Consider the following 72089-nt stretch of genomic DNA (forward strand, 5'->3'; position numbering starts at 1 on the left):
TACTCTTCAATTCTCGTTCAACGTTACACCCCATGTCCCAGGCCTGCTCTTCTATTATAAAAGGCGATACTACTCGAGTATGCTAAGCGAGATCTTTCAAATAGATCAAACTTATGAATATTTTCTCATGGCTCACCAAGCTTCTCGACCAAACCCATGCTAGTTCAAGCCGTAAGGTCGGTCGATGAGTTCGGGCGTCCCCCAAATTACTATTATGAGTCGATGAGATTCACTCCAATCAACATATGCAAACATAGCATAATTCACTATTTTAGTACTTCACTTATTTCACTTAGCAAATTATAAGCCGATGAGATTCACTCCAATCGGCATATTCAACCACAATCATAAATTCAAGTATGAGCAATTCAATTATATAATCAATTAAAAGAGAACGAGTGCGATAAAGTACACACTCGACTCGACAATTATAAATCACTTAATCAATAAGAAGCAATTCACATAATTGGCAACTATTCATGCACTTGACATTCACCAATTCAAAACTAATGAGTAAGTGCAAAATAACATCTTTAGTGGTCGGCTCCGAGATTCTCTTCAAGATCCTCTTGAGCGCGTGAAGAAATAACAATTATCTATCACTCACAAATACTTACAAACCCCTTGCCAAACAAGGAAGAATGCACACTTGCATAATACTAAGACAATGTCTTACAAGAGCTTTAATATCTTGAAAATCGAGATTCAAAACTGAGGATTTAAAGTCACAAGAGAAACTTGCATCCTCCATGAAAATGAGTTTAAAACAGATGATCGATATCGAAAGACAATGAAAAGTTCGCAAAAACTAATTTTCCACGAAATCATGAATTTTCAGCTTTGCGCGATAAACTTGGTAAAATCATATCTTGAGTTCGGTACGTCCAAAAATAGAAAATTTATACCGTTGGAAACTAGATCCAAAGTACTAAAAGTTCCTAGAAGACACTTTTCAACATTCTAAACGGAAAGCATTCATTTTTCAGCTCAAAGTGGCTGATTTAAACAAGCAAGACAGAACCAGTCTTGGTTTTTCGGCAATGTTTGGAACTTCAGCAAAATTCATAGAAAATGAATCAGTCTTTGAATTTTGTAACACAATAACAGTTTCAAACAAGGTTTCAAACATAATAAACGGAACTAAATTTGGAGTTTTGAGCAGCAAGATATAAAAGCTTAAAGTCAGTTGATTTTCACTGCTTGAATAGTGAATTTCCAGATTTGAAGAGCAATCTTTGGGGCATCCTTTGGATGTCGAAATGGCATTGAAATTGTACCAAATTTGGTTCACTTAAACTTCCATATGTGGACTACCTCTCTATAAAATTTTAGATAAAAGTTCACACAGGAAGGCAGTAAACAAAATGACTAAAGTTCATCAAATTTTCAAAGCAAATCTGTCAACCCACTCTTTCTTTCTTTCCAAAGGTTGTTGTCCAATGAAATCAACCTCAATTCACTCCATTTTTGAAACCAAGGTTCCATAAACATTTAATAAACAATTGATAGTTAAATGACAGTAAAATTTTAGAAATATAACATCCCAAAACAGATTTGACCATTGGGCCAACAAGAAAGGGAAAAGTTTCTAGTTTTTAGCTTTGTCGCGCTTTCGAAATCAAACTATATCTAACTCTATACAAACTCAAATTGAGAATGGTTGGTGACGTTGGAAACTAGGTTCCAAATTCCACAATTCATCAGAAGACATCATTCTGAAAATCTTTTCACAAGTGGGACAAAATCAAGCCACAAAACGCAGTTTCCAGTTTCATTCGTATGAACAGTCAAAACAGAACAGCCGACTTTGCCGACTCACTACAGTTCACTCAAAATGAACTAGTAGGAGATTTTTCTACCATTGGAAAGTTATGAATGACTAGTTTTGAATGCCACTAATGGCACTCAATTTCAACTTTTGTACAAAAAGTTATGTTCGGATAAAGAAGCACTATCCGAGGCCTTTGCTATACGTTTTCCAGATTTGATTCTTGCCAAAACTCAAGTTTTATGCAACCAAATGAAACGATTTTTGGAAGGCACTTTCTACACACAATATACAACATATAAACATCAATTTCATAGCCAAACAAGTGTCAAAATTTCGAATTAAAATAGGGCTACAATGGACAGAATTTCAGCCAGCTCACTAACCAAAATTTTTTTAACTTTCTCTCCATTTTCTAACCGTAAACATTTCATTCATCACACAAGCAACATTAACCAAGCGATAAATCCTCAAGGCAGCTACCTACAAGTTTCCTCAAGACCGCTAGCCTAGAGATTAAAGCAAGTAAATGGTTTCCTCAAGTCCTCTAACCTATTTTCTTGCTTAGGGTTGTAAACCCATAAAGATTAACCTTCATTCTTGAAGAAATTGGAGAGATCAAAGGAGATGAAAGGTTACCTCCTAAACCCTTGATGAAATCAGATTTTTCTACACCAAAACACTCCAAGAAAGTCTGCAAGATGCTTCTTGTTCCAAGATAAAACTAATCTTCAAAGTGTTTGGAAGTTGGATGAAGATTTGGAGCAAGATTGGAGCCAAAGAAATGGAGTTTTTCTTCTTCCTTTTTCCTCTTGGGTGGGTCGGCTGAGCAAGGCGAGAGAAAGGAGGATTTTGAGTGATCAATCTTGCTTTGGAAGCTTGAAGAAAATGTGACCAAGAAGCTTTACAAAAGTCAACTTTGAATAGTTGTCGCGCTAGGGTTTCGTACCACCATTTTCTCTCGGATTTGATACACTCATGCACTAAACCTCCAATGTAATCCCTTTAACACTATAATTACTCACTCTTAGTAGTCTAGTATTAATTTTTCAAATCTCCAATTAGTCATTCCGACGCAAAATACGCGAACTTTCGACTCGCGCGCGATAAAGCGAAATTTTTGAACTCACTCACCTCTAATCCCTCAATTAACTTTTGTTAGTCTACTATTAATCATTCCTAATATTCCAAGATTATTGCACTCTCGGATCGATTATTGCATCAAAAAACATGTATTCGCTATTCCTTACTGAACGAGTCGTGGAAAATTAAATTTGCTAACGGGACGTTTTAAAAATATAAGTGAGACATTGTTCCATGTAAATGGATTTAAAATGGTTGAAATAAATTATTCGGAGAAAACGGGTGAATGAATATTTAAATAAGCCAGTAAAATAAGACAAAATAAGAAAATTTTCGGGTCCTCACATCCTTCCCTCCTTAAAAGAATTTCGTTCTCGAAATCACACCTAGGATAATATCATTCCCTTAATAGCTAGGCTTGTCAAATCGATCAACAACTTACACTCTCCAACCCATATCTCACAATTTCTATTCATTCAATTAGCAATCAAACTTTAATTTTTCCAATAGGCGTTTTAACTTCCAAATCATAGGGTAACTTAATCGGCCTCACGTTTTCCCCACTCATAATTCTAGAGTTTGCAAATGAGTGTGTGGTATCAAGATCACTTTGAACTTTAGCTAAACAATGAAAAAAAAAACATACCTTCAACGACCTTAGTGGAATTGGAAACCTGTTGATAGTCTAATGCATAAACTCTAGCCGTCGCTTTAGATCGACTTCCTCCATCACTAGTTTGTTTAGATGCTGACTTTTTTGGCCTTTGAGTACTACCTCCTACCTTCGGCACTCTTGGATAACTTACGAGTTGATGCTTGGCACTACCATAGTACAAGCATTTTCTCAATTTCCTCCAATAATCATTTTCCACATGATTGGACTTGCTACAGTAACCACAACTAACTTGAGGAGTCACGACCTGACCACCAGAAGGCGTTTCTCTCACTTGACCTTGCCCATTGTGGCCTCCTCTTAGTTGAGTCCCTTATGGTGTACTGGATGTCTCTACCCTTCCCGTTCCTTTTTCCTTTTTAAAAGGTGGGGCACTTTTACTTGCTTGTCCAGAGGAGTAATTAGGAGTATTCCTTTACTTAGCTTGAAAATCCCTAACTTGCAACCTTGCACTTTCGACTCTCTGTGCTTTCTCTAAGGTTTCAGTGAAAGTAGAAATTTAGGCTGCCACAAACCCCTCCTGAATCATCACATTAAGTCATTGCACAAAGCGTTTTATCCTTTTCCGCTCATTAGTCACCAATTCCGGAGCATACTTAGAAATCTTAATAAATTTTCCTTCATATTCAGCCACGCTAGAAATCCCCTGTCTCAACTTTATAAATTCATCCTCCATTTTCTCTTGAATCAAGGGTGGGAGAAATTTCTTATTAAACTCTCGGGTAAAGTTTTCCCAGATCCAAGGGGTCTGTGCTCTTTCCCATTTTCCCCTAATCACATCCCACCAAGCACGTGCTACACCCTCAAATTGAAAGACAGCAAAGTTCACTCGTCTCTCTTCAGTATAGTCTAGGGCGGCAAATATATTGATCATTCTCTCCAACCAATTTTCCGCTAACTCAGGGTCAGGTCCTCTGATAAACTTAGGCGAAACAAATTTCAAAAATCTCTCCAAAGCCCTATCATCCCCTCTATCTTGAGCCCCAGGTTGATTAATAGGTCCTTGACCTTCTCGCTCTGCTAATCGCTCTAAAATATCCGTCATGCGATTGATGGCAGTTGCCACCTGGTCACCCTCTACATGTCCTTGTCCTTGCCGATCCTTGATGTGACCACCCCACCTTCCCCTAAGGCGTACCAAAGGGTTCGGCGGACCGCCTGCCCAACTCTCGCCAGGATTCACTCACTCGTATCACGTGCATACATCCGTGGACCATAAATAACATCGCAATTCAAGCTTATAATTTACATTGATACACAGTCAAGATACAAAGCCTCAATATACCCAAATTGGTTCAAAGTGTATACAATCCGGATACAAAACATTCTATTCGAGTAATAGAACGAGTATAAGTCAAAAGTCAAAACAACTAGACTACGCTAGTCTTTACACGTCTCACGCCTCGCTCGTGCCCCTGTAAGGAAAACAAAACTAATGGAGTGAGCCAAAGCTCAGTGAAGTTTCAAATATCAAATTGGCCATCAAACAAAGTAATAACAGTGTAATAGTGAAATAGCGACCAAACAAGTCCAATCAAAGAGATAATACTTCAGGTAATCAAGAATATATGGATCATATTCACATGTAAGGATACAGTGGCTCATGTCTCGGCTTCATCCCATCTTGATCGATTGGTAGTTGATACTCCGTCAACTTTCAAGTAATAACTAGTCCAGAAAGAAAACCCCACTTCACGCCAGTCTCCGTCCATCGATCAACCCCCTTATCCGGGCCGCACGCCACACGAAACACGGGTGGTAATACTCGAGTATACCGATTAGTCGAGAAGATAACACTCCACTCGACATTACTAGTTACCCAGGGTTCGTTATCTAATCGACCAGGCCCTTGCCGGCTCGACTCGATTAACTAGCCACAGGGTTTCTGGAATTCCAGGCAAGATATAATTCATACACATGTAAAGCAAGTCAATTGAAATTGATGAACAAGTACAAGTCTCATTAGGGCAAGTGCGATAAAGTACACCCTTACCCTGTCAAATCACTTATATATCATGTAATCACATTTGTCAAAGAGGAATCACAAATATCAAGTTCAATCAGATATTTGGAAGCACTCACCAAAAGTAGTGCCTCTAGTGTTCGCGTCTGGGTGGTACTCCGGGTTGGAGTTCAAATCTGCGATAAAACTTGATTTAAGAACTTTGAAAATCAACTAAGGTTCGAAACTTAGACGTTTCGTTCAATAAGAATCAAGAAATTGAAATTCACTTGGAGAATAGTCGTGAAACGGTTGCTCGCTTTTCAAACTGAAAAATTTTGTAAGATGTATACTTGGAAATAACTTTTGAGTCGAAAGTGCAAAGAAAACGGATTTAGAGTGATTATTACCGCTTTTCCTAAGGGTACAAGTTCGGCTAGGTTCTAACGTATAACCCTCGATAACCAAAGTAGCAAAAATCCTAGATGGTTCAAGTGATATTCAATTATCAACTTTACCCAAGTCGCAAGTGTATTTCTCTAGTTCTCGAGCGTAAATTTGGGCAGCATGCCCTTTGTATTTTCCTATTTCCAGCCATTTATGGCTTCATTATTTTCCTCATTCAAACCCAAAGGTACACACACAACAACCTAATTTCAATAGCCGTCAATAGGCTCAAGACAATACAAGGACAAAATCAAGTTAACAACAAGTGCGGAAATGAAGTTTAACAAGAGACAGATTTGATAGAGTTTTGTGTAACGGACACAACCTAAGCTACGCTTATCGGATTGGTGTGCAACTTATACCGTTTCGAAGCTAAGACGAGGGTCTACAACTTTCATGAAGATCACTTAGTCAAATTTCCATTGTAACCCAGTCAAATTCCCAATTCACAGAACCAACTTCCAACTAACCGGCTAGTTAACCATACTACATTTAAATGGCCATATCTCAGGCTACCAAAGTCTGTTTAAGGCGTTCTTTGAGGGTTGAAAAGCTAAGACAGAGTACTAAAACTTTCATGTTTTGGAAAATGGCTAAATCAACACGGATCATAGTGAATAGATACGGTCAACTAGATGAACTGTCTAAAACGGATCACTGGATGCGTCCTAGGGCAGTGAGGGTATTTTGTTCTTTTCACAGGTTACGTTACTCCGATTGGGTTGAAATTTTGTAGGCATCTATAAAATATCTTTCTATACAACTTTCATGTTTTGTGCCAAGCCTAATTCGGCCTCTAACATAGGGCACTAAAACCGGACAGAACTGAAGCATACAATTCCAGAAATCTGGAATTTTGGGATTTCAAGGGCAATCTCTTCATTTTCTTGATTCAATCACTACCACAACCTCTTATACAAGTTTATATACATCATATACCACTCCTACAACAAGTATAAGAAGGAAATCAGTCAAACCCTAGCTTACATACATCACCCCAAAATCATCAGAACAACTTGTATAGCTACTAATCTAACCAAAACATGAGTTATATAACAACTTAAACAAAAATAAAAGAACCAAATTCATGGGTCAGACCTTATACCTCAACAAAAGGGCTTGCAAGAGTAATACTTCACCTCCTCTTGAAATTTTTGGTTCCCTTAGCTTCCCAAGTTCACAACTCACAAGTTAATCGGTTTAGAATCTTGTTTCCTTCACTCAAATGGTGCAAATCAAGATGAAAGAAGGTTGTTTCTCTTGCTCTCTCTTTCTCTCTCTCTTGTCTCGGCCAAACCAGAAAAAAAAATGAGGAAGAATGAGCTAATTTGCAAGATAAGAAGGTAAGAAAATTAAGTTTAGTCAAAGCCACAAATTGCCAACACTTGGCACTACCAAAACCATCCAAAATTTTTTTTCTTTCCTTGCATTTTGAGTCCAATTTTTCGGCCAAGAGGATAGCTATGAGGGGGGATATTTTTCACCAATATCAAGGTTATGTGCTGGTAAGGAAATGGTAGTCAAGTGGGGTGTTCAATCGGTAGTGCACGGTATATGTCGGTTCGCACCGTTTTTCCTTAAATCACACATATTAGGGTTTTTACTTCCTATTCACTAACTTTTTATCATTGCTTCTAATCACATATTATTTCTCACCTAAAATTCACTCTTAAGCACCAAATTTGATCCTTACTCCATACCGGATAATTACACTACGGATACACGAAAAATCCTATTTCACTTCGAATTGAAATCGGAAAGGAAAACCCTAATTTCCTATGATCATTGGCACTTTTCTAGGGTGATTGAGTAGTAGGATAGTGTAGAATAATAATTTTCAAATAAAAGGGAATTTTCAAGAAATATATATGGAATTTACAAGTCCTCACACTTGATCGTCCCAGTTGCCGATCCTTGATCGTCCCTTAGAGGTTGGGTTTGCCTAGCCCCATACCCCCGACCTCTATCTCTCTTTTGTCCATCCATGATCCTAGTTATGCCTAAATGCAAGAAATAAAATAATTACACAAGAAAATGCTTAAAATTAAAGCCAATATGGAAAGCATTGGAAATAACATTAACCAGCATATATTAAAAATTCAAGATTCGTACAATTAGCAAGTCATGGGACATTTACAAAAATATAGCACACAGGTGCCACAAAAATGCAATTAGTCATGCAATAGACGCCAAGAGCTTTACAAGCGTCACCCCAACTAATTCAGTCACAAAAGTCAAAAAATCAACATCCTAGTCTAGTTCGCATCCGAACCACTAGTCTAAATATCTTCTTCTGGATCCTCCTTAAAAGGTTCCTCCTCAGGAGTGCCCTCACGAACCGGGCTATCGACAGCCTCTATCACCTCCTCAATCAACATCGTGGTGTCAGCTAAGATCCCAACTGCCCGATCACGGACCTCCTCGACTACCCTAGTCAATCGAGCCCTAGTCCTCTGAAACTCAAAACCAGCGGCCTTAGCTCTAGTCCTCTCATCTACCACCGTTCCCTCGAGTTCTATGATCCTAGCACCTTAGGCATCTATCATAGTGTTTAGTTCCTCGATATCCTGAAGTATGGCTCTATTGGTATTCACCAACTGCCGACGCTCATCGTTAAGGGACAACACCAGCTCATTAGGGTAGGTGTACGTCGTCCTACAGGAACAACGAGGAATCCTCGAAGAAGGCGAGTATCGGATACGGGGTCCTCCTCCATGTACTCTATATCGAATAGCCCTAAGAGGCTCCACGTGACCATTAACATGCCCGTTACCATTAGCAGCGTGACCTCCGTTACCATTCTCCATCTCTACAAAACAACCACAAATTCTAGGTTAGAAATTTAAAGTTACTAGCTCACTCAAACATCAACTTAGGACATAATTAAGTTATCTCATTCCTATTTTCAAGGGTAAAGTTTCTAATACATCTCCCAAATAAATCTCTAAACCTAGTCTCTTTTCCACCAATGCCATTTAAGAAACTCTCAAGGAACAATTCTCTTTAACCACTGGAATACAATAGGTTAATTTTCAAATGAATCACATGATCCGGTATCCTAAACTTTTAGCTTAAGATACACTACAAAGATCTGAATCCTAAACTCTGATACCAACTGTGATGCCCTACTTCTCCCAAGAGCGAATCCAAAGGTATCCGCGGAACGCCTGCCCAACTCTCACCAGGGCTCGAAACAATTCAATTCAAACTTAAGGATAACAACCAAATACTAAACGTCGAAACGAAGAAAAGTCGCTTCCTTAACTAAATACTCAAATCTTATAACATAAGTTTTCAAGAGTGCATCACTTTCCCCCAAAACTACAATCACTAGAAGTCGGCTAATCAATTACATCCCAAAAATACTAATCAAAAGTAATCAAACCGGCTTCTCCAAAATTCTTTTCATTCCAAACCCTGTTAAGGAAAACAAAACTAATGGAGTGAGCGAATGCTCAATGAGGCCAAGAAACACACATGCAAACACATAGTCCAAGTAACAAGAACATTTATACAGTAAATAAAACTGTAAAGTTCCACTGACTAACATTTCAAGTAGGAAAAGTAAGCAGAAACAATTTAAGGACACTGGAGCTCTCAAGAGCTAGATTCCACTCGCTTTACCAAGGCTCGATCAGATACCTCCACGGAAATGACACTCCATCAAAATCGGGTAGGTATTAAGTCCGTAAAACTCCACTTACTCTTCAATTCCCGTTCACCATTACACCCCCTGTCCCGGACCCGCTCTTCTATTGCAAAAGACGATACTACTCGAGTATGCCAAGTCAGATCTCTCAAATAGATCAAGCTTACGAATATTTTCTCATGGCTCACCAAGCTTCTCGACCAAACTCATGCCGGCTTGAGTCGCAAGGTCGGCCGATGAGTTTGGGCGTCCCCCAAATTACTATTATGAGTCGATGAGATTCACTCCAATCGACATATGCAAACATAGCATAATTCACTATTTTAGTACTTCACTTATTTCACTTAGCAAATTATAAGCCGATGAGATTCACTCCAATCAGCATATTCAACCACAATCATAAATTCAAGTATGAGCAATTCAATTATTTAATCAATTAAAAGAGAACGAGTGCATTGTAAATCACTTAATCAATAAGAAGCAATTCACATAATTGGCAACTATTCATGTACTTGACATTCACCAATTCAAAACTAATGAGTAAGTGCAAAATAAGATCTTTAGTGGTCGGCTCCGAGATTCTCTTCAAGATCCTCTTGAGCGCCTGAAGAAATAACAATTATCTATCACTCACAAATACTTACAAACCCCTTGCCAAACAAGGAAGAATGTACACTTGCATAATACTAAGACAATGTCCTAAAAGAGTTTTAATATCTCAAAAATCGAGATTCAAAAGTGAGGATTTAAAGTCACAAGAGAAACTTTCATCCTCCATGAAAACGAGTTTAAAATAGATGATCGATATCGAAAGACAATGAAAAGTTCTCAAAAACTAATTTTTCCCGAAATCATGAATTTTCAGCTTTGCGCGATAAACTTGGTAAAATCAAATCTTGAGTTCAGTAGGTCCAAAAATGAAAAATTTATACCGTTGGAAACTAGATCCAAAGTACTAAAAGTCCTTAGAAGAACTTTTTCAAGATTTTAAACGGAAAGCATTCATTTTTCAGCTCAAAGTGGCTGATTTAAACAAGTAAGACAGAACCAGTCTTGGTTTTTTGGCGATGTTTGGAAATTCGGAAAAATTCATAGAAAATGAATTAGTCTTTGACTTTCATAACACAACAAGAGTTCCAAACAAGGTTTCAAACATAACAAACGGAACTAAATTCAAAATTTTGAACAACAAGATATAACAGTTTAAAGTCGGTTGATTTTCACTGCTTAAGCAGTGAATTTCAAGATTTGAAGAGCAATCTTTGGGGCATCATTTGGATGTCGCAATGGTATTAAAATTACACCAAATTTGGTACACTTAAATTCCATATGTGGATTACCTCTCTATCAAATTTTAGAAAAAAATTCACCCGGGAAGGCAGTTAACCAAATGACTAAAATTCATGAAATTTTCATAGCAAATCTACCAACCCACTCTTTCTTTCTTTCCAAAGGTTTTTGTCCAATGAAATCAACCTCAATTCACTCCATTTTTGAAACCAAGGTTCCATAAACATTTAATAAACAATTGATGGTTAAATGAAAGTAAAATTTTTGAAATATAACATCCCAAAACAGATTTGACCATTGGGCCAACAAGAAAGGAAAAAGTTTTCAGTTTCCAGCTTTGTCGCACTTTCGAAATCAAACTATATCTAATTCTATACAAGCTCAAATTGAGAATGGTTGGTAGCGTTGCAAACTAGGTTCCAAATTCCACAATTCATCAGAAGACATCATTATGAAAATGTTTTCACAAGTGGGACAAAATCAAGCCACAAAACGCAGCTTCCAGTTTCATTCGTATGAACAGTCAAAACAGAACAGCCAACTTTGCCAACTCATTGCGGCTCACTCAAAATGAACCATTAAGAGATTTTTATACCATTGGAAATCTATGAATGTCTAGTTTTTAATGCCACTAACAGCACTCAATTTTGACTTTTGTACAAAAAGTTATGTTCGGATAAAGAAGTACTGTCCGAGGCCTTTGCTATACGTTTTCCAGATTTGATTCTTGTCAAAACTTAAGTTTTATGCAACCAAATGAAACGATTTTTGGAAGGCACATTTTACACACAATATAAAACATATAACCATCAATTTCACAGCCAAACAAACATCAAAAATTTCGAATTAAAACAGAGCAACAATGGACAGAATTTCAGCCAGCTCACTAACCAAAATTTTTCCAACTTTCTCTCTATTTTCTAACCGTAAACCTTTTATTCATCACACAAACAACATTAACCAAGCAACAAATCCTCAAGGCAGCTACCTACAAGCCTCCTCAAGACCGCTAGTCTAGAGATTAAAACAAGTATATGTTTTCCTCAAATCCTCTAACCTATTTTCTTGCTTAGGGTTGTAAACTCATGAAGATTAACCTTCATTCTTGAAGAAATTGGAAAGATCAAAGGAGATGATTGATGAAGTCAGATTTTTCTCCACCAAAACTCTCCAAGGAAGTCCACAAGATGCTTCTTGTTCCAAGCTAAAACTAATCTTCAAAGTGTTTGGAAGTTGGATGAAGATTTGGAGCAAGATTGGAGCCAAAGAAATGGGGTTTTTCTTCTTCCTTTTTCCTCTTGGGTGGGTCGGCTGAGCAAGGTGAGAGAAAGGAGGATTTTGAGTGATCAATCTTGCTTTGGAAGCTTGAAGAAAATGTGACCAAGAAGCTTTACAAAAGTCAACTTTGAATAGTTGTCGCGCTAGGGTTTCGTACCACCATTTTCTCTCGGATTTGATACACTCATGCACTAAACCTCCAATGTAATCCCTTTAACACTGTAATTACTCACTCTTAGTAGTCTAGTATTAATTTTTCAAATCTCCAATTAGTCATTCCGACGCAAAATACGCGAACTTTCGACTCGCGCGCGATAAAGTGAAATTTTTGAACTCACTCACCTCTAATCCCTCAATTAACTTTTGTTAGTCTACTATTAATCATTCTTAATATTTCAAAATTATTGCACTCTTGGATCGAATATTATCTCGAAAAACGTGTATTCGCTATTCCTTACTGAACGGGTCGCAAAAAATTAAATTTGCTAACGGAACTTTTAAAAATATAAGTGAGACATTGTTCCATGTAAATGGATTTAAAATGGTTGAAATAAATTATTCAGAGAAAACGAGTGAATAAATATTTAAATAAGCCAGTAAAATAAGATAAAATAAAAAAATTTTCGAGTCTTCGCAGAATCGAGCCAGCAAGGGCTTGGTCGAGGAGATCGACGAACGTTGGGTACTTCTTTGACGTTCGGGTCCAGTAGGGGGTTGATCGGTGGATGGATATTAACGTTTAGTGGTGATCTATAGACATTATAATTTCATGGTTGACGGAGAGTCAACGGACCCTGGACAAGCTGCCTTGGAACCTGCTCCTGAGAGCAACCTCTATCATTTGCCATAAACGTGTTCTTTACTGTATACCATTACATGATCTATTTGATTACCTGCTTTATTATACATTAGGTCCTGCTCTATTTGGATTTGACTAAATGGTATCATGCTTGTTATTTTACCTGCCTGTTTACTTGGAACCTCATTGGGTTTCTAGTTCATTCCTTTTAGTTTGTTTTCCTTAGCAGACATTGGCAACGGGAAAGCGGGAAAATAGACGGTTCGAGAGTTGATATCTTGTTTTAAGTAACTTACCATTCTAGTTGTACTTGGTGATTTGATTAAATGATTTTGAGTTTATTCGTTTGATTGTGCATGTATAAGTAGGGATAATTTGGAACATTGGATGGTCTATAATGTTTAACCATGAAGTTTTGATGCTCATTTTGCGGTTAATACTATTGGAGTTTGGGAATTGTTATTATTTTATGAGATTTGTGAGTGAGTCCTGACAAGAGTTGGGCAGGCGGTCCGCCAAACCCTTGGATACGTCTTAGGGGAAAGTGGGGCTGTCACAGGAAGTACTTAGGTGTTTTAATGTTCCCAATAAGATTCGCAAATCTTCATATGTAGATGACTGACTTAAACAACAATAACTAAAAATGATCACCTGGTTTGATACATGACAATGCTTTTTTGTGTCTCCTATTATGATGACTAACGTCTTCATGTGTCCCCATCCAAACTCATAAAAGATGTAGCCTGTATTATGAAAGTGAATCATGCCTTCTGTCAACAATAACTTCTCCAGTTCTTCCTCTTTTGAACTAAACCATCAATTGGTTTCTGCCATAAACTTCATCAGAATTCATGAATTCCTCCTCAACTTTCTCAGCCACAAGCCCATCCAAAAGTATATATTTTCGACTTCCACTCATAAAATCAAGAAAAATCATTTCTTAGTTGACATCAAATCCACCTCCCTAGTTAGTCCATGAATTTGCAAAGCCTGTAAATTGAAGAATCCATCAAGTAGGGTCCACTAGGAACAATCTCCACAGATAACAAAACTCTAAAACCAGGCCAATGGTTCCTCCCAATTAAAGGAAAAAACTTTGATGCCCACAATTTCATAAACCCTGATTTGGCCAACACCTATGTGTGATGATATCAGGTTGAGCTAAGGAAATATGAAGTAAAACTAAAACTAAGATAGCAAAATAATAATTAGAAAAACAATGAAACAGTGAATTGATGAACTGGAACCAAGCTCAATATTGATTATATTGAAAAAATGATAATATGGACTCAGAGAGATAGAGATAGGAAGAAGGTGAACAAAATGAAGGAAACTGGGGAAGGAGAAAGAGTTGAGAATAATCCTCCCAAATCCTACGAATTAAAAAATATTCTTCTGCTGTCCTATTAGAAAGTAAATCTCACTATATAATAGCTACAGCTAACTAACTATCAGTTGAAAGCACTAATGACACAAGGCCATGTGGCCATCTTCCTAGAAAATGACAAAGGACTCCTTCTTCACGTTTGTTGTGCAGATTTCTAGTGAAGGCATGCTCCTACTCCCATGCCTTTTACCTCACCTACTTCCTTTCCTTTCACACATTACTTGCTTGAACCACGTCTTCTGGTTGCTTCTTCTTGCATATTTTTGACTTTATGATAGTTGCCCCCTTCCATTAATCTTGTCCTCAAGATTGAAATTTAGAAAAATCCCTCTCAATAGTTTCTTCATCTTCCCAAGTAGCTTCAGCTGGAGAAGTTCTAACACCTCTGACCAATATTGTCCCACAATTAACCGCCCCATTGGGCAGTGGGTTTTGTTCCTGGCGGTGCTGGACAACAGAACAGACTAATGCCTCACCAAAAGGCCTCGGTCAGGTGAGGGACACCACAACAGGTTATTAAAGCAGCTCAAGACTTCCTCCCTAGCCGATGTGGGATCATTACAATCCACCCCTCTTAGGGGACCCAGCGTCCTCGCTGGCACACCGGAGTCTGGAGTCGGCTCTGATACCAACTCTAACACCTCTGACCAATATTGTCCCACAATTAATCACTCCATTGGGCCGTGGGTTTTGTTCCTGGCGGTGCTAGATAACACAACAGGCTAATACCTCACCAAAAGGTCTCGGTCAGGTGGGAGACACCACAACAGGTTATTAAAGCAGCCCAGGACTTCCTCCCTAGCCGATGTGGGATCATTACAGAAGTTCCCTACCACTGAATGAGCCATTGTATAGCTGCAACATTCCTCTTCTTGACAATCCGTCAATCCAAGGCAACCACTAGTTCCACCCTCAAATGTCCTTTCTCATCTATGTTAGGCAGTTGGAGTACTAGAGCTGCTTTTTTCCCTACTTTCCTCTTTAACAAAGATACAGGAAACACAGGGTACACCTTGGACCCTATTGGCAATTTGATCTTATATGCCACCTTTCCTATCCTCTGCACCTCTTGATATGGACCAAAATACTTAGCAAATAGCTTTGTATTCCTCCTCAATTCCACTATAGACTATCTATATGGCTGTAACCTTAAATAAACCCAGTTCCCCACATTGAATTCTTTCTCACTCCTCTTCTAATCAGTATATAGTTTCATCCTATCTTGAGCCTCCTATAGGTTTTTCTTAAGTAACTCATTAAGCCTCTGCATGTCCCTCAAATGATCCTCCACTGTAGCTACCTTAGTGTGAGTATAAGGTCCAAGTGCCAGTAAGAGAAGGGGGCATCCCATATAAAGCTTCAAATGATCTCATGTGTATGGCTATATGACAAGTGGTGTTGTACCACCATTCAGCAAGTAAGAGCCAGGCATTCCATTTCTTAGGTTCTAAGTGAGTCATACACCTCAAATACATTTCTAACACCTAGTTTACCCTCTTAGATGACCATCTGTTTGAGGGTTATGCAGTACTTAAATTCAATTCAGTCCCCAGTAAAGCAAATAGCTCAGTCCAGAATTGGCTAGTAAATACCTTGTCCCTATCAGAAAGCAAGCTCAAGGTACTTCATGTAGCTTGTAGACTTGATCCAAGAAAATTCTGGCCACTAATGGTGCACCAAATGGATGAGACAATGATATGGTATTGAGCTAGCAATGAAGTAACTGGAATGCGTTTGGATCAAGTCAAGTCGTTTTCTTTAGTTGTGTTAGTTATGCCATTTATTTTCATTCTTTTGAGTCTCGTTAAGTTATTTCTAGTGGCTTTAGTTTGTAATTAGTTAATGGAATAAATAGCTGAAAGGTCATGAGACCATTGTGAGCCATGGTTAGAATTAGTAAGCCATGTTGGCCGAATTAAGAGTTAATTTTTTTATTAGTTTATGTTTAGTTAAGTGAGTTCTTGTTTGATTACGAGTTGGATCGTGTAAAAGGCTATCTATATGCTTTAGTTAGTAATGTTTTAAAAAAGTGAATAAAATTTGAGAAAAATTCTAGGTTTCTTTCTTGTGAGAAAGAGCTCCCTTGGCTTGTCAAAGCTGTCTTTGAAAATCTTAGACTTGGCCTAAAGTGCTTCGTCGAATTGTTGATCAAGTATTCACCTTGATTTTGGCATCGTTCTACCTATTCTAATCATTCTTGAGTAGTCCAAGATTGATTATAAATTTCATCTCAAACGTTGATCCTTAATTTAGGTCTAGGGCTAATTGTGGATCACGTTCTTGATTCATCTTGGTGTATCGAGAATTGTATCCGTTGCTATCAAGAGCTAGTTGAAGGTATCATCATTATATTCTTTGCTTTGTTTAGTTTCTAGGGTTTTGTTTATTTCAACCTTGTTGTCCGAATTTGTGCAGTCCAATCGTGACCCGTTTTGTGTTCTCCAGCAATAATTGTGTTGTGTTGATTTGCCAAAAATCTGTCCAATATTACCTTGATAGAACACTAGGTGTTTTGCAATGTTTCTTGTTGTCCATGTCTTCCTTCTTTGCTGTCCGTTGTTGTGTTTTTGTTCAACTCCTGTGTTGTCTTAAAGTTGTGACTTGATTGTCTTGCTTCCTGGAGTCTTATATAGTATAGAGTCAAAAAAAATTCTGCTCCTTGAGTTTTGGTTGTAATCTATGGTTGTTCCTAGGTTTTGATTGGGAATCCGTGGCTGGTTTCATTGATTTCTTGAAAGGCATTTGAAGTTATTGAATTTCTGGACCAAAAATCTTGAATTTCTTGAACTTTGTTGAAGCTTTGCTTGAAAATCTTGAAGTTCTTGGGTTGCAAAGTAGGGTTTCTTGAGAATTTTGAATCAAAGTTCGCAAAACTTGAACTTTTGATAATGGCTAGTTTTGTTTCTTGATTTGGTGAGCCGAAGTGGGAATAAAAAAGAGGGTGAAAAGAATCTGATTTGATCCGTAGTGAAAAAAAAAAGACAATCGAATCCTACCTTGAGTTTAGAAACAAGAAAACAATTTGGAATTGGAAACCGAAAGTGAGTTGGACTTTTGTTTCCAAATTTTAGACGTTAAAGCCTTTCTGTGTTCAGTTTATATTTGTCCAGTTGCAAAGCCTGAAACACACTTAGGAAAGTGTCTTAAAAGTAGCATCTTGCTTCCTAAGTGAATCCCAAGGGCAATCGGATTTAGCTTCTAAATTTCCAGCATCATATACAATCGGGTAGAGTTCTTTTTAGGTTCCAAAATTTCTACCACATTGTGTCTTTGTTCCAGTTTTAAAATTTAGTTTGTCCAGCCACATTGTGCCCATCTTTGAGTCATTTTTTTCTAGGATATAATGCAGTTTAGATAGTACAAAATAAATCCAAACCAGTTTTGGATTACAAGAGTCATAGTTTCCTAATTATAGTTGTCTTTGTCCAAGTCCATTACTGTCTAGATTTCGTGTCATTGATATCCAAGTTAAGTCTAATTTTGTAGAGTAGATTTCTAGCAATAATTAACATGTCCAAGTGTGTTAAATTTCTGGATCAAAATCCGCACCATTAACACCCAATCTGGACGGATCTTGAGCTAATCGTCTAGAGTTTCATTTGTCTTGTCAGGGTTCATCTTTGCACCAATCTGCAAAATTTCCAGCACCTTTGTTTGTGTTTAATCCTTGTTTTTTCTTATTAAATATGACCGTGGCACAATATTGTGATTATTACTTGATAAGTAGAGTTCATCTTGAGAATAGCTCTAATTTATTCAAGGCAAACAAGTAACATCCATTAGAGGTTGATTGTGAGCTCATTGGAGTGTTTGAGTGAAAAACAAGAGCGTTCAAGGTAAACATACTTGTTTCTTTGCCAAATCTTTTTTGCAGGTTATCACAAAATGTCAAACCAAGGTGTAAGGAGTTGCCAATAACCTGAATTTCATCCTAACATGGAAAATATGATGGGTGAACTTAAACAAATTTTACATGAAGCTTTTGAGCCTCTTCATAGATGCTTTGACCAAATGGTTAATAAGGATGTCAAGAGGAGGGTTCTACACGATTTAGTTTTATGCAATCTACATCTTCAAAACCAACTTATTCAAGAAGGGACAAGAAGATTCATTCAACACCTTCTAGGCCTAAACCTAGAGTTGAACCATCTCATGAGGAGTCTTTTTGGGAGACATATCAACGTTTTTCACACCAAAAACAAATGGAGTCAAATAGATGCCATCAAAGTAAGTCTTCTAAGGAGGAGATAGCTGAGTCTATTCCTAATGAAGGAGTATCTCATTTCATTGAATCATTTGTTGAGAAGGTTGACAAAAAGTTGAAGTCAAGCAATGAACATGCGCTTGAAAATCTTGGGGTCACTTCTAGATTAGATTATATTCATGAACTAGTTGGAAAAGTGTGTGAGAAAATTATTGTAACACATGAGAGTGTGAGCAAAGTTGTAGAGCTTGAGCATGAGGTAAAAACCAAGGGCATTTAATTAGAAAAAGAGATAAAAAAAAATTCTGATGAGATGAGTGCAAAATCAAATGAGCTAATTTTGAGTGAGAAAGAAAAGGAAGTCAGTTTGGCCGAGAATGAGAAGATGAAAACGGCACTTGTGTGCACGGCCAAGGGAAAGCTGGTTCCTTCTAGTAACTTTACTAACTTTTTTGCCTCTTGTTGTCCTTTCTTTGTACAGGTTACTCATGAAGCTTTGAAGGTGTTTGAGGGCTGTCCAATTTCACTCTCTTGTGTCGCTAATTCTGTTCGTGAATGAGCCATTGGGGCTGATCATATGCCACAAGTTTATTCATGGAGCGAGATCTCTAATGGTCAATACAACGCCTATGTTCATCTTGCACTTAGTCCAAGTGAAGTCCCAACTTCACCAAATTTGTTTTGGTACCTTGAGCAGTTTGGCTTCATGGAATATATCTCACACCATTTTTGTAACGACCCCACCTCCCCTTAGGGTATACCCAAGGGTTTGGCGGACCGTCTGCCCAACTCTCGCTAGGACTTATTCACTAACATTCTTGAAATAGTCTTTCACACCTCTAGATTAACATAAAAAGTTCCATTCATCCAAAAATTTTCAACTTAATATACAACCCAAAAGTGAAATATAGAATTTCATTACCAAATCTCCAAAATACATTCCATCTATAAAAGTACAAGCACATGAAGATTATATACACTATTTCACACTTACTTGTTCAGGCCTCCACTCCTGTAAGGAAAACAAAACTAAAGGAATGAGCTAAAAGCCCGGTGAGATTCCTAAGCAAGCAATCAGGTAGATAAAACATGGAAGTATTACATTTAACAATTTGTACACTTTGCATAGTAATAAATGGTCATTGAAGAAATAAATATTCAATCATTGGAAGGATACGTGCTCACTTGGAGCCATTCATTCAGTTATTCAGTCGCCAACCATTTCCCTTATTCCTCCGCTATTTGAAAACATTTAACAGTGAAAACTCCTTCAGTATTCATTGTCACTCATTCATTGATTTCATTGCATTGAATTCACTAGGCAGTTCTCTACCAGACTTCATGGTAATACTCGAGTATACCAAAACACTGTCCCAAGGTCACCAGCCACCCGACCGAGTCCGCTTCTGGCTCGAGTCAACTGGCAATGAAGGGCAATGGCCCAATTCAGCCAAAGGCTTACATTCATGCACAAGTAACGTTCAATCACTTGATCATTGAAAATTCACATTCACTTAGGTCGAGTGCGATAAAGTACACACTCGCCTATTAAGAATTCATTTAACAGTCATTGGAAAGCATTTAACATTCAAACAATCACTCACAAATATTCACATAGTCACTTATTGCACAAACATGCAAGGCACACTCACCACTGTACAAGTTCAAGTGTTCGCCTCAAGTGCACTTCCGACCTCATCTCCATGTCCTAAAATCACATTTATAAAGTGCCATGAGATCCACTATGCCAAGTCACATTATTCCAAAAGAAAAATCAAGCTCAAAATGATTCAACAACTCCAACTTGAAGTTGGAAGTGAAAGTAAGAACAGTTTTAAGAAAACAGAATTTTTCCCAGTTTTGCACGACGCTATTTGAAAAATCATATCTCAAGCTTCTTAAGTCCAAAATTTATAAACTTTATACCATTGGAAAATAGATTCAAAGGAGTACAATTTCTCAGGAGATACCTTTGCAAGATTCTATCAACAAGTCAGTCAAAATCCAATCTCAAGCGGCTGCTTTATCCAGTAGAAAGACAGAACAGGAATGAAAATTCAGTTAATTTTGAAAAATCACAGATATTCATACGAATTGAGAAAAATTCTAAAATTTTCACGGTTAAAAGGACTATGATGTTAGTTTCAAACGCAACAAACAGAACTCAATTCCGACTTTCCTATACAAAGTTATAGCCAAGTTCCCAAATCTGCGCAGAGCTCCCTGCGAAAATTTTTAGCAAGCAAACAGTTTGGAAAATAGGTTTTTCTCCTCTTAAACCTCTTTGTTTTGACTCAAAAGTAAAACACATGTGAAGATCAAAGTTTTGAGCATAACATGTCAAAACTATCCCAAAATTCCAACTCAAACAAGAATTTCCAGCAACTTGTCCTTAAATTCCTTTCTTCTAACCTCAAAGTTTCAACCTTATCTTCATGGTAAAATCACAATAATTCATGGCTAGCATAGCATGTGTCATATGGTATATATTCTTGACAAGAAAAAACATCAAAATCACAAATATCTAACTTGAACCTAGGCAATGCACTTCATGAACCAAATCTGAAAAATTCTCGACATAACTTGAAAAAAATGCAAGCCTCCATAAAATCCTTCCTTTTCATCAAAATTGCATATATATAAAGCTCAAAACTAAACTAACTAGATTATGCACCAAAGCTGGAATTTTGCAACATAATTTGAAAACCATAAAAGCCTTCATATAAGTCCTTCCTTTAGCTTCTATTACCTCATACATCAACTAAATTCAAAAATCAAGGAAGAAACTAGAAGTTCTAGCAAAGTTCACCTCTTTACCTCCAAACCCAAAGATGGCAAGCAAATCAAGAAGGTTGCAAGGCTTTTTCCTCCAAAAACATCACCAAGAGCTTCCCTCCAAGCTGGATTCAAGGTTTGTCGGAGTAGATTTGGGTTTTCTCTTGTTTTTTTCACTAAATAGGCAAGAATCAATGCTTGAAGTTTGTTTCTTTTCTTTCCCTTTCTCTCTCTCTAAACTCAGCCAAGACAAGAAAGAAAAAGAAGAAAAAAATGGTGAAGAACTAAAGTTTTAGTTGGATAAGAATAAGGCTTAGTCTTGGTTAAGAAGTTGTAGTGGTTTGACAAGTGGCAAGATGAGAATTAGTCTTGGTGGTCAAGATGTTGTAGTGGTGTGACAAATGGCAAGATAAGGATTAGTCTTGGTCAATGGTCTTGGTCAAGGTTTCATGGATAAGTGACAAGTGGCAAGGTAAGATTTCATTCATATCTCTTTGTCTCTGTTGTGTTTCTTATAGCCAATCTATCTTGTGTTCCTCTAATACACTCTTAACACTTTTAATCGCATAATTCCTCTAGCACCACAATTGTTCTCGTTCACCAAACATAACGCACACATCTCACTAGTCGCTCACACTAATATAATACACTATGAAACTCGACATGCACCAAGTTAAATAAGAAAATAGGTGAAAAACCATGATTAAACTAGTAAAGTAACCAAGAATTCAAAGCAAGTAAGTTCAAATAAGAGCTATAAAGACCAGTAGAATTTCGGGGTCTCACAATTTTAACAATCCTTAACTCTCGATTACAAGTGATCTGGTTGAACATGCATTAAGGCTGGTTCGTAAGATTCAATGTGCTGAAAGGGGTCTTTTCTAGCTGTGCAAGTGGAGGTTTTTGTTTTTGATGAAGTCTTGGCTCGTGATCATCACAAGATTGACCCACGACATGCAACTCTCCTCATAATAATGCATGCAATGATTGTGGGCAAATCGCTTTCAAGAGGAGGGGAATGATATGGTATTGAGCTAGAAATGAAGTAATTGGAATGTGTTTGGATCAAGTCAAGTTGTTGTCTTTAATTGTGTTAGTTATCCCATTTGTTTCCATTCTTTTGAGTCTCGTTAAGTTATTTCCAGCAGCTTTAGTTTGCCGTTAGTTAATGGAATAAATAGCTGAAAGGTCATGTGACCATAGTAAGCCGTGGTTAGAATTAATAAGCCATGTTTGCCAAATTAAGAGTTAATTTTTTTTAGTAGTTTACATTTAGTTAAGTGAGCTCTAGTTTGATTATGAGTTGGGTCGTGTAAAGGGCTATATATATGCCTTAGTTAGTAACTTTTTAAAAAAGTGAATAAATTTTGAGAAAAAAATTCGGGTTTCTTTCTTATGAGAAAGAGCTCCCTTGGCTTGTGAAAGCCATCTTTGAACATCTTAGAGTTGGCCTAAGGTGTTTCGTCAACTTATCAATCAAGTATTCACCTTGATTTTGGTATTGTTCTACCTATTATAATCATTCTTGACCAACCCAAGATTGATTACGAATTCCATTCCAAACATTGATTCTTAATCTAGGTCCAAGGCTTGTGTTTCACGTTCTTGATTCATCTTGATGTATCAAGAATCGTATCACAAGTTAATAAAGTGTGCTGACTTGGTGAATCTGTCCGCTACCACCATAATAGTGCCCTTCTTCTCTGATACGGTAAGCCTTCAATAAAATCCATAGTTACATGACTCCATGAGTGTTGAGGAATAAGGAGTGCTTGAAGGAGTCCAGGCTAGGTTATGTCTTCATCCTTGCACTTCCTATAGGTGTCACATTGCAACATAGTGTTCTTGATATCTTTGTACATCCCTAGCCAATGAAATAATTGTTTAGCACTGAGGTAACTTTCCTACACTCCAAAGTGTCCCCCCAACTATGAATCATGCAGTGCAGTAATTATACCAATGACTATCCTTTATACCTGAGTACACCATCATAATAAAAGTAGTCTGGTAGATTACCAAGAGTGAGCAGTAGTTGTTTGATGAGGTCGTACACCTTTTCATCTCCCTTATAACTCTTAATTACCTCTATCATCCATTCTAGAATGACACAAACCAATTCAGCACAATCTCCTTCCTTATTGTTGGCCCTCCTAGATAGTGCATCTACAGCCACATTCTCTTTTCCTTTTTTGTATTGAATCTCATAGCTCAGTCCTTGCAGCTTGGTGAGCCATTTTTGCTGGAGTGTAGTAGTGACCCTTTGTTCCAATAAGTATTTCAAGCTTTTGTGGTCTATCCTTATGATAAAGTGGTGTCTTTCCAGGCAATGCCTCTACTTGGTTACTGTGAGAGCCCAAAATTTATTGTGTATTTCATGCTTTTGTTTTAGAATTGAAGGTGTTACTTGTTACTTGTTTCTTGTGATTAAATAACTTGGATGTACCCTATATTAGTGTTGGATCAACCTTTATAGAAATTAACACTAGAATAAGAAATTAGTAGGAGTATAACATAAGAATATAGAAGTGAGGGGTACTTGTTAGAATAACTCTTAATAACTCACATATGTTTGACAAGTAAAGATAGACTTACCTTGCAATTTTATTCATTTAGTTATCTATTTGTTTAGTTATCGATTTGATAATGATTTTGTCTTAATGCTTTTATTAAATTTTACATGTGAAAATTTGCGTGTGGGGTAAAATGCAATTTTTCCTTTTTAGTGGGGTGTGAAAGGAACTTTTGAAAAAAAATGAGGGGTTTAGTGTAATAAGAATTCTCTAGAGGGTGACATATGTCACCATAAGAGCCAAGCCTCTTTCTTTGACTTTTGACCAAAGCTTTCTTACCATTTATCTGTGACGCCCCCACTTCTCCCTAAGGCGAACCAAAGGGTATCTGCAAGATGCCTGCCCAACTCTCGCCAGGACTCGGTACAATTCCCGTTCAAACTTAATACAATACTAGCCATCACAACAAGATAGAGTAAGAAAGAGAAGTCGCTTCTACAATTAACATTCAAACTTACACCACAAGTTCCAAAATACATCAAGTACCCAATTCTTACATCAGGATCCCAAAAGATACATCAATTCCCAAAATATACAACAGCCAAAAGGTCTAGTCACTTACATTTCAAAACCCTAATACAAAAGTACATCCAACGGGTTCCACCAAGTTTCACTCTATCCATTCCTGTTAAGAAAAACAAATCTAAGGGGTGAGCGATTGCTTGTGAGGCCAAGAACACACATGCAAGCACATTGTCCAAGTAAAAATCCCAATTAACGAGTAAAACAATAATATTCAAGTAAATGACAATTCGAGCAAAAAGAATAAACAGAAACAATTCAAGGATATAGGAGCTCTCAGAAGCTATTTTCCACTTGCACGATCAAGAACCTCCACGAGTTGACACTCCGTCAATCGGGTAGATTATAGTCCGTAGAACTTCACTTATCATGTCCCCGTTCACCAATACATACCCCTGTACCGGACCCGCCTGTCATTTGTTTGAGGCGATACTGCTCGAGTATGCCAAGCAGAACCTTTCAGTAGGTCAATCTTATATTTTCTCATGGTTCACCAAGGAAGCCGACCAAGCCCATACCGACTCGAGTCCAAGATTGGCCAGTGAGAATTGGACGTTCCCCAATTAACATTTATGAGTCAAGGAAATTCACTCCAACGACGTATGCAGCCATAGCATACCATTTCATTTCATTCAATCATTCAATATCATTTAATCATTTATTTCATTCAATACATTTCATTCCATTGATTTCAAATGAGAACGAGTGTGGTAAAGTACACACTTGACTCCATTTTCAAAATCTCCAATCATTTATAACAGTTAAGCATGTATCAAGTACTCATACACTTGACACTCACCAAGTAAACAAAGAAGTAATGCCTTCTTGAGGGTTTAAGCGTCCACCGTAGGATCCTCTTGAAGGTCCTCTTATATGCCTGAGTAATTAATAATGAACTATCACTTATAAATCCCAATTATCACGGAAGATTGCACACATGTACAATCTAGAAAATATTGCGAGGACAAGCCTAAATTTTCTTGTAAATCGAGGCTCAAAAGTGGGGTTCAACAATCATAAGAAAAATCTCATCTTCATCATTAAAATTATTGGATGGAAACAAGTAAGTATGAAATCATGTAAATCAATTTCCAAACGATCGATCGAAGTCGGGCTTAAAAGTGCCACGTCACAATCCGGCCGGATTGTCGGCCGGATTCAAGCCAGTGAGGATCCCAAATTTTTTTTAATTTTCACCACTAATCTGGCCACCAATCCGACCAATTGGCCAGATATACGGCCGGATTCTTTGAAAATGTTCCCGCGCAAAAATTTTACAAAATGGCCAAGAATTATCGAATTTAGGGGCATTCTTTGAAAAATCATAACTCACTCTCTGAAAGTCTAAAATTGGAAAACTTGGTACCTTTGGAAATATTTCCAAAGTACTAAAAGTTTCTAGAAGGCACTTTTCCATGATTCCAAATGGAAGACATTCAAATTTTGGCTTCAAGTTGCTGTTTTGGAATACCAAGACAATTTTGAGGTTGGTTTTTGACCAACTTTAGAAATTCGGGAAAATTCACACAATGGAAACTAGTCTCTTAAATTTGAAACTCAATTAGAGTTACAATCGAAGTTTTCAACACAATAAGCAGAACAAGAATCGAAGTTTTGAGCACCAAGATATAGCGGCTCAAAGTTACCAAAATTTCCTCACTAAACAAGATTTTCCAGATTTAAAAGGTGAACTTTGAGACTTTGGTTGAGCATCGAAATGAACTTGGAATGGCACTAAATTTGGCAATATTACACTAACATATAAGGGCTATTCCTCTATCAAATATCATCCAAAAATTCATACGGAAAGTCAGTTAACAAAGCCACTAAATTTCCAAGAATTTCTAAGGCAAATCTACCTTGCTCTTTTGTTTTCCTTTTCTCAAACATTTGGCCAATGAAATCTTTTCAAACACGGTCCATTTATGAAGACAATGTCTAAGAAACATCCAAAATGTGTTTGATAGGTGATTAACACCAAGAGTTTCAAAATAATAACTCCCAATCAAGATTAGCCATTGATCAGGCCAAATTTAGGGTTTTCAAGCAATGAGTCAGGTCTGAAATTTGGCCATAACTCACTCAATTCAACTTGGAATTGAGTGTGGTTGGTGGCGTTGGAAACAAAATTCATAAGGTTATAATTTCACAAAAGGAATCATTTTAAAATTCTGCTCACAACTAGCTCATAATCGAGCATCAAGTGCAGCTCATGACAGATTTTTCAACACAGTCGAAAAACAGGGCAGGTGAATTTGAAAGGCTGGTATGGTTCACTCAAGTGGAATCAGGAGATGCATTTTATACCATTAGAAAACTAGAAGTGTCTAGTTTCTAATGCCATAAACGGCACTCGATTTCGACATCGGAGCAGAGAGTTATGGTCATTTGAAATTCACTGCCAGAGCAATTCAGGACACAATTTCCAGTTTTGAAACTATTTCGAAATCTAAACTTTTACCCATCCAAATCAAGTGATTTTTGGTGGAAACTTTCCACACAACCTATACAACATATATACATCAAAACCAAGTCAATTGAACCACAAAAAAGTGCACTAATGGTCACGGCAAAACAGGGGCAGAATCGTCACTTTTGCTCATCTCACTTCCCTTGAGTTTTCTTTCACAACACAACTTTTCACTAGATTAAGCACTAATCCAACATCAATAACATCAAATCTCATCAAATCAGTTCATCAAACCATTGTGAGATTTCATAGAGCCCACTCATAAGATTTCCAACAATATAAAATTACCCAGATGAATCTATGAGCTCACAAGTGCAATACAACTTATATAAACCAAGATTCAAGAGCTTGATCATCATTTACCTCCTTAAATGGCTAGAGCAAAAATTTTCGGTCACCTTAAGCCCAAGAAAACCGTGAGAAACAAGCTCCCTGCCTAGCTTAAGTTGATCTCCAAGTGGTTTGCAAGTTGTGTGTAAATTTTGGAGGGATTTGATGAAGAAATGAAGCAAGAATTGATAAAGATTTTAGTTGTTTTCTCCTTGAAGATGGCCGGCTGTTAGAGAGAGAGAAAGGAGAGTGTTTTGTTGCAAATGAAGCTTCCTTGAGAAGTTTAAATGTGTGGTTCAAAAGTGTTCAAAAGTCAACTCTCCCTCCGCGCGCGCAGTTGCGCGTTTCGTGCTCGATTCCTCTCGAGTTTGTTTCACTAGTGCACTAAATCTCTAATGCACTTCCATTCATATTATTATTATTCATTCTTAATAGCCCTAAAATAAAGGCCTTAAGTCCCTCAATTAATCGTGCAGGCGAAAATGTGTACTTCCGATTTATGCGCAATAGAGTGAAATTTCTAATAAATTCTTATAACGATAGTATAACTAAATAACACTTAAACACTTAAACATAAAAAATACCTATTTTAAGACTAATGTATAAGTCTCCAATTTTTCAAGTTTATTGTATTCTCGATTCGATTATTGTCTCCAAACGCGCATCCACTATTCTTACTAAACGAGCTTTCCAAAAATAAATTTTTGTAACAAGTCATTTTAAAAATGTATGTAAGCCATAGTTTTATGTAATTGGGTCTAAAAATGTTGGAATAAAATATTCGGAGCAAACCTCCAATTAAATATTTAAATAAGCCAGTAATAGAAGTTTAAAATAAGTAAATTTGCGAGTCCTCACATGAGTCTAGTATTACTTCCTCAAATCTCCAAAAAATTTGTATCAGCGCGTCTTTCGGAAAACTAACGACGCGCGAGCGGTATGCACTTAATTAGAACTCATTCACCTTTAATCCCTCAATTAACTTTTCTTAATCTACTATTGATCATTCTTAATTTCCTCAAGATAATTACACTCTCGAATAGAATATCACCTCGAAACACATGTACTCATTATTTCTCACTTAAACGAACCTCCGAAAATTAAATTTGCTAACGGGACGTTTTAAAAACATAAGGAAGACATAGTTCCATATGAATGGACTTAAAATGGTTGAAATAAATTATTTGGAGAAAACAGGTGAATAAATATTTAAATAAACCAATAATATTCGATAAAAATAAGAAATTTTTCGGGTCCTCACATTATCTTCCATTTCTTGCCTTAAAAAATAACAACCAAACACAAGAGAAAAAGAGAGAGAGAGAGCCATGAACTTAAGAAGGAAAAGGGAGAAGAAACTTCATCCACAATAACTTGAATCCTGCTTGTATTTTGTGGAAAAAGGAAGAAGATAGCTTGGGGATTCCATCTACCTTTGCTAGAGCTAGAAAAAGGGAGAAGATTTGGTGGTTGGAAGTTCATCTTAGTTGGAAGCAAAAGAGGTAAAAGGCTAGATTAACTTTCTTTCTTTGTTTTATGTTGAAAAACAAGGTTGATTGTTGGATAAAGACATGATTTGGTGGTGAATCTTGGTAGTTTTCAAGTTGATGATGTTTATACTTCATACTTGAGTTAGGGTTTGATTATACATATGCTTATGGTATAATTTTGGTGGCTATCTTGTTGTAATTTTGGCTCCATAAGTGTTTATTATTGTGTTGGTGATGAAACCCTATGGAATTACTAGTAGATGTTTTGGGTTGAATTTGGGACAATGAGTTGGAGGAAAGTTGGAAAAATTGGGAGGAAAATTTCTGGTTGCTAGCCGAATAGAAGGATTGCAATTGCAGCTTTTGTGAGGACCCGTAAAATTTTTTTTATTTTATTTTATATTTCCCGCGTGCATTTTCCTTACTTTATTTTATTATATTAATTTTTCAGAGATTTTTATAAGTGAGTATCATTTTTAAATCATTTTCTTGGTATGAGTTAGTACATGTTAAGTTTGAGATGCGTTATAGACGTGGGACCCGTAGTGCGATAAATGCGATATATTTTTGACAACTAGTTGAAGTTTTGTATTAAGGAATATTATTTTACAAGGTGCTAGGAGATAATTAGAGGTTAGCTAGATAGCTTAACCATTGGGAGAAAGAAGATAAGATTAAAACCTAAAGGTGCCAAGTGTCGCAACCCGATTGGATGTTGTACTTGACTAAGTGTGAGGACTCGTAAATTTACTTATTTTAAATTCCTATTTCTAACTTATTTAAATATTTATTTGGCTAATTGTCTCGAATATTATTTTCTAACCTTTTTAGACCTAACTATATGGATCTATAGCTTAGTTATGTTTTAAAGTGACTCGTTTCAAAATTTAATTTTTGAAGGTTCGTTAAGTGAGAATAGTGAATACGCAGTTGGAGTCTATAATCGATTCGAGAATATAATAAGGTTGGAAAATGGAAAACTTGTACATTAGTCTTGAAATAGATATTTTTATATTTAAGTGCTCAAGTATTAGTTAGTGATACTATCGTTATAAGAATTTATTAGACATTTCACCCTATCGCGCATAAATCGGAGGTACGCGTTTTCGCGTGCGCAATTAATTGAGGGACCTTAGACCCTTATCTTTGGACCACTAAGAGTGAATAATAATAATATGAATAGAAGTGCATTAGAGGTTTAGTGCACAAGTGAAACAAACCCGAGAGAAATCGGACACAAAACGCCCGCGCATGCGCACTACTCTTGGTTGACTTTTGAGACAAACTTTGGCCCCAAGTTTCCAAGCTTCCAAAGGAAGCTTCACTCATCAGATTTTCTCTCTCTCTCCTCTTCATCTGCTGGCCGAAATTCTTCAAGGGAGAAGAAGAGAAAACCCATCAACTTCCTTGCTCCATTCTTGCACCAAATCCCTCCAAAATTCACACACAACTTGCAAATCACTTGGTGATCAAGCTAAGCCACGAAGAGAGCTTGCTTTGCACGGTTTTGTTGAGCTTCAAGAGGCCAAAAATTTCTGTCTTGATCATCCAAAGAGGTAATGAATGATCAACCTCTCAAATCTTGATTTATGGAAGATCTATTGCACATATAAGTTCATATCATCATGTGGGTAGCTTTATTTATGTTGGAAAGTTGTTGTGTGGGCTCTATGAACTCCCACTATGGTTGGATGGACTGATTTGATGAGTTATGATGTTATTAATGTTGGTTTAGTGCTTAAATTAGTGGAAATAAGTGATATTATGGATGAAAGCTCAAAGAGAGTGAAGATGGAAAACTTTCCATTTCTGCCCCTGTCTTTTCCGTGGCCTTTAGTATGATTTTTGATGGATCTAATGACTTGTTTCTATTGTATATGTGTAATATAGGTTGTGTAGAAAGTTTCATCAAAAAATTTCATGATTTGGTTGGCCAAATGATGTGTTTTCGGAAATCAGCAAAACTGAAAATGTTTCCCGTAACTGCTCTGGCAGTGTTTTTGTTTCAGCTATAACTTTTTGTTCCAAGGTTGAAATCGAGTGTCGTTTGCGGAACTGGAAACTAGACATCCCCAGATTTACAACGGTATAAAATGTAATTTCTGATTCCACCTGAGTAGTCCATACCAATCGTTTGAACATGACTGCCCTGTTTCGCGTCTACACTGAGAGCTCTGTTTTGAGCAGCGAATTGATGCTTAAATATGAGCTAGCTGTGGACAGATTTTGGAAACAATTTCTTCTAAGAAAATGTAGCTTTATGAATCTAGTTTTCAACGCCACTAACTACACCCAATTCTAAGTTTAATTGAGTGAGTTGTGGCTGAATTTCAAAACTGACTCAGTGATGAAAAACCCTCTTTTTGGCTAGTTGAATGACTTTTTTGAATTGGGACTTGTTATTCAAAATTCTTGGTGTTCATCACCTACAAAATGTATGTTGGATGTTTCCTAGACCTATGTTTTATAAATGAACCAGATTTGAATCATTTTCATTGAGCAAAATGTTTGAAAGAGAAGAAGAAAGCAAAAGACAGATTGGTCTTGAGATTTTCTTGAACTTTGGTAGTTTAGTAAACTACCTTCCCGTGTGAATTTTAAAGTGAAATTTGATAGAGGAGTATTCCTCATATGGGAGTAGAATTGTACCAATTTTGGTGTCCATCAAAGACCATTTCGATATACAAATGATGTGCCAAAGTTTGCTATTCAAATCTGGAAATCTCTTCCTTTCTCTCGGCCGAATGGTCCAACTTGTTTGGAATGTTTTGTTTCAAAAACTTTGATGTCAATTGCCTCTAAATTGCTCATTGGATGTTTATGGAACATTGATTTCAACATTTGAGTTAATTAAGGTTGATTTGTGTGAGACAACTTTTAAAAGGAAAGAGAAGCTTGAGTTGGCAAAATTGCTTTGAAAATTTCACAAACTTCGGTAGTTTTGTTAACTGCCTTTCCACGTGGATTTTTGTGTGAAATTTGGTAGAGATATATTTCACATATGGAATATTTAGTGTACCAAATTTGGTGTATTTTCAATACCAAATCGATGACCAAATAATGCCCCAAAGCTGCTCTTCAAATCTGGAAAATTGGCCAACAGTCTTCATTTTTTTTAACCAACTTTGAGCTACTATATTTTGGTGCTCAAAACTCCGATTCTTGTTCCACTTCTTGTGTTTTAAACTTTGATTGCAAGTCTAATTGAGTTTCAAATTTGAGAGGCTATTTCACATTGTGTGAATTTTACCGAATTTCCAAATTTGCCCAAAAACCAACCTTGAAACTGTCTTGGTATTCTAATGCAGTAATTTTGAGCCAACTTTTGAATGTCATCCATTTGGAATCATGGAAAAGTATCTTCTAGAAACTTTTAGTACTTTGGATGTAGTTTCCAACGGTTCGAGCTTTCCAATTTTGGATCTACGGAGAGTGAGATATGATTTTTCAAAGATCACACCTCAAATCTGAAATTTTCAAACTTGACGGGAATTGAGCTTGAGAGACTCTTCCCAATCCTTCAATACTAATTGACCATTTCGGACTTGTCTTCATGAAGGAAATTAGATTTTTCTTGTGTTGTTAAACACCACTTTTGAATTTGGAATTTTAAGCAAGTAAAGCTCCATTTCACGGTATTTCCTTAGATTGTACAAGTGTACAATCTTCCTTGATAATTAGGCATTTTTAGGAGATAGTGTGTGATAGTTCGTTGTTATTTGCTCAGGCGCTCAAGGGGACCTTCAAGAGGAACTCGAAGTGGACGCCTAAACACTTGTTGAGCATTTACTCACTTGTTGAATAGGTGAGTGTTCCATATAGAAGTACGTAATTTGAATAAGTCTATAACATGCTTATTCCATGGTCATTAACTGTTAAGTGCTACATGTTAAGTATTTACCACACTCATGCATATCTAAGTAAGGTATACTTGAATTACTAGATATGAAATGTCTGAAGAGCATATTTACATGACTATTTGAATTACTTGACATGAAATACTTGAAGTACATATTTACATGACTACTTGAATTACTATACGTGAAATGCTTGAAGAGCATATTTACATGACTACTTGAATTACTCGACATGAAGTACTTAAAGTGCATATACTTGAATCACTCGACATGAAGTACTTGAAGTGCTTATACTTGAATCACTCGACATGAAATATTTGAATTGCATATTTATGTGATTTGTTTAAATGATTAATAATGATATGGCTGCATAAGTCGGTTGGAGGGAATCTCCTTGACTCTTAAATGGTAAAAGTGGGACATGGCCAATGGCGGCCTATTAAAATGACAGATGTCTACCAATTAACCGTAATTACTTAACCGTTAATCGTTAACCGTTAACCGTAAATCATTACCGTTTACCAACCTACTTGATTACCTGCTTATTCGACTACCAATTTACTTGATTACCTGTTTATTTAACTACTTGACTACTTGAATTACTTGATTACCGTAAATCACATGGTCACATGAAATTATCAAATATTGCTTACGTGTTTATGTGTTAATTGTTACTAGTAATTGCTCATATGAAATTTTCACCATTTTAAGGCGAGTGTGTACTTTATCTCACTCGACCTACCAAAAGAATAAATTTTTACCGTTCGCCAAGTTATTTGATTACTTGTGCGTGTTGTAAGTTCTAAACTGAACTTGGGCCCTGCCCTTGGTAACTGACCTATTCGAGCCAGGACTGGGCTAGGTCGGGTAGGTTGAAACCCTGGGCCACCGTTTCGGTATACTCGAGTATTACCACTAGAGGGATAAGTTGATGGCCAGACAAACCGAGAGGATCCGGAAGTTATAAGGTGCAGTTGACCGACATAGTTCCAATGGAATATCGTATCCTTTAATGTGTGTTTATTTTACATAATGATAACCGTTTCATGCAAATGTGCCAACTGCAAATCTTGACTCATACCTGTGACATGTTCAAATTACTCGTACCATGATAATTGTCTCATGTTAATGTGTCATACCTATGATATGGTCAAAGTACTCGTGTAATGATAATTGTCTCATGTTCATGAGCCAACGTGCAACCCCGAACCATACATGTGGTATGCTAAATTACTTATTAGAACTGCTAGAGTGTCTTGGAACTTCACTGGGCTATGTAGCTCATCCCACTTTTTTGTTCTCTTTAATAGGGTTCGGAACCAAGAGTGCTCGTGAATAGTGCTAGATTGTTTTCTTTTGGAAATTTTAAATTGTATTATAGCGGATGGTTATAGTATATATTTCGTTGGGTTGTACTTAAGCTTGAAAGCTAAATAATTGTAAGTGTGAAATATTTTGGAGTACTTTAATTATGTATTGAAGTTATTTAAAGTATCTCGAGTTTTGAATTGTGGATTGTACCGAGTCCTGGCGAGAGCTGGGCAGGCATCCCGCGGATACCCTTTGGTTCGCCTTAGGGAGAAGTGGAGGCGTCACACTAAGTTTTCTCACCTTTACTAAAATCAGATTTTGACCCAAAATTTCCTCACTTTCTTACCCTTCTTGGCCAAAAATAAGCAGAGGAGAAAGAGAGAAAACCTTCATCTTGTTCTTCAATTTCTTGTCCAAATCTTGAGTTCCAACCGATTAAATTGCAAACTAATCCATAGAAGTTGCTTAGGAAGGTGGATTGCCATCTTGGAGTGGAGTGTTTTGGTGATTCAAGCTTCCTAGGGGTTGTTGTGCTTCTTCAATTCTAGGTAAGGTTGGTATTAGTTCATGGTTGTACTACTTATTGGTTTACAAGTAAAAAGTTATGGCTTGTTTAAGTAAATTTCATGATTTTAGTAGTGGTTATACTAAATTCCAGCTTTGTGGTGTAAGTTTCAGCTTTGGTTGTGGAATGGATGGTTGTTCTTGGTGTTCATGTGTAGTAATGCTTATGCTTAGTTTATGGAAGTAAATTCATGGTTAAACCTTGTTAGTTTTGTAGCATATAACATTCGACCAGCATGAAGGGTTTGGATTAGGGTTTTGGTTGATGAACTTATATGTAATCTTGTGTTAGTGATGAAGCTGCCCTGCTTCTGACCTGTTTAATTCATCCATGTTAGAGGCCGAATCAGGCTTAGGTCAAAACATGAAAATTGTAGCAAATGGTGTTAACTAGCTGTCTGAAAAATTTCAACTCAATCGGAGTATTGTATCATGTGAAATAACTAAAATACCCTTGACTGCCCAAATGCCCTATTTCACGGACAGTTTTCTATTTTCTCTGAGATTTCGATTTTTGATCTTGAAAATGTAAGAACTGGGTGTCAATATTTTTATAGAAAATGTAGGTCTATGTCTTAGTTTCGAAATGCCATAAAATTTGTCTTAATCCGATAAATGTAGCTTCAGTTGTGACTAAAATACCAAAAGGTGAGTGGAACTTGATGATTTTAGAATTTCCTTTACTTGACGTGATATTCGTGATCTAGGACTTGGACTTGAGCAAGAAAACTACCTATGATGGATGAGGAGCTTGATTGTGGTTGGTTTTTGGAGCTTTTATTTGGTGATATATGAAGGGCTTTGGGGTTATTCATGTTTTAGAATCAACCGTTACTTTTCACCCCGAAGCCACATGTTTGTATCTTTGCATTCATAGTTCATTCGGTAGGCTTATGACTCGTAGTCGAACCTCAATTGTGCATTCCGTTTACTGGGTTTATGGATGTGGGAACCATAAATTGTTTATCTTGGTTATTTTAGGGTTTCTCGGTGATCGAAGCCCTACTTTGGTTGAAAACTTTTGAAGTTATCTTCACTTGAACTGGTGAGTGCACCACTCCCTTGATTTGTTGATTAACTGGTTTACTTGTACTTGAAATCTATGACTTGAATGACTGTGAACTTTGTTTATTCTGAATGAGACGATGGTGTACTTTATCACTCTCGTTCTCTTGCCTGAGTGACTGTTTGCTGTATAGACTGGAATCTGATACTGTGCCTGATCTGATGTCGTTTGGAAGTGTATCCAACGACCTTCTTGTTAAACCTGAGCTCAACCTCGTGGGGAGTCAATTGAATCGAGCCAGCAAGGCTTGGTCGAGGAAAATTGACAAAACCATGGGGACTGTTCCTGGGGAATCTTTGGGTATTGGAGACTCTGGATTTCCGATATACTCAAGTATTACCACCCACTGTTACTGTTGAGGTATATTTGGTGGACAGAATTTGGCATAAAGTGGTGCTCTACTGGACTGGTTACTATACTTGAAAGTTGACGGAGTGTCAACTACTACTTGATCAAGCACTAGTGAAGAAAAGGGAATTTGGCTCTTGAGAGCCACCGGTATCCTTTCTATTTGAGATGGTTATTCATTTCCTTATTTGGCGTGATCATTTGATTGATTCCATGATTCTTGATTGCTTGTATATTGGGTACTTCATTAAGCGTAAACTCACCCCCTTCCCATCACCTTTGTTTTCCTTACAGGAGCAATATTGTGGAAACCATGATTTTGAAGAAAAGAGTCAAGCTAATTATAGTTCTAGTTTTGATTATGTTTCTCTGTATAAGAAAACCCTAATTGTACTTTGATCAAGTATCACCCCTTTGACTGGTAAAGTTGCCAATATGTGTATATAAGTTGTTATCAATGTCTCTTCGACTTATTTGTTGGGAATGTACAGTCTCTGGGTCTATATAAAGTTCACATGTTCTGGTTTGGGATTCGAACGAGTACGGAGTTCGAACGAGGAAAGAAAACAATTTGGTGGGAAACTGTTCATCAAATCCGGCCGTATATCCGGCCAGTTCTTGGCCTGATATCTGTCCAGATTAGCAGGGGAATTTGAAAAAATTTTGGTTGCTCACTGCCTTGAATCCGGTCGGATTGTGACGTGGCAGCTACTGTTCATTTTCATCTTCATTTTCGTTCTTCGTTATTCATTGTACGTGAGTCGTTTGATCACAGTGTTATCGTTCAGAATGGTTTGGCCTTCATGTTTGTGGCTTAGTAATCTCCGATTGTTGGTTTCTTGGGGTTCTGTCACACGTTACATAGGGTTTGCGAGTGTTTTGACTCCGTAGTCCTGGCGACAGTTGGGCAGGCGGTCCGCCGAACCCTCTGGTTCACCTTAGGGGGAGGTGCGGCTGTCACCGCTTTTGTTTCAAAATTTTCTTGATGATTTAGGCTTGATTTTGCTCAAAATATTTTATACTACTTTAGCCTATAAGTGTGTGCTGAAATTTGATCAAAATCATGCATTTTAAGTGACTTCACCCTCACATTTTGACCAAAACCCATGGCTGGAAATTTTCCTGCAGAAGACTCTGAGCAGTCTTGGAAAATCTAACATATCTTGGTGTAGAAAATGTCAAATTGAGTTATACTTGCTGCGTTTGAAAATAGATTCAAAGTACTTTCTACCATGAAAATTTCATAATTGTTCTCAATTCCTATGAATATCTGCGATTTTCCAAAGTTGACTGAATTTCCACACCTGCTCTATTTATCTACTAGATGAAGCAGTAATTTGAGGCTGGAATTTGACTAACTTGTGGATAGAATCTTACAAATGTTTCTTCTGGAAAATTGTAAATTTTTTAGTCTATTTTCCAATGGTATAAAGTTTATAAATTTTGGACTTAAGAAGCTTGAGATATGATTTTTCAAATAGCGTCGCACAAAACTGAAAAAATTCTATTTTCCTACAACTGTTCTTACTTACATTTCCAACTTTAAGTTGGATTGTTAAACCATTTTGAGCTTGGTTTTATGATTGGAATGAGGAAATTCTTGATTACTCATGTCCCTTGGGTTTAAATGTTCTCTTTTCACTCCAAAACCATATTTGCATCGTTGCACTAGTAGTTACTTAGATTTTTTTGGTTCACCTAAGTTTTGAACGGTTGAACTATAATACTTTATCCTGGTTGTTCTTAGGGTTTGTTGGTGATCAAAAGCATAACTCGGTGGTGAACTTTTGACGTTGTTTTGCTTAAACTGGTAAGTGTCAAGTGCATGTTTCTTGATATCTTGATTTGAATGATACCACGTGTTATGCATTGAATATGGAACTTGATAAGGCGAGGGTGCACTTTATCACACCCGTCCTCCCCTTCTTGAATGATCTTATACTTGCTTGAACTTGATTGACTTGTACTTGTGCTTGTGCTTGTATCGACTTGTAAATGCTGAGCGGCAGCATGTACCAAACTCAATGTGAGTGGGAGGTGCTTCTCATCCCGTCTCAGTACTTTTATCCTGATTAAGTCAATTGGAGAATTATCTCGTCAACCCTAGTGTTGAGCAGTAGCATGTACCACACTCAATCCAAGTGGGAGGTGTGACGCCCCCACCTCTCCCTAGGGTATCAGCGGAACGCCTGCCCAACTCTTGTCAGGACTCACGCACTCATTCAAGTTTAATAAAAAATCACAAGTCAATCATCGACTTAATTAAAGATACTTCGGATATACATGTCCAAAAACTCCCAAGTATACCAAAATTTACACTTTAATGGTTTCCAATAACATACAAAAGGTATACTAGCTTCAATCAAAAGTCGCTAGTCTAGAATCACCAACTTTCACCTTCAAGTCCTGTTAAGGAAAACAAACTTAAAGAGATGAGCCAATGCTCAATGAGGCCAAGAAAAATTAAGCAAGCAAGCACCAACCAATCAAATAACACACTTGAAAGCAACTTTAAACATGAACTTTCATTTAAGTGCACAAGTAGGAAATAAACACACATGGAAAGATACAGGAGCTCTCAGGAGCTATTTTCACGTCTCAACGGATTCAAGCCGTTTGAGGTTGACTCTCCGTCAACTCAAGTAGTAACATAACCGTAGCGCTCTACTTACTTCCTCCATCCAACATAACACCCATTCGGATCCGGAACCAAACATTCATGTAGTGGCGATACTATTCGAGTATGCCAAGCGAGATCTCAAAAGATCAAGCTATAATATTTCCCAATGTTTACCAAGTTTCTCGACCAAACCCTTACCGGCTCGAGTTATGAGGTTAGCCAATGGGTTGGGGCGTCCCCACAAGTATAATTGGTCAATGAGACAACGCTCCAATCGACTTTGAATTGCCCATAGTTCCGAGTCGGTATGAGAGGCACCTCCCACCCGAATAGGGTGTGGTACATACTGCCGCTCAGAGAATCGATCATAGCATTGAGTCGGTATGAGAGGCACCTCCCACCCGAATAGAGTGTGGTACATACTGCCGCTCAGTGTTCACGAGTTAAAATATGTTCGAGTACAAGTGCAAGTCATACACATTCTCTTAACAAGTATCATTTAATCAAGAGAGAGAGAGAGAGGACGAGGGCAGTAAAGTACACCCTCGTCTCGGCAAGTTCACGTGTCGTATAACACTTGTATAAATGTCATTTCAATCATAGTAACATTGAATATGCACTTGACACTCATCAAAAGTCAAGGGCAAAACAAGAGCAAAACAAGAGGTCAAACAAGCTCCTCGGCATCCATGTGACCACCTGAGACATGCACAATCATGATTACCTAGGTACTCGACCAAGGCTAATAAGAAAAACATCTTCTTGCTACCCACTCTCAAGGTCACAAGTTCAAGTCAAGTTAAAGGAGCCTTTCTCACTAAATCATTGAAATAATACTCAAAGGAAACTCAAAAGTCGTTTTCGAGTCAAGTCTTGGCAAGAACTCTTAGTTCCAAAAGAAAGTACCATACTTACTTTCGGCATGAAAATCGAGAAAAAGAGAAGACGGTTTTCATATCTCAAAACTTCTACTCCTATGTCCAAGCTTTAGAATATAAAGGAGCGTTCACATTTTATAAACTTATGGAGTCAAAAATTCATCAAAACTTCACTCATTTTCATAGTAATTACTAAAGGTAAAAGTTCCAAGTTTCGAGTATAAAACTAGTGAAATTCTTCAAGAATTACTCTAGCTAAAATGCTCCATTTTTAGGGTTCAAATTCATGGAAACCAAGGGCATAAGACTAGGGATCGAAATCCATTTCTCAAGCATGAAACGAGGTGCAAATAACTAAGAAAGTAATGCTTGTAACCTAGAAAATGTTACCAATTAACTTTGGAGTTCTATCACTTCACAAGAAAAAATTCAGTTTTGACAACTTTCTTTGAAAAGTCGTAACTTGAGTTCCATAAGTTCAGAATTGGCAAATCTTATACCGTTGGAAAATAGACTCAATAAACTAAAACTCTGTAGAAGAACATTTCACATATTAGAATCCAAAACCAGTCAAATTTTAGCTCCAACCAACTGTTCCAGTTAGAACAGAGCAAAACAGTCTTGCATTTGCAGTGAACTTTGGAAATTTAGCAAAATTCATAGAAATAGAATCAGCCCTTGAAATTTATACCATTGAAAGAAATCCAATTCTAGTTTCAAATGCAACAAATAGAACTCAATTTGGACCTTTATACACCAAGATACAATAGTTTCATGAAAGCTGATTTTTAGGACCTGGTTCACGGAAATCCAACTTTGGAGAACTTGACACAATTTGTAAATCAAGTCATAACTAAAGCTTCACAAATCAAAATTTAACGTGGTTTGTGGTTTTGAAAACTAGAATCAAAATTCTAAAATTCACTAGAAGAAACTGTCTTAAAATTCGTTTTGTAAGATGAGTGAAAATGAGCTACAAACTGCAGCTATGATTGTTTCTCGGATTGAAACAGTGAGGAAAATCAGTCAAGTTTGCCGGTTCACTACAGCTCATAGAAAATGAACTAGTAGGTGAATTTTATAGCGTTGGAAACCCCTCAGAGTCTAGTTTCATATGCCACAAATGGCACTTGATTTCAACTCTTGGACAAGAAGTTATGGGCCGATATGTACACGCTGGTCTGGTATCCTGATTAGAAATTTTTCAGGTTTGCTTCCTCATTTTAACCCAACTTTCACTCAACCAAATGAAATGCTTTTTGGGAGATAATTTACACACATAAACACCAACATATAACAAGCATTTTGGCATCAAAATAACCACAAAATTTGAAATTAAAATGAAGGAAATGACCAGCAAAATTTCGGACAGCTTGCTCCTTTTTCTCTTCAACTTTTCTTTTCAACTATCTCAACCAAAACCAGGTTACCATAACTCATCAAAATAGCAACTAAACAAGCAATTCCTCAAGGTCACTACCTAAGAAGCCACCTCAAGAAATCTACCTAGAATCAAGGTTCATTGAACCCATCAACAACCCAAGCCTAACTTAGTCTAAAACTAACTAAACTAACCATAAGTTGGAAGGAAAGATGAGGGCTTTGGAGTGTTACCTTTCTTCCAAGTGTAGGGTACAAGACTACAAATAAACAAGCTCTAAACCACCAAGTATCTTCCTCCTCCAAGTCTCCTTTCAAGCTTAAGTGATGATCCAAGAAGATGAGCAAGATTGGAGTGAGTTTTTGGAGCAAAAATGGAAGAGGATGAAGCTGAAATTTTGGTAAGAAATGGGAAGGGATGGCTGGTCAAGAGGGAAGAGGGGAGAAAGGGTTTGTGTGAGTTGTTGGTGAAGTGATGGAATGAAAGGAAGAAATGATATAAAGGTTCTTTTGGTGCAAAAAGTCAACAAATGAATAGTGGGTCATTAGTGCTCCTAATTGAGCTTAATTCAACTCACTCATCTCTAATCCCTCAATTAACTTGTCTTAGTTTACTATTGATTATCCTTAATTCTCCAAGACCACTGCACTCTCGGACCGAACATTGCCTCAAAAAATGTGTTTTCACTAATTCTCACTAGTCGAGCCGCGGAAAAATTAACTTTAAAAACAAATGTGCTAAAATATAATGTGGGGTAATGTGTAACAGCCCCACCTTCCCCTAAGGCGAACCAAAGGGGTTAGCGGACTGCCTGCCCAGCTCTCGCCAGGACTACGGGCAGTTACACGCGATCTAGAACGTTTCGGGAAAATAAAAGCGCGCTCGAACAAGCCACAAGAACCAAAATAACAAAATCATAAGAAAAATGAAAACGATGACTCATGCCTGGAATAGTGGAATCCGAGATCCCACCAAACCTTAATACATAGCCATTCAACATTTACAACCACATCGGCATGTCAAAAACTATTCATCATAGGCATACAAGGTTCGGTTTGCCAATCCAAAAGATGAACCCAACATACATTAGGGTTTCATACAAAGAGCTATCAAAATAGACATATACATGGCTCAATTTGGCAACCAACAAGTATGAGCTTCCAAAAGTGATTATTTTCCTGTAAGGAAAACAAATGGAATGGTGTGAGCTAAAGCTCAGTGAGCAACTATCACACAATCAACCAAGATCACTTAAGCATAATCATTCATTGCAAATATTCAAATAAGAAGCAAAACAAATCGGTAAAAGGATACGGTCGGCTCTCAGGAGCCCATTTCCACGCTTACATTCTTGATCCAAACTCATTGACCCTCCGTCAATGTTAAAAGTACCAAACCGTAGACCTCTCTTCACTTCCATTCCTTCCACCCAACATACCCCAACCGGGCCCGCACTCCAAACAGTAGCTTTAGGTGATACTCGAGTACACCGGAACCAAGGGTCTCATTACCACAAGATTCCCATTTCAGTCCCCGTGGCTAGTCAATTTGCACGACCAAGCCCTCGCTGGCTCGGTTCAATTGAATGCCAACGGGGTCGAGCTCAGTACAGTAGGGCCGTTGGATACTCGTCCAACCAACACCCAAACAATTTCCATGAATGAAATCCAAGAATTCATATAGCAGTACAGTAATACAGTGAAACGGTAAACAATCGGTCACAAGAATAAAAGGAATGAGGGCGGTCAAGTACACCCTCACCCTAATCATTTCCAATAGCCAAACAAGCCTTCAAGGCATCACAATCACATATAGCAAAGCCACATTATAAATCCAAGTGAGTAGTGTACTCACCACTTAAGCAAGTGAGGTTTCATGCACCGTCGTCCCTAGTACGTCGTGCACTAACGTCACGCCCTAGAATATGTAAACACATACCATAAGACTCGATAACGAGTCACAAAGCCAAGCCAATTATAACCCAATAGGGTTTCATATGCATAATCAAGCATCATAGCAAACCAGAAATTTCAGCAATGCACTAATGTGACCTTACAAAAAAAACAGTTTTTGGCTTCCAAATGCGGTAATGGCACAAAATGCGCTACGCTCATCGGATGAGGGTGTAAGACCCACCATCGCGAAGCTAAAAGACAGGGCTACAACAATGTAGAAGGCCACTCAGTCCAAATCCTAGCACAACTAGGTCAAAAATGCAGAAAACTAACCCAGAACCGTAATTGCAGGTTCCCAAATCCCACAAAACTGTAATCAGTCTATCTCAGCCTACACAGGTCCAAATGCATTGATTCCAAAGGCATATGAAAGCTAAGACATCAAGCTACATTTCATCAGAATACACCAACAACAAAATCCAAACCAATTCCAGTCAAAAAAGGCAATTACAATCGCAGTTCGCACATTCTGATCACCCAGAACAGCAACAGTAAAAACGGCATAACTCACTCTATACTACTCCAAATGCCCTGAAATTTTGCAGGCACTTCATACTCATCAATACCTACAACTTTCATGTTTTGAGAAAAGTCCAATTCGGCCTCTATCTATGACCTAAAATTTCGGACAGATTAGGGGTTCATGAACCCTAACTTTTCACATTTCATTCCAAACCCAAAATTGATTGCATTTATCATCAATTCACACCTACTAGAGTCAAAGCCCCTTATTACCAACCATCAAAAACACCCACACCATCAAGATCATATGAAACCAGAAAATTCCTCATAAAATTGAAAACTTCACCAAATCAAGTCAAATACAGAAATAAATCACCAAATACTTCACTATCACTTCCAATAGGCACAATTTAAGCATCATTAAGTGTAAGGGAGTAGGCAAACATCACTTACCTAAGAGACAAGAGATGTAGAGATGTTGGCCACCTTAAACCTTCAAATAAACTTCACTAAGACACTTAGTAGCACTAGAAGAAAGGATTTTATGGAGTGGAATCTAGTTTAGGCTCTTGTTTGTGGAAGATTGAACCAAGTGGAAGCTTGAAAGTTGATGGAGTTTCTTCCTTCTTGAGCTTGGGATGGCCGGCCAACAAGAGGTAAGAGATGGTGAATTTTTATGATTTTTTGAAGTATTTAACACTTAGTCAAAAAATAGTCAAAAGTATGAATAGTGTTTCTTAAGTCAAACCCAATGGTAGAGTGACACTTGTCACTCTCATAAATGCATTCCTATCCTTTCTTTTCTCTCTCACATCAATCATTTCACACACCCTACTTATCTCTTAACACCCGATAAATTTTACACAGTATCCGAAACTTAACCTTATTGGCCGAATTTTTCCGAACTTTTCGCACTAGTGGGTCCCACGTCCATTATATATTCTTAATTTTCCAAAAATTCTCCAATACTAGAAAAAGCATCTAAAAACCATAATTGCTCATAAAATCCACCAAGAAAATATTCCTAGGCCAGAAAATGCAGAAAACATGAAATTTAAGGGGGGAAAAACCCTAGGAAAATATTAGGGCAAATACGGGTTCTCACATAATGTACAATATAATTGTAATTAAAATGAATGAAATAAATTAATTGGAGTAAACGAATAAATAAATAATTAAATAAGCTAATAAAATAAATAAAAGTAAGTAAAATAAAAATTCGGGTCCTCACAGGAGATGCATCTCATCCCATCTCAGTACTTTTATATTGATTAAGTCGATTAAAGTGTTATCTCATCGACCATACTTGTTCTTGTTTGGGTATACTCGAGTATTACCACTACTATTTCTATTTGGCGTTCGGGCCCAGTAGGGGGTGAAACGGTGGATAGGGATTCGTATCAAGTGAATTCTATGGACTTGTTATTTGTGTGGTTGACAGAGTGTTAACAAAAGAAATGACATCCAAGATCGTGAAATGGCAAACTTGTGGATTAGCTCTTGAGAGCTCCTGTATCCTCTTAATGAATGTGTTTTAGTCTGTTTGTGGCTTTACGTGAAACCATTGTTGCTATTCTGTATATGTGCTACTTGAGTTGAATTATGGTACTTGTTCTACTTTCTTACTTGATATCTTGGCCTCACTAAGCGTCCGCTCATCCCTTTAAGTTGTTATTCCTTAACAAAAATTTGAAGTGAAGAATTGGAGACGCTAGACTAGCCAACTTTTGTCTAGAGTTAGTGTGATTCCTTGAGCGACTTTTGAACATTTGGAAGTGTAGATTACATTCGTATTTGAAATATTATGGTTGTAATAGTTAACGTTATTGCCTAAGGATTGTGGCTGTTGTTATTCAAGTACTTTCTTGGTTTTAAAAAATTGTTTGGCCTGAAAATCGTGATTTGATTCGAGTGAGTGCATGAGTCCTGCCGAGAGTTGGGCAAACGGTCCACCAAACCCTTGAGTTCGCCCTAGGGGGAGGTGGAGCTGTCACAGTTACAGCAATCACCAAAACCAGTAGTTCTTTCTCATAAATGGACAGCCCCAAGTTTTTTGGTCCTAAGCTTTAACTTAGGAAAGCTATAGGCCTATTGTCTTGCATAAGTGCTACTCCCACACCTCCATAGAAGGCATCAATTTCAACTACAAAAGGTTTAGCGAAGTCAGGCTAGGCTAGCACAGGAGTGCTGCACATTACCAATTTCAGTTTCTGAAAAGCCTCATTAGCCTCTGCACTCCAATGAAATCCATCCTTCTTTAACAGCATGGTTAGGGGCCTTGCAATAGTCCCAGACCCCTTCACAAACTTCCTATAGTGTCCAGTCAAGCCAAGAAATCCCTTCAATTCTTTCACAGCAGTTGGCTTTGGCCAATTCACCATACTTTCCACCTTCTTAGGGCCTTCCATCACCCCTTGTGCAAAAATTATATGGCCTAAGTATTCTACCGTGGCTGAGCAAATGAACACTTGCTTCTTTTGGCATACAATTAGTGCTCCTTCAGAATGCTTTGTAACTCTGCAACATGCTTAAGGTGGCTCTCCAAGGTAGGGCTATATACCAATATGTCATCAAAGAACGCCAGAACATATTTCCTCAACTACTCCTTGAAAATATGGTTCATAAGGCTTTGAAGGTAGTTAGGGCATTGGTCAAGCCAAATGGCATTGTAGACACCAAATTTTTGGTTTCGAATTTTATTTTTTTTATTAGTTTAATTTTGGATTTATTTGTTCAATTTTAGATTTATTTTGGTTGATTCCTGTCTCGTGTTTCTTATTGTATTTTTTATTAGTGTACAAGCATTTATTTTATCTACTAATTTGATTGGAAAAGAAAAAGAGAAAAGAAAAAGAAAGGAAAGGAAAAAAGAGAATTATTACTAAAATTAGCATTTTTGTTTTATTTCTCTATTTTAGTCAATTTTTTACTTAATTTATTTTGTTAATCGTTTAGTTCATTTGAAAATTAAAAAAAAAAAAAAAATGTCGCGGCATGCACGCTGCAATTTTTTGCAGCGTGCAAAGGACAGCCACGGATGCCCTTTGGAAGGCTGGATGTGAAGGCAAGGGTAAGCCCTTCATCCTCACCATTCGGGTGAGGGTTTAGAAGGTTGGTGAGTGGATATAAAAGGCAAGAAGAAAACAGTAGCCGCAAGAGAGGGGGTTTTGGGCAGTGAACGGCTATAGATAGAAAAACAGCAAGGGGAAAAGAAAAGAAGTGGGCGGCGGTGAGAAAAGACAGCAGAGGGAGAAAGGATTAGCAGCGAGGGTTCTGCGCAGCAATAGGGAAACGGAGTAGAGAGAGAAGAGGGTTTCAAAGCAAAAACGAAACAGAGAGAGCAAGGCTAGAGAGGGGAGGCGGCAGAGAGCCAGAAAAGCTAGAAAAGAGAGCAAGAGTGAGGAAACTAGAAGGAGAGGTCTGAGAGCGACGGAGAGGAAAGCGACGGATTGGAGAAGGTGAACTTCGCAGAAGATTGAGTAGCAGGAGAAGCTGAGGTAAAGAAAGGAATCCGTCCGGTAGGAGGCTTTCAACCGAGCAAAGATCCTTTCTTTCGACCTTTTCAGGCCTCGATTTGCTCTTCAAAAGGCCAAAGGTAACATCTTCTAATCTGTTTGCTCTTCGGTTACCTTGGTTTATATCAAACAAGAAAAATGTATGAGTTTCTACGTTACATCCGTTGCTATGGGTCTGTTGTGCTTTTGAATTTGGATAAGGGTGTAAAGGATCTCGCAAGTTTAGACTGGTTTGGGGCTAGAGGTTTATTTCCCTATCAGGTCATGGCATAGGTTGGTTCTGTGGTTGGTGTTCATGTGAGGAATGAGAGCAAAAATCAGAAAATAGCACGCAAATTCCAGCAAGTTGAACTTTTGACCCTTTGTTTCGTTGATTGCTTTTTGTTCTGTGGGTTCGTATATCTTTTCCTTTATGCTGTTTTCTTGTAGTAATAGGTATAAGATGCATGTTTTGCTGGTTGGGAACGAATGTGAAATGTTTGCATGATGATAACAATGTTTCGGCATTTAATCTGCACAAGCTGGAATCTGCTGCAAGACAAAAGATGTCGTGTTTTCTGTGCTGTTTTCTTCCTTTTGCCATGGCTGTTTATCGATCCTTACACTTGAGTGGCATGCTAATTTGCATGTTTGGACTACTGATCAAACACTTAGCTAGAAAATGCATGAATCTGGTTGGCCGAAAGTTTCTTGGAGTTGCAGCAATATTGCGGTCTAGAAAACGCAGAAATGTTTTGATGTTTGCGACTTGGTTCTGATTTGTTTGGGTCAGATTTTAGCATGAGTGTAGATCATTTCTGGTATGTTTTGAATCTGAAAGTTTGTTGGAAACTCATGGTATGAAATTGCTGAAGTCACTAAGTTATTTAAAAGTTCCTCCTTTCAAAAACGCAGCAAGCAAAGGCTGCTGCATTTTTTCTTTCTTTTCTCTGCCGCGTTTCCTTTCCCTTGATTACTAGTTGAGTTTTGCACTTCAGTGTCATGTTTGAGGGAAGCAATGGAAGGTTGGGGGTTGAGTCTGCATATTTGCATGTTTGAATCATGATTGAACACTTTGCTGAGAAGCAAACAAGCAGGCTGCCGAGATCATTTCTGCATGAATTTTAGAAGTTTGGCATGATATATTTCCATGTTTTCTGGTCATCTGGATTGTGATCATTATGTAGCTTGTTACGTGGTTTAGGATTGTGATGTTGGGTTGGAAAATATCCAACCAAAGCCATGTAGTTGAATCAAAAGTCTGGTTTGCATGATAAGCCGTGGCTGGAAAAGAAAGTTGCAGCAAGCTTCATTCGTTGTTGCTGAAAGTCTTTTTGTTGCTGGATTGGTTTTCAGTTGTTGTACCAAATTTGCATAGAAATCATCTTCGTTTTGGCTTTTGCATTGTATGATGAAGTTGATGGGAACTTGGGGAGGGATCTTGGTTGAGATAGTTGTTTAAAGTTTGCCGTGGCTTATGGCTGTTTGTCTTTGTTAGATAATTTCCAGATTTTGTTGTAGGATAGAGTAGACTCATCCAGCTGCATGATCTTATGTTGGGCTCCAAAGCCTATGTTATCTAGTTATAATGATGGCTAAGCATTAGAGTTACATGAAAAAGACTTCATTTATGCAAGATCAAGTGTTTTGTTTTGGTTGCTATTGTTGTTGCTATAACAGAAGATAGGATTGCAGCAAGCTTCATACATGAATTGCAGAAGTAATGAAAGTTTTAGTTCACGTTGCATGCATGGAATGTTTTTCAAAATTTACACCTTGGCCCCCAAGTTCCCTTTTGTTTCACTATGACCTAACCAATTGAAAAATTTCCTCAATTTGGTCCTTGGCAGTTTTAATTCTACAACTTCATTGCTTGTTTGTTTTAATTAATTACTATGCTTTGTTTCAATTGCACTTAATTCATGACTTTGGGGGCTTTATGACCAAGTGAGCTTGTGTTTGCCTATTTTCCCAAATAAATTGGTACCTTGACCATTTCTTTTTATTTTGGAGGGTAAATTAGTAGTTTCGCCACATTAGGACATCGATTCAAGGGAGGTACACTCTATCCCTTATTTACACTTCATTTGACCCTACGTGCTCCTACGTGTTATGTGAATATGCATGTCTACTTCGCTTTCCTTGCCTTTCCTTAATTCCTTGCATTTATTTACTTTTGCTTTTATTTAAGTTATTCATTATGGGGTATGTGTACACCTCTTGGCTTGTAATAGATAGGGCTTGGCGAGCAATTTGGTTCATTTTCCCTTTCCCCTTTGTTTTAGTTAGCAAATGTAATAGATCCATTAGCTTGGTTGCATGCCTATGTGTTATGTGTTAAGTGCTTTATTAGGCTCTTGCATCTAGTCGAGCATGCTAAGTGTTATGTGCTACGTGTTTATAAGTGATTCGCATGTCTACTCGCTCTTTATAGTCATGAATGAATGTGATGGATGAATGGACGTCACCACACTAGTCCAATGCTAGTTGTGGCCCCCTTTCCCGTCACCACACTAGTCCAACGCTAGTTGTGGTTCATTGTCCCGTTTTCCACTAGTCCAACGCTAGTAGGAAATTCTTAGAAAGGGCTAGTCCAACGCTAGACCCAATAGGCCGTCCCTTTTTGTTAGTGCATACTTGCACGCTCACTACATTTCATGCATTTTTCTTAGTTTTTATCATTTGGCATGCTCCTCCACCCTCTCCCCTTCATTTTAGACTTTTGCATTTTCATGCTAGTTATAGGGTACATTTGCTTGAAGAGTCCCCTTTCGACAAGGGAAACGAGCGAGTGTGGCTCCTCAAATAGCCTTAGCACGCTAGTTCCCCCTTCTAATCAAAGGGAAGATTAAAGTCACAAAGTTAGGACTCCCCGTTCCCGTCTTGATGCATTCCTATAGGATTCATGCATTTTATTCATTCACTATCACATACACTTACTTTATGTTCTATCTCTTTTTCTACATTCTCACTTCACACTACTTTTGGACGTTTTCACTTAACTACTCACACTTTATACCATATCACTCGCACACATGCACTTTATGTTATTTTCACATTATCATTCTTTACTCACCTTACCTTGTAAAGACATTTGCACACCTCCACTTACGTCCTATTATTTTTATCATTTTTCTCACTTCACACAAACTCACATTTTCACATGGCATGCATTCCACTCCTTTTTACATCATTTAGGATTATGTGTGACCTCTCCAAAGGATCCTTATTGGGCTTCACAATTAATGTGATTGGCACCACTCAACCTTTGAAGAGAAATTTCCCCCATGTCCCCCTAGGTCTAGGTTTTTGCATTCATATAGACATATCCAACACGCGATACATACCTTGGGTAGAAAAATTAGGAAAAGTTTGGGTTAAGTCACGCAACTAGCCTTGGCTAGGGTGAGGGAGTGCCTTAGGCCTTGCCTTTGCCTTCTCCCTTATCAAATGTGACCCCCGATCCCTCTTTTTGGTTACGTAGACCCAAAAGTTCTCTAAAAGGGTTTATTTACTTTTTTCATTCAAAAACAAAAATCATTTTTGGGTGACTTGGTACACCCTAACTCCATACCAAGTGGCGACTCCATTTTCTATTAAAAAACCCTTTTTGAACTTTGTTTGGCCAAATCGTCACATTTTCAAGTCCCACGGCCTTTTATTTTCACTTTCACACACGTTCACATTCATATCTCACACACCACACTACTTCCACACAACACACATCAAAAAGTGGGGCGCGACAGGCATAACCTTAAATTCATACAGCCCTTGGTGAGTTCTAAATGTTATCTTGTGCCTATCTTCCACCTTAACACTAATTTGATGGTAACCAGTCCTTAAATCAATCTTGGTGAAGAATCTAGAACCATGCATGTGATGACCTAGAAAAAAAATTATTTTCTCACCTCCCAACTATTTGCATTTCTATTTAAATTATATTTTATAACATTTTTTGCATTCATTTAGTGATTTACTTGTTAATTGATATGTGAGTTTCTCTTGCTTGCTTACTTTAACCTTCAAGCGATTAATTTCTTGAAAATTGTTGATTTTGTGACTTATGGGTGAATTTGGCCAAAACCCTAGAAGAATGTAAGTTGAGATATTAGTGAAGTTAAGAAAGATTTTGCGAGTTAAAAAAAGGTTAGGAATGCTAAGGGTTAATGGTAAGAAACCTAAGTGGAAGACACTATTCATGGAACTATTCCTAGTTGACTTGAAACCTCATCTTGTGGCCAACATATTAGCTCAAAAAGACAACCAAAATGGCTTCATTTCTTTCCTTGGCAGGCTGAACTTGAGAGAGAGGAAGAGAGAGAGAGAGAGAGAAAACTCCAATCTTCTTTAAAATCTTGAAGAATCAAGCTTTTCTTTCATCAATCTACTTGAAACTTTGGAAGATCTTGAGAGAAGAAGGCTCCTAAGGGTTGATCTTGCCATCATCCTGAGTTAATCTTGCTAGGGTTTGAAGCTTTGAAGATGTAAGTGGCTAATCTACTTCATTCTTTTGCTTTTCAAGGAAATTTGGTCTAGATCTTGGTAGATTTATGGTATTGGGTTAATGATTGATGAAACCCTAAAGGATTTGAATATAATTTATGGTGGATTCTTGTCTCTTGAGAACCTAGGGTTAATGATTGATGAAACCCTTAAGGATTTGAGTTGATTTATGGTAATTCTTGGTGGAAATTGGAGTATATATATATATACATATATATATATATATATATATATATATATATGCTGAAATTTTTGTTTAGATGATCTATTGTCATGGGTAAAATTTTTATCTTTACCTTCCTTGAATTTGAGGCTTGTTTGTACACTTGGACTGGAATTTTTTTTTAAGGAAATTGATGCTACTTGATTCTATGTATGTTGGTTGAAGAATGTTGAAAATTTTGTAGGAAAATGAAATGGTAATATGGGTTATCTTGTTGGAACAAGTAGAGTTGCAAAAAGGTGAAAATGTGGCCTAAGGTGACCAAATTTACGAGTTAAAACTCTAGCTTTAATTCTCTTTTAAAAAAAAATTGTTTTGGATGGATTTTAGCTCAAAAGGTTCTATTGAAATTTGATCTTGGTATGTATAATGATTTTGGACAAAAAATTAAAAAAAATTTGAAGTTAAAAAGGAGGAAAGTAGGATTTTCTCCAAAGTTTAGTAGTTGATAACTTTATGAATTGATTTGACCTTGGATCTTTTTTCTAATAGAGTTTTGGTTGGTTTAGTTTAAGAAACCTTATTAAACTTTGATCATTGTCTGTAAGATGATTTTGGGACAAAAGCTACTTATGTAAGTAATCGAAAAGTGAACGTTTGCTACGATTTGCTTTCTAGAAAATATTGGAGGATTGGAATGCCTTGTCTAAACCTTTGAAATGCTTTTGCCCTAATGGAAAACTTGAATGGATTGAAGTGTCTTGATCAATATGAAAACAAAGTTTTGTACTTAAGTAAATTGATTTGGTGAACACTAAAGGTTCACTTATACATTGTATTTGTCTATCAGGGTTTCAAACTGAACGTGCAAGCGATCCTTCTGTGGACGCTTAAGTGCTATTTGGTGTGTGTTCTAAGTGCATGATAGCAATATATATATATATATATATATATATATATATATATATATATGCTTGATATGTCAATGAGCTTGGGAAATATGATATGACTATGAACTTGTTTATGAGGAGACGAGTATGTACTTTATCACACTCGACCCTACTGAACTATTATTGCTATAAGTGATTATGATATGATATTAATGATATGTGGGGGCCCCAACCCAATGGCTAGTTATTTGAGATCGAGCCGGCAAGGGTTTAGTCGACTCGATTAGTGAACCTTGGGTAGTAGATGTATGTTGGATCCATACTATACTGGGTATACTAGAGTAATACCAATTCTTGGAAATTTGTGGTGTGCGGGCCCGGTATGGGATGAAAGGTGGATGGAGTGGTGTGAAGTGGTGATTCTACATGGACGTGAAAGTTGACGGAATGTCAACTACTTGAATTATTGATAGATCGAGTGTTTGCTAGTGCTCAGTATCCTTATTGGTTTACATAGCGATTTTTATTGATGTGCTCATATAATACCTCTTGTTATGTTTCTTGTTGACCTAAGAAAATGTGAACTCTTTGCTCTCTTGAATTGCATGCCTTTCTTTTGTTTTCCTTACCAAGGTTGGTTCGTGATTCGAGAGATTAGCACTTAGTTTTGTTTTAGTTAGACTAAGAGATTAGTGTATTAGATTATTTGAATGACATTTGTAAACTTAAACTCTCTTTTGTACTTTTGAGTTGCTTTGATAGACAACCTTATGTATCAGTTGTATTTAGTGTACCTTGTGGTAAGTTTGGACTGGTGAGTTTGATAAGTGAGATTTGTTAATGAGTCCTGACGAGAGCTGGGCAGACGAACTACTAATACCTTAGGGTATGCTTTAAAGAGAAGTGGGGTCGTCACAATGCAGCTCATCAATCAATTCATCTATTAGTGGCATGGGGAATTTGTCCTTCACTGTGAGGTCATTGAGCTGCCTATAATCAACACAGAACCTTCAACTTCCATCCTTCTTCTTTACCAGTAGTACTGGAGATGCAAAGGAGCTATTGCTAAGTTGTACATATGATCCCCATTTGCAACATTTCATTTACTAGTTTCTCTATTTTAGCTTTCAGCACATAGGGGCACCTCTATGGCCTAATCTAGAATAGAGCTGCTTCTTCTTTCAATAGAATGCCATGATTATGGCTTCTGATTGGAGGCATGCCCTGTGGTTCAGCAAAGACTTCTTTAAATTGGGCCAATAATTCCTTCATCTCTACTGGTATCATCTCAAAATCTTCCCTATCCTCCTGTACTACATACAGTTGGGTAGTGATCCCACATGTCTGTTTCTTCTTCAATTTACCCAATTTACTTCCCTTTATGAATTTCAACTTTAGCTCTCCTACCTCTCTTTTTAACTCCATTGTTTTCTTCGCTTTATGGAACTTCATGGTCAATCGTTTGAAATCAAATTCAATAGGGCTATACTTGGCTAACCAATCAACTCCCAGCACTATATCACATCTCCCCAATTTTAGTGTGTTAAATTGATGTTGGAAATCATACACTTGTACCCTCTACCCCAAAGATTTTTGTAACTGCCTGGATTCTAATTTCTCTCTATTTGCTACATTAACAATCAAGGGTGCCCCAGTGACCTGTAGTTGTAAGGACTCTGCTAACCTTTTATTTATGAAGTAGTGAGTACTGCCATTGTCAATAAGTATTAACACATCTCTTCCTGCTAGACTACCCTTCATTTTAATAGTCTTGTGTTTAGTTCCCCCAGCCAATGCGTGAATGGAAAATTCTATGTTCTCATTACTTAGTTCTCCCTCAAGACAATCACAAAATATTTCAGCATCATTCCCCTAGCCCTCATGTGTGTCAACTAAGTCAACAGGTTCATCTACCAAGATGAAGTGCATATGAGCTTGTTTGCAAACATGCCCCAAAGTGTAGGGCTCCACACACTTATAGCATAATCCCTTTTCTCTCCTGTAACTAAACTCAGAAGGGATAATCCTATCGAAGTCATCAGCTGAGTGCGTTCCTGTCTTATTGTTCTTATTGAGAGTGAGTTCTGGTTTCTTGTACTGAGAGTTAGGCTACTTTATTTTAGTTCTGTGGCACAGAGTTTTGCTTATTAACAAATAGGGAAGAATGTGAGGAGAGATATTTTAGTATTAATTTTCCCTTGAGTTTTTCTAATGGCTTCTAGGTTTTTCTCCTGTAGTTTAGTAGCTTCAATAGTATCTGCTAAGGAAAGGAGTTTTGTCATCCTAACCATATTCACAATTTCACTTTTCAAACCACTAAGAAAACAGGATTTGTAATAAGAATCAGGTTGTCCAGGGAGGGATGTCATTACCATAGATTTCAGCAGCTGAAATCTCTCCAACTATTCAGCTACACTCCTAGTCTGAAGCAATTTGTTAAATTCCTCTATAGCTTCCTCTAGATTTCCTTCTCCAAATCTCTCACATACGGCAACTGTAAGTTCATCTCATGGAACTACCACTCTCTCATAATACATCCCATGGAACCAAATGTCTGACTTTTCTTTAAAATATAGTTGAGCAATATCTGATTTCAGTTCCTCCTCTACTCCATGGATCTGAAAGTATTTGTTTGCTCTCCTAACCCATTCTCTAGGCTTATCCCCATCAAACATAGGAAAATCAATCTTAGGGAGTTTGGCTCCCTCCTTTCCTTCTAACTTTTCAGGTTTCCCTTTAACCAAATCCATTTTCTGATCATTCCTAGAACTGCAACCTTCTAGCTCTTTTCCCTTATCACTCAGCTTAGCCATAATCTGTGCCATCATATTTATCATACCTTCATACTTCTGATCCAAGTTCTTAATAGCCTTCTCAGTACTCTCTTGTCTGTGTTCCATTGTCTTCATAGCCTACTGTAATCCCTCATTTCTATTGGCGAAAGTTTGTACTGCACTCCCCAACTTAGTTAGATCCTTTCTCAGTATTTCATCCTGTGTTTTAGTCATCCCAATGGCTCATAACTGAACTCTGATACCACTGTGATGATATCAGGCTGCGCTAAGGAAATATGAATCAAAACTAAAAAACTAAGATAGCAAAAGAATCAATAGCAAATTGATGAAATAGTGAATTAGTGAATTGATGAACTAGAACCAAGCTCAATATTGATTATATTGATAAGATGATAATACAGACTCAGAGACATAGAGATAGGAAGAAGGTAAACAAGAATAAAGGAAATTTGGGGAAGGGGAAAGAGTTGGGAATAATCCTACCAAATCCTACTGATTATAAAATATTCTTCTATTGTCCTATTACAAAGTAAATCTCACTATATAATAGCTACAACTAGCTAACTATCAGTTGCAAGCACTAATGACATAAGGCCACACGGCCATTTCCCCAGAAAATGACAAGGGCCTCCTTCACATTTGTTGTGCAGATTTCTAGTGAAGGCGTGCTCCTGCTCCCACACCTTTTACCTCGCCTACTTCCTTTCCTTTCATGCCTTCCTTGCTTGATTCACGCTTCAGCTTGTTTCTTCCTGCATATTTTTTACTTTGTGACACTATGGCTGCATTGGAGTCAATGGAAAAAGAATTTGCAAAAATCGGGACATGGGTTTTGTTCAGGTTGACAAAATATAATGTGAATTCAGTGAAAAGTTTGGGTCTTTATGCAAGAAGGAAGAAATTTTCAGGGAATTTCTTGATTGACTTAACTAGGAGTTTAGGAAAGACCACAACTAGAAATACGATAGCATTAGCTTTGGAGAGTGTTGGGAATGCTTATCAGAGTCCTAGAAATAGGAACAATATAATTGGGGTAGGATTATCGCTTATTCGAATGCCCAGGAATGTGGATTTTGGGTTGCTGTAATTGGGAATAAGTGAAAAAGGAGAGATTTTGGAACTTGCAAGAACTTGCACGCCGAATGTTAGGGTGATACTGAACTTGGCTGCTTCTCATTTGGCAGAGTTCGCAAGTTTGGTGGAAGTTGCACTGGCTAAAGGGGAGATTTTGATGGAGGCTAAGCCAGGTCGGATCCCTAGTCTACCGGGTAGGTGACCTCGGCACCTTCACCTCAGCTGCACGCTAATGATGTCAGGACACCTGACATCACCCGGGACCAGTGTGCTTTATCTGAAAAGCACTGTTGCACTTAATGGCTACTGCAAAGGACTCCCCGTCACCCTATCCAGGCGGCTACAGTGTCAGAGTCAGGCCATCTGACAGGGAGCAGAGCCGTAATGGCAGGACATGGGTCCCACCGGCATAAGACCTCCGTCCTGCCCTCCACTCTCACTCTATAAATACCCCACACACTCCCAACAAGTAAGATACACTGTTCATTCTCATATACTATTATCTTTCTCGTTCTCATACTAACTTAATCGTCGGAGTGATACCAGGGGAGAAGCCCCGCCATCCACTTCGGACACGAGGATACCCCTCACTTCATCTCAGAGAGGTCTGATTTAGGTCGGTCCATCTATCCACCAAAAATCACCTCTTCAATTGGCGCCGTCTGTGGGAACGAGATAGCTATTAAAATGAGATCCACGCGCTCCAGAAGCGGAAGAGTTCCCTCAACTGGGGCTGGGCAGACCTCGGGTGCCCAGCAAGACCGCATATCTGAAGAGCCAGGGTCCCAAAGGACCCAGCCCAACAATGAGGACGCCATTGCCAAGATGGCCGAGTTTGTATCCGACAACCCTAACATTTTTGAGGAGCTAGGAAGGTACCTCAAAAGGCAGGGAAAAGAAAAAGCCGAGTCTTCCAAGAGGAGACCGACGAAGTCCCCTGATGTACCCTCAGGCGAGGACTCCGAAGATGGGCGTCTATCTCGGAGCACCTCCAGGCGAGCCTCATCCAAGGCAACCTCCAAGATTGCCTCCATCTCCCGAGCGTTTTCTCGGGGACTACTGGGAAAACGAGCCGAGGACCCACCTCGGCGTCCCGGAGGCCTAGCTTCTGATTACATGAGGGCTCCGCCCTTCACTGATGACATCAACGGGGAAATGGTGCCCCCGAACTTTAAGCTTCCAAATTTGCACACCTATGACGGCCGAGGTGACCCCGAGGATCACCTCCGCGCCTTCATCTCCGCATTCCGACTCTACTGCGTCCCCGACGCCGTGATCTGTCGGGCTTTCCCCATCTTCCTGCACGGGACCGCCCGGAAGTGGTTCTGGAGTTTAGAACCGGGGAGCATTTCCTCCCTGGATGACCTGATAGACCGGTTCATCCACCGCTTTGTGTCGTCTCGACCAATAACAAAGACTTCAGCTTACCTCTTGAACCTGCAACAGGGTCAGGGCGAGTCACTTCGCTCGTACGCCCAAAGGTTCAACGAGAAGAATGTACAGATACCTGACCAGAACGAGCAGGTAACTATTGCTGCCTTCACCAACGGGTTAGTAGCAGGGATCTTTAACACCGAAATCCATCGGCAGTACCCCCGTACACTCCGGGAGCTCTGGGAAAGAGTGGACCAGGGAATCCGAAGTGAAGATGTAAATCGCATGAAGCGAGAAGCCCAAGCATCTCGTACGGGGCAAGATCTCCGGAGGAGGAAAGACACTGGCCGAGGTGAACCAGGCCCAAGTGGCACTTCAAACCAACCCCGAGACCGCCGAAGTGTCTTCGACCGGATCGTGAAAGGCAGATCGTCCACCTCGGACGCCGAGCTGACGCCCCTCAATTCGAGCCGGACCCACGTCCTGGCTGTGATGAGGCAGAATCACCTCGGCCGCAACCCTCCCGAAATTCCGGGGAGGAGAGATAAGAGGAACTCGAACCTCTACTGTGCCTACCACCGTGATGTAGGGCACGAGACTGAAGACTGCAATGACCTGAAGCGGGAAATCGAAAATTTGATCCGGCAGGGATACCTGAAGCAATTCGTCCGCAAGGATGGAGGCTTCAACCGAAGCGTCTCCCACCGGGAGAACCGAGGCCCCCGCCGAGACGACCGACGGGACACGAACATGCATTGCCGAGGTCCCGAAGACCGTAGGGAGGACAAGCAGCCCCCACGCGATGGCTCACCGGGCTACGGCCCCAACATCGCCGGGGTGATCAACACCATCGCGGGAGGACCAACGGGAGGAGACAGCCAGAACTCCCGGAAGCGGACCTACCGCCAGGCCGAGATGGAGGTGGCCGAGCCGAGCTCTCGGCTGTCCGAGGTCATCACCTACGGTCCCGCTGACCCCGTTCCTGCGGCCTCCAGCAATCATGAAGCTCTTGTGATTGAAGTCCTCACCAACAACTACGTAGTCAAAAAGGTCTACGTAGACCCCGGAAGCTCGGTAGACGTCTTGTACTACCGGACTTTCGAAAGTTTGAAACTGACCAGGGAGCAACTCACTCCTGTCAGGACTCCCCTCGTGGGATTCGGGGGACACGTCGTCCACCCGGAAGGCATGTTGACCCTGGTGGTAACAATCGGGCGTCATCCACGCTGCCGAACTGTGCCTGTCAGTTTTGCGGTGGTCAAAGCAGACTCCCCCTACAATATGCTGATAGGCCGGCCCACGCTCAATGCCTTGAGAGCCGTATACTCCACCTACCACCTGAGTTTTAAATTCCCAACATCTGCGGGGGTGGCCGAGGTAAGCAGCGATGTGGGCGCCGCCCGGGAGTGCTACCTCGCCACCATTCAAGCAGCAGTCACCCCCCGGCCCTCACCGAGGTCAGAAGAAAAGAGGCCAGCGGTCCTCTCCATAGACTGCATCGACCCTCAGAAGGCAGAAGAGCCCAACAGGCTGGAGCCCGGGGATGAGGTGGAACTGGTGGTAGTGGATGAAGCGAAACCTGACCAAGTGGTCCAAGTAGGGGCTGGACTACCCTCACCCCTGAAAGAAGAAATGATCTCCCTGATCAAAGACCACCGAGACGTCTTCGCGTGGTCCGCGGATGAAGTGGTCGGAGTGCCACCCGAGCTCATGACTCACCAACTCAACGTTGACCCACAGGCCCGACCTGTGCGACAGAAACGAAGGCACTTCGGCCCCGAACGTAGTCAGGCCATATCGGATGAGGTCGACAAGCTCTTGCCGGCCAAGATGATCCACGAAGTCCAATATCCCGCCTGGCTGTCCAATCCAGTCATGGTCAAAAAGGACACCGGTGGATGGAGAATGTGTGTCGACTTCACCGACCTCAACAAGGCCTGCCCCAAAGATTGCTATCCTCTGCCGAGAATAGACGCCCTCGTCGACGCGGCGATGGGGTATGAAATCCTCTGCTTCCTAGATGCCTTCAAAGGGTACCATCAAATAGGAATGAGTGAGGAGAACCAAGAGAAAACGGCGTTCTACACCGACCGAGGTACTTATTGTTACACTACCATGCCCTTCGGGCTAAAGAACGCCGGGGCGACCTACCAAAGGCTGATCAACCGACTCTTCCAGAATCAGATCGGCCGCAATGTGGAGGCCTATGTGGATGACATCCTCGTTAAAAGCCTCGCCACTTCATCCTTTCTGTCAGACGTGAGGGAAGTCTTTGGTGTCCTGCGAGACTCGAGGATGAAGCTGAATCCCAAGAAGTGCGTCTTCGGCGTCACCTCGGGAAAATTCTTGGGGTATCTGGTTTCCCACCGGGGAATCGAGGCCAACCCCGACAAGGTGAAAGCCATTCAGGACATGTCTCCACCTCGGAACATCCGAGAAGTCCAACGGCTAAATGGACGCCTGGCCGCGCTGAATCGCTTCCTGTCCCAATCAGCTGAGAAAGCTCTGCCCTTCTTTAAGGTGCTCAAGAAGGCTGATCAGTTTGCCTGGACGGAAGAGTGCCAGGCTGCTTTCGACAAACTGAAGCAATACCTCCATCACCTACCCACTCTCGCTTCACCTCGGCCCGAGGAGAAGCTCTACCTCTACCTCTCCGCAGCCGATGAGGCCGTCAGCGCTGTTCTTATCCGGGATGAGGGCACCCAAGTGCCCGTCTACTATGTCAGCCGAGCTCTCCGCGGACCGGAGACCCGATACACTCAGGTGGAAAAACTGGTGCTGGGGCTAGTTCACGCCGCTCGGCGGCTGAAGCCCTATTTCTTGGCTCATCCCATATCCGTCAGGACCGACCAGCCTCTCCGACAGATACTGGTTCGACCCGAGGCCTCCGGGCGCCTCACTAAATGGGCCGTCGAGTTAGGGGAGTACGACCTGTCCTATGAGCCGCGCACCGCCATAAAAGCTCAAGCCTTAGCCGACTTCTTGGCCGAGCTCACCTTCACGGAAGGTCCGGAGTCCACCTCCGCCTTTGCCGAGGTGTCCACCCCATCCCTGTGGACATTGTATGTGGATGGATCCTCTAATGGGGACGGCAGCGGAGCTGGACTGCTCCTGGAAGGACCTCAGGGAGAAGTGTGCTCTTACGCCCTCCGCTTTGGCTTCCCAGCCACCAATAACGAAGCCGAGTACGAGGCCTTAATTGCTGGACTCCAGCTGGCTCGCAGGCTCGGCGCCCATCAAATCCACGTCCGCAGTGACTCCCAACTCGTCGTACGCCAAGTCCTTGGTGAGTATGAGGCCAAGGATGAGACCATGCAACGATACCTCTCCAAAGTACACCAACTCACCGCGTACTTCGAGTCCTTCGAAATCCAAAGAATACCCCGTTCCCAGAATAAGCGAGCCGACGCCTTATCCCGGCTGGCTTCTACGTCATTCTCTGACCTCAACAAAACTGTCTTAGTGGAAGTCCTGAGTGAACCAGGATACGTGGAAGAGGTGGCCTGCCCCGTGCACTCTGAAGAATCATGGATGACCCCGTTCATCCTTTTCTTGGGTCAAGGAGTCCTCCCTGAAGACCGAGCCGAGGCGAGAAAAATACAACGCAAGGCGGCTCGGTACGCTCTCCGCGATGGAGAGCTGTACAAACGTTCCTACCTCGGCCCATGGCTGAGGTGTGTCACTCCCGAGACAGGACGCCACGTCCTCCAAGAGATCCACGAGGGCTTGTGTGGAGCTCACGTCGGCCACAGAATGCTAGCCAAGAAGGCTCTGCTTCTTGGATATTTCTGGCCCTCGGTTCGACAAGACGCCCAGAACCTCGTTCTCGGCTGCCATTCCTGCCAAGTCCACGCGCCCGAGTATCACCAGCCCGCCAACTTCATGGTTCCCATCACTTCACCCTGGCCATTCGAGCAATGGGGGACAGACATCATAGGTCCTTTCCCCAGAGCCGTCGGGGGTCATACCTTCCTGGTAACCGCTGTGGATTACTTCACCAAATGGGTTGAAGCCGAGCCACTGAGGACCATCACCGGGCTGGCAATTCAAAAATTCTTTTGGAAATGCATCGTCTGCCGCTTCGGCATACCACAGGTAATCATCTCGGATAATGGGAGGCAATTTGCCGAGAACCCCTTTAAAACTTGGTGCACAAACCTTGGCATCAAACAACATTTCACTTCGGTAGGCCACCCCCAGGCCAACGGCCAAGCAGAAAACTTCAACCGAACTCTCTTGCATGGCCTCAAGACTCGACTACACCAAGCTGGAACATCTTGGGTCGAAGAACTCCCTAGTGTCCTTTGGTCTTATCGGACCACGCCGAGGTCGGCCACGCAAGAGACCCCCTTCTCTTTAACATACGGAGCCGAGGCTGTCATCCCTGCCGAGATCCTTACCCCCAGCCCTCGGCTCGCAGCCTATGCAGCCGAGGTGAACGACGAAGAAAGGCAGTTGGATCTCGACCTCGTCGATGAGCGAAGGGACCTCGCCTCAGCCCGGATAGCTTCCTACAAGAGCACAGTGGCACACTACTACAATGCCCGTGTCAGGCACCGTCGATTCCAGCCTGGAGACTTGGTTCTGAGGAAAAACTCAGTCAGCCGAGCTGAACCGCAAGGGAAACTATGCCCGAAGTGGGAAGGCCCTTACCGAGTTGTGGAGTCTGACCTCAAGGGATATTGTAAACTGAGCTACCGAGATGGCTCACTAGTGCCGAGGTCTTGGCACGCCGAGAACCTCAAAATGTATTGTGCTTGAATTTTTAATCAAGATATGACTTCGGATCTTACGTTATTTTTCAACATCGGTTTCACGTTATTAAAAAATAAAGGGGGACAAGCAAGGGACGAAGTCAAAACAGAGCAAGGGACGAAGTCAAAACAGACGAAGTCAAAGCAAGAAATTAAAGTGCGGAGGTGAAAAGAAATAAACTTTCATTCAACAAAGGAGCGTTACAAAAAATACAAGGCCGAGGTCGGAGTGCTACTAAGCGCTCTCCACCTCGGCCACCCCTTTAAGACCCACGAGCCTAGACCCCTGTCTCGGCTCCATTCCCCTTTTCGGCTCCCTCCTGGGCAGCCTTCTCTCCGGCCTCCTCTCCACCGGGGTGAAGCTCTTCTCCATGCTCTTCGCCGATGTTCCCTCCAGGCACTTCACCCGTCCCTTCGCCGAGGCCTACATCGGCTTCTTCTCCTCTTTCCTCCTCGAACGCTTCGTCGAGTTCAGACAGCCATTTGTTGAACTCGTCTTGAACCTCGGCCAGGTTCCTCCCGGCTCGGATGCCTTCGGCCATCCGATCGCACAGCTCCGTGGAGTCCTCGTTATAGTGAGCACTGTTCCTCAATGACTCCAAAGCCTCGGAGGGCAGATGAGCTGCGGCCTGGTCTATGGCCGAAGTGAAGCCCAGCATGAAGGATGGCCTTGTCAGCTGGCCGAGATCCCCAATGAAGGTCTCGGACCTCCGGAAATCCTCGACGGCCGAGGTCCTCGCGCTATCAAGGGATTGTTCGTGATTCTTCTTCGCCTCCTCGGCCCTCTTCTGCTCTTCCTCAAGAGCGGACCTCAGACTGTTGGTTGTGATCTCGGCCTCCTCCCCTTTAGCCTCGGCCTCCTTGAGCTGCCTCTGAAGCTCGGATTTCTCAGACTCAGACACCACCAGCTTCTTCTTCAACTTGGCAATCTGATCTTGCAGCTTGCCGGTGTCCTGCTCCTCGAGCAACTCGCAGTACCGATGTGCCATCTCGGCCACAAAGGCTGTGTTGGAGGCCGTGGTCACCATAACGCTTTGGAGCATCTCGGCCGGGGTCAGCTTCCTTGTGAAGTCCAAGTCTCTTGGCAGAGTAGACTGCATCACCAGGTCTTGGGCGACCCGAGGATTCGAGCATCGGTCGTTGACCTTGAGCGACCAATCCGGACACCACTGCTCGCCGGAGTGAGACTTATCCTTCCCAGAAAACACTGGGGGGCTATGGTACCGGTTCCAGAGCGAAGTCGCCGTCACCGCGTTGACCGGAGCTTTCAGCTGTTTGCCTCGGCCATGTTGAGGTGGAAGTGCCGTGGTCACCCCTAGTGGCACCCCCTCTGGTATCGAAGTGGACCCTGTGGCAGCAGCAGCCGAACTGCTCTGAGCTGCCGTGGTGGGGGTGGTCTTCTTGGCCGACGTCTTAGGAGGCTGCCCTTGTGTTTTCTTCTTGGGCGGGGGCGCCGATGTCTCGCCCGAACTCTTCCTCTTCGACCTCTTCGCCACTTCGGCACCTGAGCTCGACGTGATGATGTCGGACAATTTGGTCACTGCACAAAGAGCAAATATTATCATGTGCCTTAGCCGAAGTGAAATCAAAGCTATGAAAGAAAATTACAAGGTATCTTAAGTTTAGTGGAGGTGAAGGGAGTCTTGTCCTTGGCATCCCCAGCAGAGGGATCGGCCTTCGCTTTGATTAGCCTCCACCAAAAGCCCCTGGGGAAGTCCACTTCGGATACAAAGAAGTAGTCGCGCTTCCAATTCTTGATTGAGCTGGGAGCGCCGACCACCAACTTCGGAATGGCATTGTTCCGATTGCCAACATAAAACCATCCCTTGTCCGTCCCGTGCGCCTTGAGGGTATAGCATCGGCGGAAGAGGTCGACAGACGGAGTCACCTCCTGATGTCGGCACAGCATCTCGAACCCAATAATGATGCGGATCGCGTTCGGGGTGAGTTGGGTAATCCTCACGCCGAAATGACGAAGTAAGTCCCTGAAGAACCTCGACGTGGGCATCCTCAGCCCGGCCTCTAACTGTTGGACATAGACGGCCACCATACCCAAGGGGGGCTTTTCGGCTGAGTCATCCGCCCCGGGCGGTAGAATCTCGTACCCCGACCGGAAGGGGTACTTGTTTATCACCCTCACGGCCCTATCTCTTCCGATGCGACTTCTAAACTTCGGCATCTTGCCGAAGTCGATGTTGGCTGTGTCCTTGGGAGCGACAGGCTCCAGTACGTCCTCGTCGTGTGGTATCCCGACGCCGAGCTCCTCGTTATAGCCCACCTCGGAACCACCATCGCTCATCTCGGACGACTCCAACTCCGAGGCTGCCCCGCTGGCTCCCGCCTCGGTCGATCCCGTCTCAGAACTCGGGGTCGACCCTTCCGAGCTGGACGTCGTCGCTTCTTCCCCAGGATCCGGCCTCACCTCGGTTTGGTAGCTCGGAGTCACGGTCTCTCTGTGGGTCTTAGCCGTTTTGGCCATGGGTGAAAGACGAAATAAGAAAGAAGAAGGGTACTTACTATTGCCTACGGAGTTGGACGAAGTTGATGACCTCAGCTCTGATCTCGGCTACTAGACCTGACCTCGGCTGAAAGAACTGATCTCGGCTACGCTCGTGAACTTTGCAAGTCTCAGATGAAAATGAGAGGTGTGAGAAGTGCGGTAAGGGGCCCCCCCTATTTATAAGGGTTTGGGCGGAATCCGAAGAGGCGGCAAGAATGCGAAAGGACGGCCACGTTCGAATACAAAACGTCGTGCCTCCCTCTCTCCTCATTAATGTACCGTCCTTTCGGCTGACACCCTGCACGAAACGTCCCACTACTTCACGACGCGACGGTTACCAGTGACCACGTCCCTTCAACTGACACGCCCACGTGTCACGTCCCCGCATCTTCCGGGGCAGTTTCGGGACTCCGACTTTCTACGACTTCGGCACAAGGAAGCCTCGGAACCTCCCTAGCCCGGAGCTCCCGAGGCTTGGGGGGCTTATTGAGGAGGCTCACCTCGGCCATCCCGCATGCCCGAGGTGAACTCACCTCGTCCCTCATCAGAGCTCATCCGCGTCTCGGGGTTATCCCTTAAGCCCGGTCGGATCCCTAGTCTACCGGGTAGGTGACCTCGGCACCTTCACCTCAGCTGCACGCTAATGATGTCAGGACACCTGACATCACCCGGGACCAGTGTGCTTTATCTGAAAAGCACTGTTGCACTTAATGGCTACTGCAAAGGACTCCCCGTCACCCTATCCAGGCGGCTACAGTGTCAGAGTCAGGCCATCTGACAGGGAGCAGAGCCGTAATGGCAGGACATGGGTCCCACCGGCATAAGACCTCCGTCCTGCCCTCCACTCTCACTCTATAAATACCCCACACACTCCCAACAAGTAAGATACACTGTTCATTCTCATATACTATTATCTTTCTCGTTCTCATACTAACTTAATCGTCGGAGTGATACCAGGGGAGAAGCCCCACCATCCACTTCGGACACGAGGATACCCCTCACTTCATCTCAGAGAGGTCTGATTTAGGTCGGTCCATCTATCCACCAAAAATCACCTCTTCAGTCGTGTTCTCAACTGCTTTTGAAAACATGGTATTAGATTCTTTAAGCCCAAAGAAGTTGAAAATCAGAATCATGTCTTGAGTTGCTTTTGGTTTGTGATTCTGACATACTGTTTCATGTAGACAAAAAATACCCCTTCAAACTTTAGCATAATTACTAAACTATCTAAAAGTCAGATAAACATTTTTGCCATACATCTCTCTCTATTTCTTCGTATTTGCAATCTCATCTCTAGATGCATCCCCCCACCCTCCTCTTCTTTTCTTATTCAACATTTAATCTTAATAAAAAAATTACTTAATTACGCCAAAAAAATTATTTGTTTAGGACAAAAGGCACTTATTTAGCACATATGGGCAATTTGGTTATCTTCTTGTCAGGATTAGCTTTTCAACTTTTTTTGAGTGCATTTGTTAAAATAGCTTTTTTTAACTACAAACGAGAACACAAGTTACTCTAAAAAATCTAATTCTTAAGAATCAATCTATAAAATCAGCTTATATAAAATCAGAATCAGTTAAGAACAGGCCTTTATATTCTGTTAGAAATTGCAGTTGGAAGTTAAAAATGTGAAAGATTCTTCAATTCTAGCTTTGACTTTCCTTGATGGGAAAAATGCACTGTTCATCCTCAAAGTTTGGGTTCTTGACCAATATCACCTCAAAGTTTCACCCAAAACACATTTCATCCTCAAAGATCTGCAATTTTGGTCAATCAAGGACAATTGACGGAAAATTAAGGACAACTATTTAATTTGAACGGAACTTTGCATGTGAGAAGCACGGTCTGTCAAATCCAACTCTATACTCAACCAAAAACGGGTCAAATAGAATGGAGCCACTTTCATAATTACTTGCATGTTGGTCTTAGATCGTGGTTAAAAATTTCCCAAAGTTTGACTTCTTGTTTCATTGGCTCAGAGACTTATAATAGATGAGGCCAGAATTGACTTGACTATTTCCACAAAACTTGAACAGTATCTATACTTGTCTGTTTGGAAGATAATCAAGCAGCTACTATATCTTTTCCAGTCCATATCCCCACTCGACAAGAATCATCTCCTTATTCTCAAACAAATCCCATAAGAAAGTGTGGAAATCAAATATGAACTCAGTCACCAATAAGGATAGGCAGCTGATGGAAGATCAAGCTTCGAGACAGAAAAGGAAGATAAGGAGCTACGTCTTTTTCATCATCTTATTCACGGTTATCATCGGTTCAATCATCACAGTTTCCATAGCTCTCATACAAGAAAAAGAGTCTGAGTTACTCTCCGCTTCAACTCCAGATAGAGCAATTCGTGCCATCTGCAATCTGACTCCAAAACCAACCTCATGTTTTGACTCTATATGGTGCCTCCGCATGAATTTCTCCACTGATTTAGGCGAGATCAAGACCACCCCATCAAGAATTTTCACCCTCTCTCTCCGTGCTGCTATCAATCAACTAGAGGACTTGATTTCAGCTAATGAAAAGGCAATCTCTGAGGTCAAAGATTCAAGAACTTTGACAGCTTTGAAAGACTGCAATGTCTTGTTCAAGGATTCTTTAAGGCTTGTAAACGCGTCTGTGATAGCAATGGGAGTCAAATCTGATGACAAAATCTTTAAGGTCGCGAAATCTGTTGACGACATGAATGAATGGATGTCAAACTCTGCTGCAACTATAGACAAATGTTTCCTTCTTCCTCTCAGTCACTCTGCTAATAAGGCCTCCAATAATGAGCCTCCACTTTCTGCTGCTGACTTGCATCGTCAAGATAGTGCTGCGTCATCCTTTTCCAACAATAGCGTGAAGAGGGAGAGAGAGCTCGGTAGCAGCGAAGAGGTGGAGATCGAGACAGTTTCCACAAGAGTAAGTGACGAAGATGATGATGGTTCTAATGGAAGGAAGAAGCTTTGCCTCACAAAAGCTCAGTCTGCTCTTTTGGAAGAGAGCTTCAAGCAGCATAGCACTCTCAATCCGATAACATCTCTCTCTCTCTCTTTCTCTCTCTGTGGCTAGCTAGTTGATTTATTTTCACACGTAATAGTATAACATTCCTTGCTCTTTTTTTTTTAACATTTGAACAATCATTTCACAGGGCAAATTAAATCGTGTGTATATACCTACATATATGCTGATTTTGCAGAAGCAAAAGCAAGATTTGGCGAGGGAACTGAATTTAAGGCCTCGACAAGTTGAGGTGTGGTTTCAGAACAGAAGAGCCAGGTACTTGCTTCTTCATCCCTCATTCCCGAAGATTAACAATGTTGAGGAAAAACAGAATCGATCGTGCGAGCCAGTTTTTTGAGATATGCATAAATTTTGTCTATTTGAAATAATGGAGAGGGGGCTTTTTTCTTGGCTATACGCAGGACGAAGCTTAAGCAAACGGAAGTAGACTGCGAGTTCTTGAAGAAATGCTACGAGACGCTGACGGACGAGAACAGGAGGCTGGAGAAGGAGCTACAAGAACTGAAAGCGCTAAAACTAGCGCAGCCCTTGTACATGCATGCAATTGCCAATGGCTACACTGACCATGTGCCCTTCTTGCGAAAGGGTCGGCAGAGTTGGTGAAAACTCTTCCAGTAAGAGCCCATTTTCCATGGCCCCAAAACCACACTTCTTTAATTCCTTGACCAATCCATCTGCAGCTTGTTAGCTAGCTTTTAATGTAGCGAAAGAGATAATAGCGTGAGCATTAGGCATGAGGGTACTGAAAGGGTCGTGGGTCATTAGGCGTGAGGCGTGAGGCATGAACGACAGGGGTGAGATAGGTGCGGAGAAAGAAAAGAACGGAAAAATCCCTAAAACTCATTTCCCCTTCCCTCTCTCTCACTCTCTGAGAGAGAAAGAGCAAAGAGAGGAAGGAAGGAATGATAGTGCGGTGTGTGTGGATCATAATGAAGGAGAGGGAAGAAGGAAAAGAATGTTGGTTTTTGTCCCGTTGCAAATTATTGTTCCATTAAAAAAATGGCTCCATTCAGTTTTACCCATTTTTGTTGGGTTTAAAGTTGGTTCTAACGGCTCACATGCAAATTTCCGTCAATTGTCCTTAATTTGACAAAATTACGGATCTTTGAGGATGAAATGTGTTTTTGGTGAAACTTTGAGGTGAAATTGGTCAAGAACCCAAACTTTGAGGATGAAAAGTGCATTTTTCCCTTCCTTGATTGGAAACTCTAGCCAATGTCCTAATATACTAAAATCTCTTTCTTGATGAAGTCTTGCTCATATCTGGTTGAGGTATGATGGACTGAAGTATTTTTGCATTTTTGAGCTGAAGTGCCCGCTTGAACAGGTTATTGTAGATGTTGGAATAAGAGCATGCTCATGGTTTCAAATACATTGACCATAGTACTTGTATCAAATAAGCAAATAGTTCATTAAAAATTCTAAAGTTTCACATTTGAGCATCAAGGATTAAAATACTCTACATTCTTCAATTTAATGGGTCAGTTAGCACCTGAAATTTATGATCATGGAAAGACTCATATCCGAAGCCAAAATGTATTATTAAAGTGAAGGCCATCTCTGAGAGATCCTATAAGCCCTCATGTACACCAAAAACCCTTGCACAGTTGATTGATTAAGGTTGCATCTAAGGTCTACTAACTTCAAATTCTAGCCACATATGGCTCAAAAGCTGAGTATATGGGGAGCATAATTGAAACATTTAAGAACCAATTTAGATATCTAGGCAGCTAAAACAAGAAATAGATATCTAGGTATGCTGTGACAACTTAGATGTCTAGGCAATGTTTAAGGAAAAGATTCTGGAAAATGAGATTATTGAAATTTCTGATCCAGAATACAATGTATAGAACATTTTCTAACTTTTGACTGAGAAATTGTAATTGTTGCACCTGAATAATATCTAGAACTCACTTTACTTCTCGTTTCTCCCAAATCTGAAGCACTGATACACATAAAAAGTGAAGTAAAACGAAAAGGTGCATGTTTATACATCTGATTTCCTTCATTTTTCTTATTTTATTGCTATAATTCCTTTTTGTCCTCCACCTTAAAATGGTTTTTCTGGACGGTGTTGACTAAAAATATTCTAGTAGCTGTAAAGAGATTATGTTGCACTAAAAATCTGGATAAAATCATCGGCAAAATTCAAGGTACAATAAAGATGTATTCTATTAGATCTATTCTCCAAATTGCTTGCTGAAGTAGATTCAAACAATTTCACTTTTTATTTCCTTCTTTTTCAGTTTAATAAATGGAGCATATTTCCTAATCCTAGTGAAATTTTATTAATTGGCTCATCTGTTACCAGGATAATTTAGTACTCCCTAAATCCCTTATTTCTTGACGCACTTCAGGAGATGTGTTTTTTTATCAATAGTGTTAAGAAGTTCAAAGAGAAGTTGAGACTAACTTCTGTCTTTAACCTTACTGAGGTGATTGTGACAAAAAATGTGCGGGGCCAAATGGGAATTGTTGTTAGTGTCCAATATTATGAAAACATAGAGCATACTTACACACTCTTCCCAATTGTATGGGCGTATGGCTGACGGACTTCTTTTCTTCCCAACCAAAAATAAATAATAGGAAAAGTCAGTAGGGCCAAGATTAGTTTGTCTGTCAGTGAAATCCCACAAAGAAACTATCACGTCCTTTCATGCTTCCATTGTGCTGTGGTAGCTGCTGTTCACGCGGTAAATTTTATGAACAAGTTTGAGCCAAAATTGTTTACTATATTTGGTATGTCACAAATCAGAATATACCAAAAAAGAAAAGTATGTCATTTCAATGGGCCAGAGGGAGTAGTGAGTAGCTTTTAAATTTGTATGGGATAGTGTGCTTATCGTTGCCTTTAGTCAGCTTGTAACTGGAAGGAGCATGAATGCTTCATTTAAGAAAAAGAACTTCCTTAAAAATTGACAACACCATGTTTATAGAACTTTAGAATGATAGATCTGATGTTCATTGATGGCTGTATGAACCTTTCTGGTTTACTGGCAAAATCATTTCTCCTGTAGAAGCTTATTTATTGACACTGGTTGGCTTTTCAAGCATGGGTTGCTTTCTTTTTTTGGCTATGTGCCATGGAACAAAATTCTTTCGATTGTTGGTCTTATATTTTAATGGACTTTAGGGTATACTAGTAGATATGCTAGGGATTCATATGATATTCTTCTGGCATTTAATAGAATCAGGTGATTATGTTCAGTGTATAATTTTCAAGTTACTCGTCTTCCCTTGCATCCACAGTTTACAAGTATGAAATCCATTAGAAGTTTCTTTTTCTATGTAATCGAGTACATCTTGACATATGTGAAGGTGTCTGTATGTGTTTGTGTGCAGATATGCCTTTATGTTTGAGGAATAGGACCTGGAGGAAGAACTATGAAGATGTTGATTTTCTTTCAATTAGATAAGCTGGGAAATTTTTTTCATTTTAATGCCCTCCCCCCCCCCCCCCCCCCCCCCCCCCCAACAAAAAAAAACATTTAACTAGCAGTAGGACATTTCCTTAATTCTTTTCTTAGGTACTCTTCGGTCGAGGAAAGGGCAAAAACATTCAGTTGGTTTCAATGCAAATGACAAATGGAGGTTATGGAGTACTAGCAACTTTGGAAGGAAATAAGGAGCTGTAAGTCCATAAACACTTTTTGCGTGAAGTCATGCACTCTTGATGGCTTGCACTGGCATTTGATAAGTTCATATTGAACCTTGAATTTCTCTCATTAATTTTGTGTTAAATGTTTGGATACCATGATATTTTTAATTTTAAATCTCAAGTATTTTTCATACGTTTTAAAAGATTCTGCATATACAAAATTAGATGTTGTAAATTTGATCTGGAATAGAAGATGTCTTTCAACAGGACATTGCCATTACTCGCTTGGTAGAGTCACTGTTCATGCATAATACTTCTATCTTCTTTCTTCATATTTTTCAAAATTTAGCAGCAGAGTCTTGCCTTTAGCACCATTCTTGTTGCCTGAGTAGCGGCCTTCTCCTGTTGGACCGCACATTTTTTACATGCTCCTTCCATCTAGGACCCTTCCTTTGACGTATAAATCAGCTAAATACCAGGGGCAAGTGTAATTTTGAACCTCCTCTCCATGCAACGTACTTAATTTTAAAAAGCGAAAAACAATTTTGGGCTCCATCTCCAAAATTTCACTCCTAACTTAAAATACATGAGAGCAACCACTCCTAGTGCTATAGGCTTCCTAGATCTGGGCAATTGGGTTTGATTTGGCTTATATCGGAAGTTTACTAGCTGCCATAACTAATACTCCTCTTTTCCAACAATAGGAGTATAAACCACCAATTTACCCAAAAAAAAATTTTCTAATGTAATATGTCAGTGTATATCTATTTAATATGGAAGTCTTCACATGTCATGCAATAGTCTGTT

At 39.9% G+C, this 72089-nt stretch overlaps 2 pseudogenes; both read left to right on the plus strand.

Annotated features, from left to right (window-relative positions):
- The first annotated feature begins 13692 nt into the window (after positions 1-13692).
- On the plus strand, positions 13693-56451 carry LOC113718177 (uncharacterized; annotated as a pseudogene).
- A 10381-nt stretch (positions 56452-66832) lies between these two features.
- LOC140021227 (uncharacterized) lies at positions 66833-68527 on the plus strand (annotated as a pseudogene).
- The last annotated feature ends 3562 nt before the right edge of the window (positions 68528-72089 follow it).

This window comes from Coffea arabica, chromosome 11e (assembly GCF_036785885.1).
Source record: "Coffea arabica cultivar ET-39 chromosome 11e, Coffea Arabica ET-39 HiFi, whole genome shotgun sequence".
NCBI classification, from domain to species: Eukaryota; Viridiplantae; Streptophyta; class Magnoliopsida; order Gentianales; family Rubiaceae; genus Coffea; species Coffea arabica.